The 72,089-nt window shown below is 36.9% G+C and overlaps 6 protein-coding genes and 2 pseudogenes across 6 annotated transcripts in view; 7 read left to right on the top strand and 1 right to left on the bottom strand.

Moving 5' to 3' along the window:
- Window positions 1-2,089: 2,089 nt before the first annotated feature.
- LOC102023508 lies at window positions 2,090-2,961 on the bottom strand (annotated as a pseudogene).
- Window positions 2,962-10,564: 7,603 nt separating this feature from the next.
- LOC102023179 lies at window positions 10,565-11,579 on the top strand (annotated as a pseudogene).
- A 7,515-nt stretch (window positions 11,580-19,094) lies between these two features.
- LOC102008649 (olfactory receptor 5M11-like) lies at window positions 19,095-20,063 on the top strand. The gene has a single exon (XM_005407971.2). It carries the CDS (start codon window positions 19,095-19,097, stop codon window positions 20,061-20,063), a length of 969 nt encoding a protein of 322 aa, XP_005408028.1.
- A 10,837-nt stretch (window positions 20,064-30,900) lies between these two features.
- On the top strand, window positions 30,901-31,857 carry LOC102008337 (olfactory receptor 1030). The gene has a single exon (XM_005407970.1). It carries the CDS (start codon window positions 30,901-30,903, stop codon window positions 31,855-31,857), a length of 957 nt encoding a protein of 318 aa, XP_005408027.1.
- A 7,469-nt stretch (window positions 31,858-39,326) lies between these two features.
- LOC102022839 (olfactory receptor 5M8-like) lies at window positions 39,327-40,265 on the top strand. The gene has a single exon (XM_005408239.1). The coding sequence runs from the start codon at window positions 39,330-39,332 to the stop codon at window positions 40,263-40,265; it is 936 nt and encodes a 311-aa protein (XP_005408296.1). The 5' UTR covers window positions 39,327-39,329.
- A 10,033-nt stretch (window positions 40,266-50,298) lies between these two features.
- LOC102008017 (olfactory receptor 5M3-like) lies at window positions 50,299-51,231 on the top strand. Its single transcript, XM_005407969.1, has one exon. It carries the CDS (start codon window positions 50,299-50,301, stop codon window positions 51,229-51,231), a length of 933 nt encoding a protein of 310 aa, XP_005408026.1.
- Window positions 51,232-58,496: 7,265 nt separating this feature from the next.
- On the top strand, window positions 58,497-59,435 carry LOC102007682 (olfactory receptor 5M3). The gene has a single exon (XM_005407968.1). The coding sequence runs from the start codon at window positions 58,497-58,499 to the stop codon at window positions 59,433-59,435; it is 939 nt and encodes a 312-aa protein (XP_005408025.1).
- Window positions 59,436-72,008: 12,573 nt separating this feature from the next.
- Window positions 72,009-72,089, top strand: part of LOC102022522 (olfactory receptor 5M3-like) — a 952-nt gene continuing 871 nt past the window's right edge. Inside the window, 1 exon segment of the mRNA XM_013506375.1 lies at window positions 72,009-72,089. This exon segment is cut by the window's right edge and continues 285 nt beyond it. Within this exon segment, the coding sequence (XP_013361829.1) occupies window positions 72,009-72,089 (81 nt within the window).

Below are 72,089 nucleotides of genomic sequence, written 5' to 3'. Positions count from 1 at the left end.
CATAAATTTATTTGCTATTTTAGCCATGTATAGACATATGTATTTGTAAATTTACTAACACCTTTATATTGCTTATTCATGTTTATCTTGTGACAAATTAACATTCAGTACTTTGCCTACTTTATCACTTGATATATATTTTTAAAATTAATTTTTATAATCTTTCTTAAAGATATAAATCTTATCTTGTCAAATATGTATATGCTTACACGTAAATATGTTTATATTTTACCTCATTTATCATCATATATTTTGAAGTGTTAAGAAATATCACTTTTATGTAGTTTAAATACATCTTTCATGCATTGTTTCATTATTTCTCTTTGGAAATTAAATTGTTTTCTGCATCTGATTGATTTGATATTACCTACATTATTAAATTAGTATGAAGTTTTAACTTGTTAGACTTTGTAATGAACTATTTTCACCAAATGGGAGAAAATAGAATATAATGGAAAGCCTCGTTATCAGCACAAAGTAATCATTATTACATGTTAACACAATGTCACATTTGTCCCAGGTTTCTCAGACAATCAGACATTAAACAGCTGAGTCATCCTTAGCTGATTCTGTTTTTCTCAATTTTCTGCATAAAATTATGCTATTATTTTAATGATTCTTATCCATATATAGTTACATCAGTATTGTTCTCCTATGTACCATCTATGATTTTTGGTTTTACTATTATCACTAGATTTATCCCCAATGAATTAGGTGACCACACGGCAACAATTTTCAGTGACATAGTCTATGCCAGTAAATAAATATGGCAATATATGATAAATCACAACCTAGCAAAAATTTTTCTTGAGTAATTTAAAACAATTTTCCAGTGAAATATTTTCTTCTATATAGGTCTGTTATTTTGGGGGTTGTAAGAAATGAGCAATTTAAAATTTACTGTGTATACCAGAAATATGTCAGTATTGCTTGTAAAAGTTAGGTTGAATATTTGCAAAATAAATTAAAATATAAATGATCATATATCAATTAATTAATTTACTGTGTATTGACACCTGAATTTACTCTATTTTTAAAGTTTCTCCACTTCTACCAACAGTGTCATTGTGTTCTCTTTACTGTACACTTCTCCCTACATTAAGACCCTCAGACTTTTGAGACATTTCCCAGTTTTATGGATCCAAAGTAAATTTTCACTTGCTCTTTATGCTTGGGTATTTTGAGTGAGGTTAAGTGTTTGTGGATATATCCACACTAATCCAAGATTTCTCTTTTCCTGCTGTATGTTCATATTCCATGTGCACTTTCATTTGAATTATTTTACCTTTTCTATTTCTTTTGTAGTTGTGCCATAAATTTTTTGCTAAGGACAATTCATTTAGTATTATATGCAATATAAATATATTCAACCCCTCTGTGGCATATGTTTCTCTTTTTTGTGAACCTGGTACCCAAACTCATCTTTTTGCCTTAAAACTACAGTCGTTTATAATATCACCTTTGTCTTCTCTGTATTAAATATTTGTGTGTACACATTTTTCACATTTATACATTTTTATAATTGTTTGAAATATAGTTAATATAATTACTAATTATATGTTAATAAATTCCTACGCATTGGAGTCTTTTCAGAGCATCCCTGAAGTAGCTAAAATTTTATGTTTAGATATAAAATCTAGTCCCTTGATGGTTTTTGAAAAAGTTAATTTCTCTGAGTTCATTATTTTTACCTGCAAGAAATGCATTTTTATATTTTTGTATATTGCATGGACATCACAAGTGTCCACATCGTTTTTCTTTGGCAGTGAAGGTGGTCACTCATTTTCAAATGTTGAGTTGCTTGTATCTAGCATTGGGGTGATAGTAGACATCACACTAAAAAAGTTTTGTGTTGATGCATTCCTCTACATCAATGTTGTAGAAAAAATTTAGTGGGTGTAAACATTGTTAATGGCAAGTGAAACATTTTTGGAATCGAAAAGGAAAGAATTATGTTGAAGACACTAGTGCAAAGTAATGAACAAAGTTGGGTTGTGAGACTTCAAGATAAAAGTCAGACACTGGAATAGTAGTTGTATTGCTAGGGATTCAGTATGTCATCAGTGTACTCAGTGATGACAAGCTTAGGCTAAAATGCAAATTTCTGAAAGATATTTACCTTGACCATGTGGTGTATGGCGCTGATCACATCCTTATTCCTCAGGGTATAGGTCAAGAGCTTAGAGATGGACTCAGACCTGTAAAAATAAAAAAAAAGCATGCACAAGAGTACCATAAAGTACGGCCACCGTGGTCAGGTGGGAGCCACAAGTAGAAAAGGCTTTGCACCTGCCTTCTGCAGAACGAATCTTCGGGATGGCTGCAAAAATGAAAATGTAGGACAGAAGAATGACCAAGAGAGAGCTGGACAGGGTGAAGGCAGCAACAACGAACATCGCCATCTCTTTGACCCGGGCATCAGAACAAGGTCAACACTAACAGCGGAGGGTCGGCGCAGTAGAAGTGATTGATTTCCAGGGAGCCACAGAAGGACAAGTGAAAAGTCAGCAGGGCCTGAGACAGCCCATTCACGAAGCCGAACAGGTAAGGGAAGCTGACTAACGAGACGCAGACGCGCCTGGACATCCTGCTACTGTAGTGCAGAGGGCTGCAAATGGCCACATAGCGATCCAGGGCCATGCACGCCCGCATGTAAAGCTTGGCAATGACCAGGGCGATGAAGAGAAAGCACTGCGTGAAGCAGCCTGCCAGGGAAATGGTCTTCTGATCAGAGAGGAGGTTGTGCAGCATGTTCGGAGTAACGTTGGAGGAGTAGCAAATGTCCACAAAGGAGAGGTGGCCCAGGAAGAAGTACATGGGGGTCTGGAGGTGGGGAGTGGTGCGGATGAGCAGGATCATGCACAGATTTCCTGCCAGCGTGATCAGGTAGACCAGCAGGAACACCGCGAGCAGCACCTTCTCCAGCGCGGGGTCGTTTGTAGTGCATAGCACTACATGCATAGCAAGAGTGACACATTAGTTATTCAAAAAATGTTTTCGTGGACACAGCAGTCTGTGAGTGGGAGAATGAAATCCATCACTAGGGTGTGGTTAGGGAGGACATTTGCTTATTCTTTGAAACCTGAGTGTGACAGAGGATGTGAAAATCCATTTTGTGTAGATTCTGCATTCATCCCAGGGGATCTTTTATTCACTAACTTGTGTATTTATCTGTAGGTTTTTTTTTTTCTCTATACATGCCTCCAAGTTTCTAGACAAAATTTTTTTACCTAAATCTCTCCTCCATCTACCTCGTCTTTGTCTCAAACACAGACATAGATATATCATTTCTTGTTTCTTTTTCACCAATACTTGCGTGATTATATGCAAATATAAAATCATCTTTCATCTTCCTAATTATGTCTGTCTTATAGCAATCTATAGTTAGTATTTTCCTCAATCTGTTTGGGAAAAATGTTAAATGTAAGAAAATAAGAAATTTATATTATCAAGTCATTAACATCCTTTACGCAGGTAAACAAATGTATGTTTGCTTTGCATGGTTCTTTCTGCTATGACATACTATTCCAGGCCCAGAATAAAAGGTGAATAATCACTAATACATTCCATGTAAAACCTGATGTTGTCTTTCTAGTTTCTTTCAGTGAACAATGAAGTTCTGAAATTTATCTCTCAATAAATGAATGAAAAATACAAAATCAAAAACTGTTCTCTCTGCTTTGGAAATATTGCCATGTCCTTATTCATGTGCATGGAAAAGCCTGAAATGTTTCTGGTTTGGGCCATGAAGTTCCTGCATTGAAGAAATGCTACATCCTCCCTGAGCTCACACTGCAATGTAGAGCGAGCAGATGAAATACATAAGCAAAGCTCTACATACCATTTTAGAAGACAAGGACTGTGTAGTTAAATGAAGCTGGCTGCAATCCTTTGTAGAAGGGGGATTTGCATGTCAACAAGCAACATGGGGATCTCTGGATGTTTTGCTTTTCATTATTTTGTATCTTTACCCTATTAATGTAATATTTCTTTTAAAAAGCACTGATGTTTAAAATCTGGTTCATGCACCAGCCTGATCTACTATCCTTGCATTCTTTGAAAGTATAATATGAACAGCAAAAGTATTTCTGAAGTATTAAACCCTATGGGCAATGTTTATTTAGGCATTCCTCATCTGTATTCATCAGAAGACTTTACATGTAATAATAGGTTCTTAGTCAAATTAAAGAAATATAATCATATGTATACAAAAAGGAAAATATTTCCCATTGGAGAAGTTATAAATGTGCTCACAGTGCAAGAAATATTTTTAGTTATCAAATGCAGCAAATAATTTACCTGTAACCACATATTATGTAAAAAGTGGGGAGATTTATAATGTATTTTCATGTAGTTCCCTGAGCATTTTATTTTTTCCCTTGAGAAGTTTAGAAATACTTCTAAATGCCTAATTAAAATATTCTTTATTCCTCAAGAGCATAACCTTAATTTGATGTTTGAGGAGCTGGATTCTCTTCAGAGTTCAAAATTTCTACATAGCTTTTCTGTAAACAGGTTGGTACATGTATGCATGGGACCTTCATATATGACAAACAGGAGTAGATGTTTTGCATTTTCATTATAATAAACCTGAATGTGCACCTATCAGAAATCTTGCTTTTCTCTATGCACATGAAGGTGAAATCATCTAGTGACAGTCAAAGGTGAGAAGCTGTGCTAGGTGAGAGGCTCGAGGGAGGAACATAATTGTGAAGCAGAAATATGATGTCATGTCTAGTAGGATGGAGAAGTCAGAGACAAGGGCACTTTGTGGTGAGGGCCTCATAGGTTTATGCTGGCACCAATGTGAACCAAGCAGTAAAAGTCATCACTATGCTTAGAGTCTGAGATAGGTCTGAGAACCAAGATCATCTATGAAACTGATGTTTCACAAAATTGTTAATTTCAAATGAAAGTTGGCACTACAGTAGGAACTTGGGAACACAGTCTGACATTGATCATGTAAGGGCAGAAGGAAGCCAGAGTTGCTTTCATTAGCCTACCTGTCCAGTTCAAATAAATTTCAAGGTCAATCCAATAAAAACGTATCAAGGTATAGCCTGACTAACACAGGAGAAATATTCTTATGTTTTTATGTCTCCACATGTTATATTGTGCTTTGAAAAGTTAGACAATGAGATAAAGCTTTATACCATTATCAATTTGTATTTTAATCTCCACACAAAATTTGAAATGTGGACATCTGCCATGTTTTTTCTCACACTGAGGGAGTAGATGGTTGTCCTGATTTTTCTGTTTTATCTGACACTTCAAATAAATAATAATAACATTTTGAAAATAATACTTCATAGTTTAAATATATCAGTGGAATGAAAGGTCTTATAGTATTGTTAAAGTGATATGCCTAGGGGGCTGGGGATTTAGCTCAGTGGCAAAGCGCCTGCCTGGCAAGCGCAAGGTCGTGAGTTCGGTTCCCGGTACCAGAGAAAAACCAAAAAAAAAAGTGATATGCCTAATTTGCTGATCTCTTAAAATAGAACTCCTCTTTTTTTGAAAATCTTGATGACAGATTTATCTTCATAAATTTGTCATAAAATATTTATCTATTGACCACATCTATTTATTCAAATATTTTCAAATATATATTAATATATAAATTGCAATAAATCCTACTGAAAAAGCTTTATAAATTAAGAATTAGATTAGTTCCACTCTAATGGAATAGGTGTATAAAAAATGGCTGTTTCCATCAGATCTGGAGGGAGAATGTGTCCATATATTTTATTTAGCATCACTCTCCTCTGTCCCTTTGCCAGCTGGTCTCCAAACAGAGGACTAATATCTATAGTATATGAAGAACTCAAACAAATAGACATAATCAACTGAAATCTGAGTAGACAGTCCTCAAAAGAAGTGTGAATGGCCATTAAGCACATCAAAAAATGATCAGTATTTTTGGTTGTTAGGGAAATGCATATTGAACAACACTGAAAACTCCAAAAACTATAAATCCTGGTCAGGCTGTGAAGAAAATGCTTTATATCATTCATAGGAATATAAACTAGTATAATGGCTTTGGGAATTAGACTGGAGGTTCCTCAAAATCTGAAAATAGACTTTTCATTTGACTCAGCTATATCACTTCTGGGAGCTTCCCAGGAGATAGATATGTCATATGACAGCTATACATGCATAGCAAGAGTGACACATTAGTTATTCAATAAATGTTTTCGTGGACATAGCAGCAATTACCATTATCATCATCTTAATGTTTTGTTAAAGATTTGGGAAACTTCTGGGTTTCCCGTTGTTGAAACTTGAAGGGACTATGGAATCAGCTTTCTTTTGCACTGCCTCTCAAACAATGAGGGATACAAAGGTGTACCACAGATTATAATTACTACAGTGTTACAGCTAAATTTAGTTTTGATAATGTTGCTTGGTCATTCTCTCATCCTGTTGCTGAGTGAATCAATAAAAGAATCAATAGAATGAGAGTCAGACATTTGTAGAAATGAGTAGCAATTTTAAGACCCAGAACCATCCCTCAGCTTTAATAAGGACAAAAAAATCCATATTATGACTCTGATCACCTCCACTGTAATACAATAGTACCTTGGTTCCCTAATGCTTTTATGTGCTAAGGATTTGTTTTGCAAACAGAAGCGTTCAGCAAAAGTTTGCCTCTGTTTGTGAACTCCACGTGGGAACATGACTGTGGTCCGTCTTCCTTAGAATCCTGGCGTGAATTAACTTCGTGAACTGAGGCACCACTGTGTTTGTTAAATAACAGCTTTGCACTTCTCTGACCTCAATGAGAGAGAGCATAAAACCAAATTCTGCTCAGATGGCTTAGCCAAGGGGACTGTAATGAAAAAATTGAAAGTACAAGCAAGATTACCGATATCATTCCAGGAATTTGAACCACTTTAGGCTAATGGCGGTAAAATCTTTTCCCCTAAAGCCTGATGGAGCAATGGGAGTGTTACCATCTGGAGGGTGGGTTCTTCTCTCACCCCAGAAAGAATTATAAGGCAGAGAGTCAAAAGAGGGCTGAGCAGAAGTGTTTATGGTACAGTGAAAGCAGAAAACAGCATTCACTGTAAAGTGAAAGTAAAAAGGCCTCAGGTAAGCGAACCTCCAGTGCAGGGAGACCTGACCAGCTTGTCACCGGGACTCTTTGTTTAGTGTTTTTATGTGCAAAAATCACGACATCTCAGCCTCCTTGAGGCCACCCAGGGGTTCCAGGCAGGAAAGTGCGATTTAGAAGTGGGCCTCCAGGTCCTAGGGGTGTGTAGCTGGCATACTTTCATAAGGACTGTTAATTGTAACTTTAAACATAACAAAGACACCTTTAGAGTCATATGAATACCTTCTCATTTGGCAAGAAAATCCCACCAAGCTATGGCTTCTGTTCACTGAGACTCCAGTGTCCTGACCATGGCCTCAGTTTTTCAACCTCTCCCCTATTGGCTTGGCCTTCCCTGGCTGCCGGTCCTGTCTCTGGAACTCTCTTCCCACATTCTCTGCCGCTCAGGAACTGTGTCCCCCCGAGGAACCCTCTCATCTTTCCACAGGGTCCTGTTTGTCCTCAACATTCTGTAATACATAACATGTTTTACAGACACTGGGTGTTTAGATCACTGTTGGGAGCCTCGTGCTCGGTCGGAAAGCGATCACGGTAGCACGTTCCTACCGAGACAGGGACAGAATGAGGAAGAAGCAGAGCCAGGTCTCTCTCACGCTCAGCTCTGACCTTTGGCTGGTTTCTTTCTTTGGCTAAAGTCCACTTTAAATAACTATCAAAGGGGCGATCTTGATGCCCATAACGCTAGCTGGACAAAACAAAGAAAGAAAGGAAGAAAGAAAGAAAAAAAGAAAGACAGACAAAGAAATAAAGACAAAGAAAAAGAGAGAGAAATAATAGGTAATGCATCTACAACTGTATGGAATATATTGGCAAAGGGAATTTCCCTATATTAAAACTTTAGCACTCTCTTATAGCTCTGGATTATTTATATTAACAAAGGTAAAGTTAAATGTTCAAATTCATGGAAGATCTCATTCTTAAATACTTGGCTTCTAATATCTTTCAGATTCCAAAACATCCTCCCCATCATAGATGCTATTCTATTTTGCAGATTGTAAAATGAAAAAAAAAAAAACCCTCATATTTGCCTAAGAAAAAATACATTGAGACCCTCATCACAAATTGGAATAAATTATGTGTCCTATTATTTCATCATTTTGGGGGATTCTGATTCCTTCATGACAGTGGAGAAAAAAAACTCATTTCCTCACTGATTTCAACATTTTCAGAATATGGAGACTGGGATGGTTCCTCACGTAAATAACTTTCTGCAGAAAATAATTGAACCATGGGGATTTGGTCTCTGTGAAACAAACCTGTTATAAATGCTACGTGTTTGTGGTGTAGAGGGTGTCATTGTGAAGTCTCGTCCCCTTCCCAGGTAGGAAAAAATATATTCCTTTTAAATTATGGAGTCTAGAAATAAATATTTTAATCAATGAAGGTTGATTGAGCTCAGTCTTAATCGGGGGAATTACTAAATGCCTCTATTAAAATACTACTGTTTCCTCTGTAGTGTATGATGAATAAATGTTCACTGGAGTAGTGTTACGTACAGGGAAGGGAGTTACACCAAAGCAAGCATTACCACCATCAAGAGCCACCGACTGCTTCCAAATAGGAAAGCACTCATTTAGACGTTGTTAGGTCTGTGATCATGCAATAGGTACAGTCCCTGTCCCTAAGGAGCTCATGCTTTCATAGGTAACATTGTTTTACAGCACACCTGCATCTTTCACCACAATATTGGTATCTACATATTTTTGAGTGCTGGCTAAATACATAGACATATTTGAAAAGATGTCCCTAAATTGACTTCCTGTCATGGAAGCAGCTTTGACAATGAAACAAATTTCATGAATGAGAAAATTAAGACACAGAGGATTTTTTCTTTGCTTTAAACTAGAAGTAGTAGGATTTCTACCCAGAAAGATGGACTGCAAACTCCCAGTAATTGTTACACTCTGATTCAATAATTAACAATGGGTAATCCCCCTGAATTCACAAAAGGAGAAGCAAAATAAGGTATGGTACTAATTTATCTTTATCTCCACAATGTTACTCTACAATTGTAATCATTGCTTCATGTAATTTCTATATGGCCCAGAATGAGGATTGGCAACCTCTGGTTTATAAACTGTGTTACTTATTTAAAGTTAACTAAAAATATTTTCATAAAGGAGCATGTTTTTCTTCTTTAGACTGAACTACATGCTGAGGAGACCCTTGCTGAGGCGAAATGCAATGGCTTAAAATCTTTGCAGGAAATTCAGTTTTGCCTTACAGGCTTAAGAAAATATGAATTTTCTTAGAATTTCACTAAGTCAAATGACTTATTTCACATTTTGCTACTGTAGTTTAATTCTAAAGACTCATGTGTGTAATGATACAATTCACTGCACAAGAATTCTTGAATGCTCAATTTACATAAAAAAGTGCATGAGATTGATCTGGTCCCATCATTAATACTGTATGTATTACAGCAGAGTCAGAGCAAAAAGGGTCAGATCACATCATCATAAGGGGATGTATGTCACCAAAGGAGAATGTTGTCTTTCCATGACGGTCTCTGTGATCAGTTTTCTTCTGCCCAAACGTTGGCAGATGCAATCTATGGCATCTTAATTGTGCATCAGCCATCTGCTTAACATGAGTATTATTTCACCATGCCCTAAAGAACTTATATTTTAGGTGTGAAGGACTTTACTGCATTTATGCTACAGCATTTTTCAAAAACATTTGAAACAACTGTAATGAAGAAGTTCATTATGTTCCAAAGAATCTTCTTTCAATCTTTTTGTCATGATTGCCCTCAGCTGTCACCCACCTGGATCTTATATTACATTATATGTCCCTTAAACACTGATCCATCATGAAGTTATTCTTGTCAGTGTATTTGTAGTCATGTATACTGCATGTGCAATGCATGGGTGTGTACGCCTGCTACAAATAGAAATAGTTACGAGTTATTTTTGTTATGCCTGCATTATTTGTTCACTTAGGCAAAAAATATGTGAAGCAAATATAATCTTGAAATGGGTCTCAACACTTAGGAAAGACTTGGCTGGGTGAGGGTCTCCTGAAGCACCTGAAGTGGGGAAAATGAAAACAGATTACACAGTAAGGGAACATCAAGAAAAATGACTTAGGTTCCCACTAATAAGAGGACTAGTTCTATAATGATATACACACTATCAATTTCACTTCCCAGAATTCATTAACCTAGAAAAAGCAAAGACGAATGTCCATAGCTGATACTTCATCTAACACAAACAAAAGAATGTGTTAAAAATATAGGATTTTAAAACAAAGGAGAGGTTGAACCCATATGTTCAAGGAAAGAGTACACATACGAAATGAGAGATTTGCAAAAAGAGAAAATATTTTCAGATATAAAGAGTTGCAAAAAAGACTGGCAGAAAGCCATTTAAAAATATGATTGTCTTTATGTTTCTAAGGAGATCCATTTTCATTTCCTTTTCTCTAGGCCTTACTCAAAGCTAGGGAAATGGAATGATAAAGCAAAACTACTCCGTGGTAACTGAGTTCATTCTGCTGGGACTCACAGACCGAGAAGACCTGCAGCCTGTCCTGTTTGTGGTCTTCTTAGTCATCTACCTTATCACCGTAATTGGGAATGTGACCATGATTTTCTTAATCAGCAGTGACTCGAAACTGCACACCCCGATGTACTTCTTCCTCAGCCACCTCGCCTTTGTAGATCTCTGTTACGCCACTACAGTTGCTCCTCAGATGCTGGTGAATTTCTTATCCGAGAGGAAAACCATTTCCTTTGTCGACTGTATGATTCAATTCAACTTTTTCATTGCATTTGTGATCACAGAGTATTATATACTTGCAGTGATGGCTTACGACCGCTACGTGGCCATCTGCCAGCCCTTGCTATACGGCAGCAAGATATCCAGATGTGTGTGTGTCTCTCTTGTCGCTGCTTCTTACCTCTATGGCTTTGCAAATGGCTTGGCACAAACCATCCTGATGCTCCGTCTGACCTTCTGTGGACCCAATGAGATCAATCACTTCTACTGTGTTGACCCCCCCGCTCATGGTCCTCGCCTGCTCTGACACGTATGTCAAAGAAACCGCCATGTTTGTGGTGGCCGGGTCCAACCTCACCTGCTCTCTCAGCATCATCTTGGTGTCCTATGTGTTCATCTTCGCGGCCATCCTGCGCATGCGCTCTGCTGAGGGCAGGCGCAAGGCCTTCTCCACCTGCGGGTCTCATCTGACGGCCGTCACCATCTTTTATGGGTCACTGTTCTGCATGCACCTGAGGCCCCCTTCTGAGGCATCTGTGGAACAGGGTAAAATTGTAGCTGTGTTTTATATCTTTGTGAGTCCAATGCTAAACCCTCTGATCTATAGCCTGAGGAATAAAGATGTTAAAGTAGCCATAAAGAAAGTGATCCGAAAGGAATTGTTTGATAAGTAGAGGAGACATAGTCCCGGGTATGTAAGAGAGCCTTGTTTTCAAAGGAATTCATGTGCATTGTCAATTAACAAATGACTTACATATGGAACTATGTGTGTTATTCTTAGCTCGGATTTATGGTTGCCAAGTCAATGAATTTTTTTTAATCATAGAGATTGAAAGACAAGATCAGATGTATTCTTGTTACTCTAAAATCTTAAAGAGCTGGTGATTCCATTCACAGTGTTCACACTGGTCCCAAGTTAGAAAAGACAGAATTATGAAATGCTATGGAGATGAAAATTTATTAGATTGTTGCAGTCCTTAATAACCCCAAAACTATTTCCCCAAAGTTCATCAATATTGCCTTTATGCAAAAAAATTAGCAATGAAAATCTTTTGAGTATTTGTCAGATAATTGCATTAAAATATATCTTTCAATAGATATCACTGGTGTGTGGAACTTTCATACATAAAGTGTTGATGGAAATGGCATTTTTCCTCTAGAGGATTTTGTGTTTATTATGAGTAAACCTCCTGTCCATGTGACATCTTTCCTCTACTCTTTCATTTCTATACCCCATAACTGGTTAATACATTATATTTTCCATTTTAACCATATTAATATATGAATAGCTGCTCCTACATGCATTCCATACATGTATTTATTGTTTATTCAAATTTCTCTTGTGAGAATATATATCCTTTACTTTGACTACTTTAAAATTATGTTCATGTATTTTTTATTTGTTTTAATTGTTTTTCATAAAGACATAAAACTTCTCCCCACAGGCATGTTTTCCATTGTTTCTATTTTTACTGTCATATCATCTAAAAACCTAAAATGTCTAAAACCCTAAAATTTTTTTTTTTCCTCTGGTACCAGAAATCAAACTCACAACCTTGTGCTTGCCAGGCAGGTGCTTTGCCACTGAGCTAAATCTCCGGCCTCCGATTATTCTTCACTCTGGTCAAATAGTTTCCAGTCTACTGTTTCCTTGTTTGCTCTTAGGAAATTAAGTTATTTTCTCACAGGGGATACATTTGATATTTACCTCTATTATTAAATTATTTTTAAGGCTTCATTTGTTACATTTTATAATAAATTATTTCCACTGCCAAAAATAGCAAGTAATGGAAAGATTCCCTCTGTAAGCACCACTGATCATTCTCAAACCTTCACACAATGTCAAAGTGTTTTCACATAATGCAGATATTATAAAGTTGTCTTGCCTACTTGATCTGCGTCTCACCCATTTCTATTGTAATGGTGATATATTTAGCTTATTATAATTATATCTTATGATACATGTTCATATATAAGTATTTTTTCTGACTTGAAATTGATAAAATGCAATTACTACGTGCATATTTCTGTAATTTGTTTTTCACCAACATTATTCCATATATCCAGTGGATTTACATATTTCATTGATACAATTTTTACCAATAAATGACACAATTTATGTATTCATTCTGCTATAGATTGACAATTACATTTTCCCACATTTTTGGTAATATGAAAGCCCAGTGAGAATTTTTCTTGTGTAACTTTAATTATGTACCAGTAATAAAATTCTTATCATGTAAGTTGTTAATTTTTGTGTCAAAAAGGAAGAACAGTTTTAGATACTCGTTTTATGGCCAGTGGCATTACCAATTTATACTCCTGTCAAAAGCTTTCTCAATATTCCACATTCTTGACAACACACATATTTTGAAATTCTTCAAAGTTTCCCAATTTGGGGAATGCAAATTGGATTCTTTTGATGTTTGAATCATTATTACAAGTGAAGTCAAATAATAAAGGCATTGGTGTTGATTCAAGGTTTCCCCTTTTTTTCCAATTTTATACATATGTTCTCTGTCCCATTTTCTGCTTTGCTTTGGTATATTCACTTCATCAGCCTATTTATTCTTTACTAATTACTAAGCTTTTGATGTTATGTGTAATACGAATATCTTCAGTGTATTTATACCTTGTGTTTCAATTTTGTATATGACATACTGGGTGATGTGAGTTATTCATTTTCGCATAGTTTAAACACATCGATCATCTCTTTATAGTGCACTATGTGTTGTCTAAACAATCTTTTTCTTTTGTAAAGATATTCTTCTGTGCCTTAATGTTTTAGAATTTTGCTTTTTTTATTAAAGATTTTATTTCCTGTAGTATTGCAAATCTTTCAAATCTTAATAGAACACTCTTTTTAGATGAAAATCATCAATTTTCCATTTTTCACTACTCCTCATATTTCTCATTGAACTTGTAGTGTAAACTCTGCCATATTAAACTTTTAGCATGTGTCCTGGTTTTGTTTATGGGATCTTTACTCTTAGATCAGTTTACCCTTCTTTTCATCATTCAAGTGATCTTATGTGAACTCTTTTCATCATGCCCTGTCTAGAAATTTACATTACTTTCTTAAAGCACCGCTGGAAGATATAATTAACATGTATGGAAACACCTGTACCTGCAGTTGATGCCCATCAAATCTGCAAAATCCACATAAGACCTATTTTATTCATGTAGTAGTGGTGTCTAATGGGATGGGAAAGAAAACAGGTGAGCTAAATGCAGTTAATATTTAGATCTGCACCCATTCGCATATTTTTATAGTTGTCACTAAGGTGTTTCCTGCCTAGGACTAAACCTAACTAGTAATGAGATTTCCTTTGCTCTGCATACTTTGGCAGTCCTGGCTTTCCTTCCCCTACAGAGTCAATTCCCCACCAAGAAGATTTGCATGAATCACGTAGTTATTAGTAAATGATTTGCATAGATGCTAGTGAGGGATTCACATAGATACAACTGAAGAAAACTAAGCAGGGAGTGGACAGGGTGTCATGGGGGTGAGAGTACTGCTCTCAGACACAATGATATTTGAACAGGGGCTGCAGAGGGGCGGTACCATGGGAGTGCCCTTGGGAAGCTTCCTGGAACTTATGCACTGTAGTTAGAAAGGCCTTAAAACAGTAAACCATTAGATTTGTTTGGAACAGCAAGGAGATAATTCTAAAAAGATCAGAGAGAGAAAATTGAAGGAGACAAAGGAAGACAGCCAGGAACATGTTTGGGGATGAGTAATGCATCTGCTGTAGCTGATTCCCTTACTCTCAATTAGAAAACAAAACAGGGGCTGGGGATTTAGCTCAGCGGCACAGCGCCTGCCTGGCAAGCGCAAGGTCGTGAGTTTGATCCCCGGTACCGAAAAAACAAAACAAAACAAAAAAAATGCATTCCTCCAACAACCAAGAAATAAAACAAAATTAAACTAATACATATCGCTTTTGTCTCTGTAGATTTCTTAAGGATAGGAGATAAGATTTACTGGTTGAGTTTAGTACTTCATCTGTGTAGCAGGGTTAATTCTTTATAGCATCTAAATAGCAAGGTGTAGTGGATTGATAACTAGTGGTCAACTTATAACCCCCAGCTGAACTGAGTAAGCATGGTGCTGGGTGTGGGAGGCCCACCTGGGGATTGTTGCCAGCAGCATAAGGGGCAGAACTGGAGAAGAACAAGAGAGGCTGTTGGGAGTGGAGAAAGGGTTTTGGAGCTGGTGGAAGCTGTAAGGAGCTGTTAGTTTTTCAGAGGAGCTTCTCATGCTGCCTTTCCTGACAAACTTGGCTGTTTTCATCCTCTGAGGAGCTCCGGACCTCTTTGGCACTAAGAATGGCTTTGGTTCACTTTGGGGGAGCTCTGGTCCTCACTTTGAGCATCACTTCCTGGCTCTGGAGGGGAAGTGCACTGCTGGTCATCTGAAGAAGCTTGCTGCATTGGCTTCCCTGATGGGAACTCGGCCATCTTGATCATCAAAGGAGCTCGGGATTTTACTGTTGCTGAGGATGGCTGTGGTACCTTTCGGGGAAGCTCTGGTTCTTCTGAGTGTCGCTTCCTGGTTCCAGTGCGGATCTCTCAGCCTGCTAGCAGAGATCCTTCATCTCGCTGGCACAGACTTTCTAGCTTGCACCACTGACCTTTGGGCCTTCCTGGCACAGATCCGTGAAACAGGCCTGCATGAGATGTTGTCGTGGGCTCTGGGCCTCCGGGTGGTCTCGTGGGAGGCATTGTTATGGGCTCTAGGTCTTCAGCTGGACTCATGCATGTGATGTTTCTGTGGGATCCAGGCCCTCGGCTGGTTTCCTTGGTCTCAGTGTGTGGACGGATTTCCTGTACTCCTTTATATATCGTTCTTTGGGTGACTATTATAAATAATATTGTAAAATATGTGTCCTGTATTATATTATTTCCCTTTGCAAAAATATCCCCAAAACCAATACACAAGGTTAATTCCTCTTTGTTTCTTAAGAATAATTTATGAAAGGTGAAGATGAGGGATACAGTGCCTTTTTATAACATATATCATGTATAATACTTCAGAAATATTTTATAATTTAAATCTAAATTCTGTACACATGGTGTGAAAGACGAGATATAAAAATGAAACAAAACTACCTTCTTCAGACTCACAGACTCCCATGTGTGTATGGGAGTGTAGACATCATATAGAATACAGTTCGACTTTTTTGATGTACTTGTATCTATGATATATTTAATAGGAACATGCTTCCATGTGTTAATGTACCTGTGCATAAAAAGAACATTAAAGAATGTTTGAAAAGTTTGAAAAATAGTATTTTACCGGTAAGGTTTTAGCACACTGAGAGAAAAGACCATCAGAAACAATATTTCCAAACTCTGATGGGAAAATGATAGTGGGTTGGGTATGGGTGGGGCTCAAGGTGGAAGAATGTAGTTGTCTTACAGATGTAGTATTTTAAAGGTAGAAGTGACATGTCTTGCCTGATGGGCTGTCATAGGGTGTGTGAAATGAGAAGAAATAACTCCAAAATTAATCCTTTTCTGTGGGGGTTTGTTTAATTTCACCTCTCTGAGTTAAAATGGGGAATGCAATGTTTGGAATGAGTGTTTGGAGCACATTAGGGGAGGCATGAGGGATTCAGGTTTAGTCAAATAGAGTTGCTGTGCCATTTGATGCACATGTGGGATTGTGAGTACCTGAATGTTAAGTTTGGAGTTAGGAAAAGATGTGTGAGGTTGAGGTTTAAGTTAGGAAGAGAGATATTTAGGGAGTATTTGAAACCAGAAAATTGGATAAGATTACTAAAATAAAATTTAGAGCCGGGGATATAACTCAGTTGGACCATGCCTGCCTGGCAAGTGCAAGGTCCTGAGTTTGACTCCTGATACTAAAAAGTAAAAAAAAAGTATAAATACAAAAGAGAAGATGATGGAAAGAGCCTCTCCAACAGGAAAAGTCAGGACAAACTAGTAGTTAACAAAATGATGAGAATGAGTCACACGGTAGGAGGAAAACTTAAAGAGTTTCATGTCCTGAGAGAAGAAAACTGACCAAGAAATTATGAATGGGAGAACGTCAAATGTAATGGAGGAGTTGGGAATGGTAATGACTAAGAGCTGACCCACGGTTTCGCAGTATAAAGACCATATTTATTTTTTACAGGAGCAGTTTCACAGAATCGATGCAGGGAAAGCCTGACAGACTGGGCTTGAGCAAAATTACAAAAGTAGAACTACATACAGGAAGTCCATTCAGCTTTGTCAGGGCTTTTAATTGGCAAGGGAAAGGAAAGGAATGGAATAATAGCCAGTGAAACACATTGCCTCTGTTTAACAGTATTATAGATACCCTTAAAATTGGTTAGGGATTTAAAAAAAGAGAAGAAAAGGTAAAGATGGTAGATCTCGCATCAAGGATTCTTATTACATTAAAGAAGAAAATTAAGATAAACTTCCCTGTTCCACAGAGCTCCTGGACAAATACTGATAGACTTAAAATTGTAGAAAATATGATTACATCCAGCATTATCTTCCTGATCTCAGAATGCTCCAATTAAAACAATTAGCTGATTCCCAGTGCGACACTAATCACTTCTACGCCTTGGCCCCGCTGTGAGTGTGGCTCCCCACCTCCCTCACGCTGTTGTAAGTAAGGTAACATTTTACAGGTTATTGGCCTCAAGAAACACCCATTATGAGAGGGGAAGGAACAGGTATGTCAGAAGCAGAAGCTAGACCTTGTTTTACTTCCTTATTTCATTTAAGGGGAAATTATAGTAAGGTTTCAAATGAGGCCCAGAAATTATACATGATTTTCATTCCAAGCAATCAGGTTTTCTTGATCTTACAAATCTGTAGGGGACAGAAATCTTGACTTTTAGCTGCAAAAAAAGCCTTCTCTCGGTGGCTGTGGGATCGAAGTGGAGAGGGCAGCTCAGCCATGAAGCTGGCCAGACTTGTTTCTGAAGGCATCACGGTAAGTCACCTTGGAGGTTACCTGTGGAAGTGCCACTGTTACTTTTATACTGTTCTTGTCAAACATATTGCTTATCTCTACTATTCAAGCCTGAATTGACTAAAGCATATTTCCCTCTATCGACCCAGCGGACAAATTTAACTTTGGCATGCCTTTCTTCCTCAAAGTGTATGCTTTCCCTAAAAGCATACACTTACGGCCTCTGCTGCTCTCACCAGCAGATCTGAGCTTTGATTCAGTTCTCCTGACTGCAGTCATAGTGCCATTCACTTTGATCTTCCCAGTTGATATTCTGCCAAATGTCACTGGTGTAAAACAATAGGAAAGACAAATACTCCGTTTATTACATGAAGATACAAGGCCACATTAAGATGTGGGATGGGGCTTAAACAAATAGAAGAGCTCACAGATTTGGGTTTGGATGATTACATGATCCTGGTATTTTAGGATCCTCTGGATAAATATTAAATATGAAGAGCATAGTAACCTACACAGTACATTCTACAATCAAGTATCTGTGAATACACTTGAACAATGAGCTCCCCCAAAATTGATTTGTACACAAAATTTGAAAAATCACTCAGTTTCCTTAGTATATAATGTCATGAAAAGCTCTGAGGGATGCAGATGTGTTATGCATGCTCATAATGGTTCACCCATTCATGCTCCCATTGCTTCTTTTTTAAAAATCTGCACATAAAATGAGCAGTTTGGATAAAATGAAATATTGCATTTTGTTCCATCTTTCAAGACCTAATATAGAAGAACTAAAAAGTAAAAAGCATTACTGTGATGAAATGTTCTAAAAATAAATTAGAGGCACATCGGCTACACTGAGAGTGCAGTGTAAAAGAGATTAGGTCAATCTCGTCGTACATGCGGGGAATAGAGTGAAAAATCTATCAGCAAACTTTGACTTTCAATCTGATCAGTGTAGGACAAACATTTTGAGAACCACAAGGTAGTGAGGGTAGATTGAACTCCGTTTTACTTCTGGATATAGATTAGATAGATATAGATATAGATAGGTATAGATATAGATATAGGTATAGGTACAGGTATAGGTACAGGTATAGGTATAGATATTGGTGTCTGCCTATATATGAATACAGTGATAGAGATGCAATAGTAACTTAAAAAAAAGACAAGTGAAATAATGATTTAGCAGAAACACAAAATCAGATTACAGTAAAATTCACTGCAGATTATATATTTTAAGAAGAAAATGATGTCCAGTTGTTAATGTGCTTGGCATTTTCAGGTTGGCTTGGCCTCTCCGGCTCCCCATGGAGACCCCGGCTCTGAGGAAATGTCTATCACCAACAGCAGCACAGTCACGGAATTCATCCTGCTGGGGCTCACGGACCGCCCAGAGCTCCAGCCTGTGCTCTTTGTGCTCTTTCTGCTTGCTTACCTCGTCACCGTGCTAGGCAACCTGGGCATGGTAGTGCTGATCAGACTGGATGCCCGCCTGCACACGCCCATGTACTTCTTTCTCACTCACCTGGCCCTGGTGGACCTGTGCTACACCTCCAACGCTACCCCGCAGATGCTGGCTAGTTTCTTATCACACAAGAAGACCATTTCCTTTGCCGGCTGCTTCACACAGTGTTACATTTTCATTGCACTTCTCCTCACGGAGTTCTACATGCTGGCTGCAATGGCGTATGACCGCTACGTGGCCATCTGCAACCCTCTGCGCTACAGTGTGAAAATGTCCCGGCGTGTCTGCATCAGCCTGGCCACATTGCCCTATGCCTATGGCTTCTCAGATGGTCTGTTCCAGGCCATCCTGACCTTCCGCCTGACCTTCTGTAAGTCCAATGTCATCAACCACTTCTACTGCGCAGACCCACCCCTCATGAAGCTCTCTTGCTCTGACACTTACGTCAAAGAACATGCCATGCTCATCTCGGCAGGCTTCAACCTGTCCACCTCCCTCAGCATCATCCTGGTGTCCTACGCCTGCATCGTTGCCACTGTCCTCAGGATCAGGTCTGCAGAGGGTAGGCGCAAGGCCTTCTCCACCTGTGGCTCCCACATGACAGCGGTCACTTTGTTTTACGGGACTCTCTTCTGCATGTATGTGAGGCCACCAACAGATGAGACTGTTGAACAGTCCAAAATAATAGCTGTCTTCTACACTTTTGTCAGTCCAATGGTTAATCCGTTAATCTACAGCCTGAGGAACAAAGATGTAAAGCAGGCCTTGAAGAATGTCATCAGAAGGAATATCATCAGGACAGGGTCAATGCCTCCACTTTTCAACAAAACATAACTCTAGCATTGTGACTCAAGCGTTTTATTTTTATTTTGATGATGCTGTGTAGTTCCCTTTATAGATATGTCCTGAGTATTGCAGAGAAATTCTTTTGTTTGTCTCTCAACAGTGTCCCAGGCACGTAGATCTTAGAGGGTGCTCAGAAATGCAGAATCACATTCTGCACTGCAGATCAATCATGTCTAATTCAAATTTTAGTCAAGTTTCCAAGTAATTCATAGACACAATTTGGAGAAGCTCTGCTCTATGTGACAACTTCCAAAGGGTATTTCTGAAATACTTCTGAAACACTTACTCCAGTAAACAGCAGAAATCTGTTCTCTCCTCTGTCCCCACCCTTTGTATTTTCATCTGTCTTTTGCTTGAAGGGTCATTAAGGAACAAGCCCTTTCCTGGTCCTCTCAGTGCTCACTGGATAAAACCAGAAACTGGCTCAGGACAGTAGTTTCCAGATTCTTGTGAAGATGAAGGGAAGGCGGGATGGATAAAAGAGAGGAAAAGAGCAGATGGATTAGATGTTTCCTAGGCTCAATCAGCTCTGTGGTTACAGAAGCCCACCTCTTCCCCTAGTTCCAGCCTGTGAGGGTGGCTTTCTGTTTCACTGGATTTTGAAAAGATTAATTGGAAAGTAAGGACTGAAATCACAGGAGGAAATATAGAAAGTGAGGGAAACCTGAGCTAATGAAGAGGCACACCACGTTTTATTTTAACAATTCTGTTTATAGTTATATTCATCTAAGTGATGTTATTTTCATTTCTAAGTATAGAAATAGCACATGACCTTTTTGTGTGTCCTGTGGAAGGAAGATTTGCCCTAGGAGAACAGAAGTTGTGTTGATTACCTCAAAGATCCCAAAAGGGAAAAGGAAAATAGATTTTTTTTGTCAGGATTTGAGCTAACATGAATGAAAGAATGAATATATATATTTATATAATATACATTTATATACATAAAATTTTCTCATAAAAATGTCCTCTGATAGGTCCAAATGCTGAATATTTTCTAAGGTTCTTCTTTAGAAAGAAGACAAATCCTCCATTATACCATTTTTATATGTGGTACATTAAATAACTATGTGAGTAGTATCCCTACACATTTGTTGTTATTGTAGGGGTTTGGTGCATATGAGTATGCTTACAAGAAACAAAAGCCTTGTCAAATTAGCTAAGGCAAGATGAAAAACTGGATGTTGCTCTCCTACCACATCCAGGAAAATAATGCTGCTAAACCTCAGGAATCATCAGAATCCTGGACTCTCAGATAATGAGCAACCACGTGATTCATTGTCTACTCCTTAGCTGCTTGTTGCTAGGATATGTACTGAGTATAACTGTGAGTCTAATGTCCACAAGACTTGCTGATTTCTCTCCTAATTATATTTTGATTTTTTTATTTGTTTCTTCCTCCCTTAATATTTTGCTCATGCCCTCTATGAATTAAGAGATTCTATTCCTTTGCAGTATTTATGAGTTTTATTTCTTTTACCTGTGTTATTGCAGTGCCTTAGACTGACAGTGCAATATTGAGCAGAAGTGTTTAGAATAGATATTAAGTCCTCACCCCGCATCTTCAAGGGGCTCTATTTATCAGGTTGTACAACATTACTTGTATATTGTCCATAACTGTCCCGTATTCTGGTGAGAAATTTCCTGTTATGGTTTGTGTCTGAATGTCACCTCAAAGCCTCATGCAGTCATGGGGGGGGTGTAATTTTCAGTAGTGTCTGAATCTAGAGTTTGTGACTGACTCATTGTGTCAACTTGAAAAGTATAGAAACTTAACTAAGTGACTCAGCAGTTCTATATGCTACGGTGTAGAGACCTGCTCTAAGGTGGTTGTCTATACCCCCTAGTATGTAGAGGACCCACCCTAGGGTGGTAGCCTGCATATAATATAACGGAGGGGAAAAAAGGCTTTATACCCCTGCCCTTACTCTTGTTACTTTTGCATCTTCTACCGCCACGAACTGTTGCCCCTGCACAATACCAGCCTGCCTTGGAGCTAGCTGATTATGGAGGGAAACCTCCACAAACTGTGAGCTAAATAAAACTTTCCTCCTTTAGCTGGGGATGTCACATGTTTTGTCTCAGCAGTGACAGAAAAGTAATCAAGATAGTTTCATTTCTGTTCCTTCCTTGTTGGTACAGTTTATCCTCTGTGGGCATGACATGAAATGCTTCTACATGTACTGATTTATCCCATGAGTATTTTTATTTTTTGTTAATGTGAAATGTTAAATGTATCACACTTTTCTATGGTAAAATCAAATTGATAATGGTGTGCAATTTTCTCTTTTGATGGCTTTGTGTTTTTCAAATATTATTTAGGAAGAGATCATTAATAGGTGGGTAAGAGAGATATTTGCACTAAAATTTTACTTTTTAAATGTTGTTAGGTTTTCATATTAGAATTATACTAGTCTCATAAAAAAAGATGGCAAGCATTGCTTGTTTTGGTTTTCTGAAAGCTTGAATAAAATTAGTACTATTTGTTCCTTACATATATGTTAGAATTTGCATGAAATCATTGGGTCCTGGAACTTCCTTTGATTCTGAATTGTATAACTGTAATGCTTTGGTCTGCTTTGGTGTTTTCTATTTTTCACTGAATTTGTCCATTTCATTTATGTAGACTGCTTTATTGACAAAAAGTTGAATTTTAGTACTTTGATATTTTCATTTTAATGCTTGTGTTTTCTTACATCTTCTGTTCTGGATATGAGTAATTTCTGTATTCTTTGTTTTAGTGGTCAGTGTGCTTACAGAATTATCAATACAATTTTCTTTTCCAAACAATCAGTTTTTAATTTTGTGGTTTTTTTCTTTGCTTACTTTCTATTTCATAGATGGACTTCTCCAGCACAAGAGCACATAAGTAACAAACAAAAACTCAACAACAAATATGCCAGTTGAAACTAGGCCGATGGGTTTGAATAGAAATATTTTTCTAAGGAAAGCTTACAAAAACGTTACAAATGTGTGATAAGACGTTTAACATCTGGTCATCTGGGAAATGTCAATGAAATCCATAATGAGTTATTTTGCCTGTTCAAACAGTTATTATAGTGAGCAACAGACCATGTAAGCAAGAATGTGGAGACACTGCAGTTCTTGTATCCAGTTTCTGTTCATATTGAGTGGTGCAGTAGCTATGGAAAATAATATGGAAGTTCTCCCAAAATTAAAAGTACAATCAATGTATTATCTAGCAATCACATTTGGTGTATGTAGCCAAAAGAACTGAAAGGGGAATCTTGAAATGACTTCACTACTCTGTCCTCTAGGAAGAAAAGAAATGGCTCTGTCATCCAAAAATCCCAAACAAGCCAAATATGTGTGTCTCCAGGATTAACAGTTAGTGAATAATTTAAAAGAAAAATGATATTTCTCCTTTTCACAATGCCTAATGCTTTCTTGTACTGAAATGCTGGGTCCTAAATTATTTTATGGAAAACACAGGCTGTTACTCCACTAGAAGAAAATAAATATAAAAAATTATATGTACATACATATACATTACATTGAGTATAATATTTACTACCAAAATCTCTCTTACTCTTTTTTCTCTCTTCTTTTTATAAGAAACTTCTGAAACAAAGAAGAGTTAAAGGAGTGATTGATTATAAGTATATATAATATCTTACAGAATTCAGGAGTGCTGTTGGATCTTAAGAACCAGCAAGAATATAGGACTCCACAGCTATTGGGATCCTTGTCTCATCTCTCTACACCTACTTCTTGCTAAGATGTGTGATCATGAGTTTCTTTTTAGTTGAATGTATTTACTAACAAGCTTTCAAAATATCAATAAACCAGGCACAACTTTTTTCTGTCCTTGGAATTTTATAATATTATCAGTTAATGGAACAATGATGGTTTTGTACAAGGCTGCACCAGAGACCATGGAAGATGACAGGCCCCTCCTTCCCTTGTGAACCTGGTTTGTATTGTGCACATACACGCACATGCTCAAACGTCCTTTCCCATTTGCACTCCTTGTGCAGTCCTAAGGACCATTATTAGACTGAAGATCACTAGGGCAGTGCTTTTTAAAGACGCCTCTGGTGGTGTATTCACTATGCATAAAAGATGCTGTATGGTTTAAAAGCATCTTCCACACCCCACCTTTCAATCATATATTTAAAGACAAGTGAGTCGTGGGCCAAGTGGGAGAGCTATCACCCACATTATAACTAAGAGAAGAAAACATGCTCGAGGATGAACTTCTTTGTCACCTTCCTCATCTTCCTCCTTTTCTTTGTTCTCCTTTCTTCAGCCTTGATGATTGCTTTTTTCTGTGTATCACAGTCCCCTTTAGCTCCTTAGGAAGGAGTGTTGTTCACTCATTCATCCTTCGATTAGCAGCCTTCTTTTCATCGGGCCAATTGCATCTACAGCAGTGTTATTCCTCAGCTCCCCTGGTTTTATTTCATCATCTCCTGTAGGAAGTGTCTGAAGCTGGAAATCAGTCACATGTGAGGAGCTAAGACAAAGACAGCCAGACAACACGGGGAGCTACCCAAGCCATGTAAACAAGCTGTTTCAGCTTGCAAACTGGTTGCTAGGCAGAGAGGCTGAAATTGACATCAACCTCCTCAGTGTATAAACGAACTCTCTTCAGTTGTTTGGCAGTTCCACCTCCCAACAGGAGAGAGGGCTCCACCTGACCCCAGCTTTCCTTTCTTGTCTGTATTTCTTCATCTGCTCACCATTTCTCCCCAGAATATCTACAGTCATGTGGTTTGCAGCAGTCTCCAATGCATAGCTCATAATGTGACCCTTTGATTTTGGGGTGAAACTCAATACAGCATGAGAAAAAGCTTGCAGTAAGCCTCTGGAGCACATTCAGATCCTGAGGTTTCTTCTTTCTCCTTTAGGAAGGATATAGGCTTTCCTAACTTCCACACCTCCTGATTTTCTCCTCATTATGACATCTACAAGATATCTTTTTTTTTACTTGTGTAGGTTGAAGTGCCTTTTCTGCATTGTGTTATTGTACTACTTTGTAATAAGCAATTGTAATGCTTTTATAATCTCTTCATTTCTATCATCAAAAAAGTCAAAAGAGGTTCCCTATTTGAAGCAGTGGCTTTTGGACACTAAGAGTTTACTTTGAATTTTTGCAAAACATGTAGAATTTGCATTTGAATTGGTGAATAATATTTGGTTTCATTCATCATTTTCCAAGGCACAAAGCAAATGGAGTAGTGCTATTTTTTTTTGTAGAAATTCCTAATATTATAATTAAAGTGGAATGTATCAAATGCAAAACATCATTCCAACAAAATCAAATCATTTGTACATACAATCAAGCTGTATTAGCTTTTGAATTTTTAAATTATCATCAGTACTTGTTTGCAGCACATAATGATTTCATTCATTGTGAAGAGTTGGTGCAGAACATCTACATAACACACCTTAATATTTTCTGCTCACCTGATTCCCCCAAATTCCTTGACTCTCTTTCCATTTGCAAGGTATCTCCCCATTTCTTATTATCTGTAATTTATTTTGCTCTTTTAAATTTGTCATTTGGGTTTCTAATGGAAGAGAACTCTACAATGTTTAAGTTCTCATGTCCAATTTATTGTTTTTGCAATAAATTCCCTAGATAAATTATTATGCATTTCTTATCATATTCCAGGCACTGTACCAAGAGATGTGTATTACAGTGCTTATACAATATCAGTTCCTTCTTTGTTGGATAAAAGTCTGTAAGGGAAAATGTATCAGAAACAAATAAAGAAAATTGCATTTAAAATTAATATTGGACATGACAAATGGAACAAAGCAATTAAAAAACAATTATGGTGGTTTATGCAAAAATTAATGTAGCTAGGAGCAGTCATCCCTGTGGGCTCACATTCAAGCTCACATCTAAAAGGTAGATAATACCTGGAGGGAAGTTGGGAGAAATAGATTTCACATTAGTGGATAAAACTTTGGAGAGGATGTCAAGTTTGGAAAAAGTGGCAGAAAACCAGTGAATGAGAGAAAAAGTGAGAGGCAGTGAGGATGTCTATGAAAAGCAGCTAAAGCTCTGATGGCAGTGGTATATCATACGCAGAATGTGCCTCATGTGAAGCGTGTATGTGTCTCTTTCCCTCCCTTCACAATGGAACTAAATACTGTTTGAACACACGTGACATTCCTTGCTGGTATTTGTGACTGCTGGATGAATTGAAATTAAATGCTTGGCACAGGGAAGGAACTGGAGTCACAGTATTTTGTTCTTTGTCCCATTTAATTTCATGCATTGACAAATAATGCCTTGCTAATTTCCATAATCACCAGATTTTCCATAAAAGGTTATTTCCCAACATTTAAACATGAGAACCTGAACGAGATCTACTGTAACATTATGTGATTTTGTTCAAACTATTTAATTCAATAGATTTTATAGATTCAACACATGATTCTGGCAATTTTTTAAAGTTTTTGCACAACACCAGATTAACACTTGGAAGAAATCACTGAAACATCAAAACCCATGTATGTGTCAAAATTGTATAACTGCCTCAGTTGTTCCATTTGTGAAGAATGAATGGTGACCTATAATGCAGTAATCCTGTGAGAATAAACTCCCAATCGCCCACAGCAACCAACTGAAGGTGACTACAAACTTGTAATCACATTGCTCAAACCCCAAGATCCTACTAGGTAAAAGTGTATTCCAATTATTCCATTTTCCCTGGAGTTATCTTCTGTAGTAACGTTGTAATTGTTTCTTCCTGGTGTGTTCAAAAATACACTAGGGATGCATCTCCCAATTGCAAGCGTGTATAAGTCATTCTTGGCAGTTCCTCCCTTGGACCGCTAGTGTTTCTGAGAGAATCTTTCCTGGGGTCAGGTAAGGATGAGAACAGTGTCTTCTGGACTCATATTTTCTCCTTTTGTTTTGTAATCTTCATCAGTAGCAGTCAAGGGACACTACAAATGGTTTGAATGTCACCCTAGATCAGTGATGACGAGCATTCGAGAGCTTTCAGTGACACAAGCAGCCCACTGTGGCACTTGCCTTGGTATTCAGCCGAGCAAAATGAGTCAGGGTGTTTCTTGTTTAGACTGATCATTAAAAATATAATTGCTCAATAGTTATGTATTTATGATAGTTTTCATCCCAGAGGAAATCATTCATTCAAGTATTGAAAAGACACATTAGTATTTTACAATATATTATTCATATTTTTATAGTATTTGTATAAAGAGCAATCCCACCTTCAAAAAAAGGCAAACAAGATGCAACACTTTTGTTGAAAAATGAGACAAATAAACCAGAATTATATTCATTCTGGGGAAAGATAAACACTCAGAACTTTTGAAAACCTCTTTTTAAGTGACCAGGGAGAAAAAATTGGGGGGCAAATTTAATATTCCCTAAGAGGTACTGAACCAGTGGTCACAAACTCATAAGTGAAAAATTAGGACGCTGAAAGTGATGGAGACTTTAGAAATTAGTGAAATCTGACATTAAATAGAGGAGGCTGCTAAAGACCATAAACAACATCACAATATCAAGTTAAAGAAAGTACTTTTTATGTGAAGGCTGAACAAAAGTTTTATTGACCACATAGAAAATATGAAGCCTTAATGGAGATCATGATTCGTAACTCAAGTGAAGGCGTTGTAGTTCAGTAATGTACCTTGCTCGTGTATTTGAGAGACACAGTAATGGCAGCTCAGCAGATGAGGATGAGGCTTGAGTACCTGAAGGCAGAACAGGAAAGGAAAGTGTTTTCCCCTTTAAAAATTACTACACATGAGCTTCGCATGACATTCATCCTGTTCTTCCTTTCCTACCCTACGGTCCCACTAGCAGTCTGGATATTCTAGCATACATTTCTGTCTTCATGCCCACTTGAGTTGGGTTTTTGAGGTCGGTTCGTGAAATTACACTTCTGTTGCTTTTATTTTCTCTGACCTTTTCCTTGGCTTCAATTTCTTCTTACTTCCTATACAGTCAATCCTGAAGGGCTACATGATGCCTTATACACAGGTAACCGTATGCACATGGCTGGTTAGCAATCACAGCAGTTCTGTGTTACCTCACACATTCATGTTTGACTGGAGCCTGAAGAGGATAACGTATCCCTAAGCTCAAAGCTAAGCAACTGGTTACCACTTTATAGTAAGTGGTACCTCTTTTTTTCCCCCAATAATAGAAACTACACAATCACGCAGTGGTAATCAGTGTGAGGTGTTTTTTTTATTGTCACATAATAAAAATAAGCATATGTAGAGGTATATTAACTGTGAATCAAAATCACTGAAGTGGCCAAATCTTTTAATTTTATCATCTCGTTTACCTTTATTTATTTTAATCCACAGAAAAACGATGTGACATTTTTGAGCCAGTGAAATTTCATGTAGAACTTCATTTCTATCAACTGTTGTTATAATAAATATTGAAGTATAATAACTCATTATGATGTACACTGAGCCCTGATTATGCAGAAATTTTAGATAGGACACCTGTGTCACAGCAAAACCTTTCCCTACAAGGATCTCCTTCTACCCTGCACGTTAGTTACTTTTCTGAGTGTTATTTCTCATAAAAGAACAAAATATTCATGACTACCACAAAGCTGATTCAGCAGTCTCTCTGATGCTTTAACATGAGCTGGTTACATTCTCTATTAGACTAAGAGTTAGGAAATGGTAAGGGCCATAGCAGATTCATGTTGCTGTGTGCATAAACGTCAAATAAATGAACAATCTTTCTCATCACAGGGTAGAAGGGACTGGGATGTTAAGATTGTTTGACTGCCTCCCACATTAAAAATTTTTATTTGTCACATTATAAAATTCATGCCTGCAGCTATGTGGAATATCTTTGATTTCTCATGAAAGCCTCCTGAGTAAAGTATCTGTATGTTCTGTTCACATTACCTGAAAGTCCTCTTCACTCATGTCTGGATAGACAATTCCTAGTTATTGTTCACATCCCATTTAAAAATGTTGCTATTCCTTGAGGCCTACTTTAATTCCTGAGACAATTTTATTCAAGTTTTCTACTGAACTAATAACACTGAACTGTAAATTTTACCTTCCTTCCCATGCGGAGAACTAATTGGGTCTATCAAAGCAAGTACTTTCAAGACGTTATTTTTATTTTGTTCATAGTTTTATAAAAGAACTTGCATGCATGTTTTTTGAGAAAAGTTATCTTATTTTAAAAATTAAATCATCCATGGACTGAAAGTATCCTAGAGTGACAGTAGCTACTTCACGTTTATATTTAATTCAATTTCCAGGAACAGCTCACGCTCTGGTAGGTTACAGCTGGTGACATTAGCATTACATGTCCTTGTTATTTATATCATACTAGATAAAATCTGTAGACTCATTTTTGTCTTTGTAAAAGATGGATTTAAAATTAAAATTAAGTGCCACATTAGTTTTACTAGATTTCACCTGACATAATGACACTTAAAATTGGAATTTGTTAAGGCCTTAAAACAGTGATGGCAAACCTTTTTGAGGCTGAGTGCTCAAACCCGGTTATTTATGGCAGAGTGCCAACGCTGCCATTAAAATTCATTATTGAAGTTTTAGTTTTAAAAAGAAAAACAGCTGTTATTCAATGTTTGACTGGGGCAACTTGGCTCTGGTTTTGACACAGAGGATTCTATGTGCCCATTGTGGCATGCGTGCCATAGGTTTGCCATCAGTGCCTTAAAACATGAACTGCATATAATCACGTAACAAAAATTCTTTCCCATTGTTGACCGTCCACTTGGAAGCACTCCTAGTTCCCTTTATTTCACTCTTACCCCATCCACCTCACTCATGCTTACTAGCTACATGGTAGTGGAGTTTTGGTCTCTTATCTCATTGTGTGTATCATCAGCAAATACAATTTGAGAATTCATGATGAAAATATATTCTTCAGGATCTCAGCCAAACAATTTGCAAATCTTTTATTCTAACTGATGTTTTCTGAATTGGTATTATTATCTGAAAGTATAATCTGTTCACTGTAATTACTTATGTCTGAACTCTATGCTAAGAAGAGTTCTATCTCCCTTAACTTTGCTTTGTGACTCTAGGCATTATATAGCTCTAATGAAGAGGGCTGAACTATCTGTACACACTGCTGGAAAGCTGAGGGTCAGCTTTGTATTTCACTAGCTGCACAAATTTGCCAACATTTGTTATAAGCTGTGAAACCCTTAAATGCTTCCTAGGAGAAATGAAAAATAGTAAATAAATGGGCAAATGAGATTAGCATCAAAGATTTGATTACTTCTTTTTCCTTTATCCAAGTCTTCTTGTTTTAATCATACAAACCCCTTCACCAAATTTCTTCTACAGTAAATCACACACAGTAATTCACACCTAGTAAGTCTCTGTTATCCCAGAATTGAGAATCTTTGTTCTGCTCCCATACAAGTAACCTGCTTCCAACTCTTTCAGATATAGTAATAAAACAGACCCAAGGGAAATTCTTTCAGGCCCTTCTAATTCTGGGTAACTTAGCACCTAGAGAGGTAAATTCTCAAAGATCAAGCTTGTAAATATGCACCTGCTATTAGTAACTACAAAAATGCATTCCAAATACACATTGCCATTGATCCAAGATTGCACCTGGGCACGAGTCTTAATAACAAGCTGCTCCCTTTAGGAGTCACCTGAACATTGAACATCAAGCTCACTGAGACCACGACTTTCTTAAGACAACCTGCCCCTACCTTCTCCGACTCTCTCTCGTAATAGTGTGTGGGAGAAAGAGAATTGAAGATACAGGGAGAGACAGGGAATTAGCGAAAGGAAATAAGAAATCGCTAGACTTCTGATTCACCTTCTTAATTCATTTTAACTCACCTAAGTGAACATGCTGGTGCCTAAGAAAATGATCGCAGGAAATTCGACCTTGGTGACAGAATTTATTCTCTTGGGACTGACCGATCGTCCAGAGCTTCAGCCCGTTCTCTTTGTGCTGTTCCTGGTGATCTACTTGATCACTGTTGGTGGGAACCTTGGGATGATGGTCCTGATCCGTGTGGATTCCCGCCTCCACACGCCCATGTACTTCTTTCTTGCCAGTTTGTCCTGCTTGGATCTCTGCTATTCCACCAACGTCACTCCCAAGATGCTGGTGAACTTCTTATCAGAGAAGAAAACCATTTCCTATGCTGCTTGCTTAGTACAGTGCTATTTTTTCATTGCCATGGTGATCACGGAATACTATATGCTAGCTGTGATGGCCTATGATAGGTACATGGCTATCTGTAACCCGCTGCTTTACAGCAGCAAGATGTCCAAGGGAGTGTGTGCTCGCCTCATTGCAGGGCCCTATGTCTACGGGTTCCTCAGTGGCCTGATGGAAACCATGTGGACCTATCGCTTGACCTTCTGTGGCTCTAACATCATTAACCACTTCTATTGTGCTGACCCCCCTCTCATCCGCCTCTCCTGCTCAGACACCTTCATTAAGGAAACCTCCATGTTCGTGGTAGCCGGGCTTAACCTGTCCAGCTCCCTCCTCATCATCCTCATCTCCTATCTCTTCATTCTCATTGCTGTCCTTCGGATGCGCTCTGCCGAGGGCAGGCGCAAAGCTTTCTCCACCTGTGGGTCTCACCTGGTGGCGGTGACTGTGTTTTACGGGACCCTGTTCTGCATGTATGTGAGACCTCCCACGGACAAGTCAGTGGAACAGTCCAAAATCATTGCTGTTTTCTACACGTTTGTGAGCCCTATGTTGAACCCCATCATTTACAGTCTAAGGAACAAGGATGTAAAGCAAGCTTTTCGAAAACTGATTGGAAGAAATGTGCTCTCCAAATAACATCGCTGAACATCTTTATTTATAAGTTAAAGATCTATTTATGAGAACTTTACCCAGGTTAATAGAATGTATAAGTAAAGTTAATTTTATATTCATGATGAAAATCTATAACAAGAAAACATAAAATACATAGGTACAAATATTTTATAATTGCATATGACCACTAAATACCATGCAGAGCAGGACACTATATATGTCAGTGTGGTAAATAATCATTATACAGTTTTACACTGAAGTTTTATACATGGTCCTTATAAAAATTATACATTTTTAGTAAAATATCTGACCTCCATATAAGCGTACAATGTAGGAGTAAAATATTTCTTTCCACACCCCTTATCTTACATTCTCACTTGGCAGTTACTTTATTATCATTTTTTTCTTTTCAGAAAACACACTTTGTATATCAAAAAACATATATATGGTCATACATATACATACTTATGCAAAAATTTTTAAAAACCTTGCTGTTGCTGCCTGAGTTTTAGCAATGCTCTAGATTTATTATGTAGGGCTTTTATTTGTGTTTTTGGCAAATGTCCCCACATGCTGATGAGACTTGCTGCCACCTACAGGACAGAAAATCTATTCTAACACCTTCCCTTCCATGCTTGACATCTGCTTATTTCTTCCACTGGAGGATCATTTTCCCTAAGGTACTTTTCTCCCTCTATCACAGCAGAATCCCAGAGCCTCAAACACTGGTTGATTTCAGTTATTCATTTCTGGGTTAAGCCCTTATACAAATATATGGGTGTCCTTAAGTAACTGTGACTCTTGCAGCAGTTATCAGCGATTTTCAACATTTTTACAATGAACAATACTGCATGCCTTTCTCATCTTTGTTTTATTAAGCTATGTTTCACAGGGATCTCTGATTTGTTATTTGTATCCCAGTTCAAATTTCACCTGCCGCTCCTCCTTGCCTTGATGAGTTACTGTGTATCTAATTTTAGAATGCAGAATATTATTTCTGATATTTTAATGCTAACTGATAAATATGACAAGATGATTTTAAAGACATAAGATTTCTGGGGACTTTGAAGCTGCATAATATAAGAAAAACTGACAAACATTGACTGAGCTATCTCCGTGAGTTACATACTATTTCTAGCAGGAGAACTACACTGATATAGTTCTTTTTGTATCATTATTTTTTATTGTATGGAAGAAAGGTAAAACAAAATTTCAGAACAAAATAGCAGGAGAATAAGATATAGTTTTGTACAGGTTGTGAAACTGGAATGAGAAGAAGCCATACACTTGCTTGTGTACTATAATGCAAGAATACAAAAATGCTAACACCAGAGAAGAAAATCAATTAAATTTGAGTAAACTGAAACCAGTCCTGAGATTGTGCAAGACACAAAATTGTCCATCCGAGATGCACCCTCCCTGGCTCACCCACAGCTTCAAGTACAATGTCATTTTAGCCCAGAGAGAAGATCAGAGCGTCTGTTGTCACCACTCTGTGCTAGCAGATGTGGACGTGACCTGCGATTAGACAGGAAAAGCCTCTCAGTATAACTGGTCACTCTTCACAGTAGCCACACTTTTTCTCAGTTGTATTTCAAAACTTTCTTTCTGCCATGGAGTTGATTTTTCTGCTAAATATTTTCTACAGGGTTCCATTTTCACATTCACTCCTTGTACATTATTCCATTTAATTATTTCAATTTTACATTATCATCTAAATATTTACATTTGGAAATCAGATTGCTTATAAAGTACATATAAACAGAACTATTCTTCTAAATTTATAAATCTAAGCATCTATTAGATCCTACTAAAACACGTACTTTGAGGCATTGCTCTTTAACCGTCCACACATATTTATTTTTGCAGAACCAGCCCCTTTTTTGTTCCAGTTTTTTATCACTGGGTCCAGGCCTAATGTTTATAGCCTAGCACAACACAAAATAAAAGTTCAGGAATGGTTGTCATGCAAAATCTTTAACAGATGTTCACAGTCAAGGAGAATGAGTGCTTCTGCTCTAGGAAAGGTAAGATTATCTTGGACCAAGCAATGGCTCTGAGGAAATATATTATCAGCCATAAGGTATCAGCACTTTTCAGGAGTAAATATGAGTGAACAAAATGCTCTTGAAGTTTACGGCTGAAGCAGGAAATGTTAAGCTCATATATGCTCTCATACGCATAAGCTTAAAATGAATAAGAATTTACATCATGTGCTGTGAAGATCAGACGGGGCCGCTGGAATGAAGACATCAGCCCGTTGACCACCTACAATTCACACCGCGCTGTGATGGACACAGGCTAAGTAGATGCGCCCTATCTTTCCTTTAATAAATTATTTCAGTAAATCCTGAATTTTATCTAAAATTTATGGTATTATTTCCTTACTAACACCTTTTTTTTTTTAATAAAAAAACTACCTTATTGAAGTCTGCTATGAGAGATCTCAGGAAGAAGTTGAAGTTCAAATGCTTCTCCTTTTAAAGTGAATTTTGTTGGATTCTTTATTGAGCAAATCATACAATATGATGAGGGAAGAATCTAGAACAAATTGGGAGATATTAAATGATGCTTTCTTTTGGAAAAATAATCATCATAAACTAGTTTATATTTCCTCCACATAACTAAGTGGTTATCATTTCAATTGCTATTTCTTTAAGGAAAACTTACCCTTGCATATTAAGAAATGTCTTAGGGAATTATAATTGTATGAGACTAACATCTTTATTGATATAACAAATACTTTCTTATGTGAAGCATGCTTAGACATTGACAGAGGCACATGAAAAAAGTGAAGGAAATAATTCTTATCAAAACTCATGCATTGTTTTAATATATATTGGTGCCTGTCAATATTATGGGTTCAGTATTGTAATATTCACTTTAAACATGAGAAAATAGTCACAGTTTCATTATTAACCTAAAATCATAAAGATCAAAAGGGAGGTTTGTATCTGTCTGGTTTCAAACTTTATTGTAGTTCCCTACATTATAACATACATTTTCACGCTATATTTTATTTAAAGAAGAAGCCATGAAATAAATAATACAATTCATTTTCTGTATTTCAAAGGTGTTTTTGATCAGGTCTTTGACAGCTGCTCACAAACTAAAACTGTGACCCATGATGAAGAGAGATCCTATTTCATAGTGTATAGACAAATTCAATCTGTTTAATAAATGAGCTTTATGGTCAGATTCTGACTCTGTCATTTATTAGCGGCGTTAACACTAAGTGCATGAATTTTGAAATCGAATTTATTGGGATTTACTCAATCTTACTCTGCCTCAGAGTCTTTCCCTTCTGAATGACAATAGCAGAGATATGGAAATATTGCATAGAGATACTTCCAGGCCTGATGGGGCATACTTGTAATCCCAGCACTCAGGAGGCTGAGGCAGGAGGATCACAGCAAGTTTAAGGCCAACCTGGGCCACAAAGTGAGTTTAAGGCCAGCCTGAACTTCATAACAACACCTTGTCTCCAAAAAAAGCAGAAATGCATAGAGATACTGTCTTTTTAATTATTAACTAAAAACTCACTCCACTTATTTTATACATTTCTCTATCTATTTTGAATATAATAAATGATTGCATCTTCTATGACTCTGTATATCCCACAAGGTAAGAAACAATGTTTTGATTTTGTTTTGTTTTTCTTCCGGTACCAGGAATTGAACCCAAGACTTTGCGCTTGCCAGGCAGGCGCTGTGACCCTGAGCTAAATCCCCAGCCCCAAGAAACAATGTTTTGAAAGTGATTATTTTTTATTATGATCCTAGTGCCTAATTTGTATTTAAAAAAAGGTGACATGATAGAGAGACAGATAGAGATACGTAGACAGATAGCAGAAAGTAGAGATTATAATAGTAGTATTATAAGGCAAAGAGATATTTCTACAAAACAAAAACTATACTGATGGCATCTTCAGTGTGCATAATTTATTCATGTATAATCAGTCTACTTTTTTTCCTTAAACAGAAGATTGCTTCTGGAAATGTTCAGAGTCCATCAGAGCCGAGAGAAGGAATTTAGCCTCCTGAGGTCGATCAGTTGCCCAGCGCTTCAGCTTGTCTTCTCTGTGTTGTTGCTAATCATACATGTTCATTTATTTGTGCAAAATTTGGAAACACAGACCACAGATGCACGAAGTCTCCTGAGCAATCTTCAAAGCCTACCAATTCTAATTCAACTTACATTTGAAAAGTTCTGTTTTTTACCCAACATATACGAAGAGTATGAGGTGGTTGCATTCCTGTTGGCACAGGATTCTGTCCCTGTACTCTGCTCTGTCCCTGTTCTGTCCCTGTCTCTGCTACACATGAAGTGTGGCTGCCGCATTCACACAGCCGTTCGTCCTCCACGCACCTACAGCCTTGAGTCCAAAGTGCGCCGCGTGTGCGTGGCTGTCTTTGCCAACATGCACAGCCTTGTGGAGCGTCACATCTGTTTTCCTTAGAGCTGAGCACACAGAGCCTCATTGTTTGTTTCCATCTTGTGGTTACTCAGATCGTATAAAATTGGAGCTTTACATGGACCAAGTTGCACCTTCAGAATGAGCTTTGGCGTATGTAGAATCACCATGTTTGTATTTCACTGGCAGATGTAAAATTTTCTACTCTGTTGCAACAGAAAAGATCCCTCTGTTCTTAAATTCTATCTCAGAAATATAGTGAGCCAACAGAGTCTCACTGAAGGAATTGATAGCAAAATAAAAGTATTTTCTGTGCATGTGTTTGTGCCTTTCCTCTGAAACACAAAATATGAAATGAATGCATCCGCTAGGATGATTCCTTCATATAGAATGTGCCAAGGCTGCATCCTGGGAAAGGGAGTGAAGTCATTTTTCTTTGTTAAGAATGCAGCCTTTCTGCTAGGTAAGAAGGTGGAGTGGGAATGGGATCAGCAGCGACACAGGGAAAACAGCAAGGTCATTACATAGGGTTGTACAGGAGACCCAGAGGTGACACTCACATCATTTCTACCTCTCATGCTAAGAAGTGTCTGAGCTGTCTTCAGGGAACTCTTAATTTGTGGGACTGATGACATCATCTTCATTTTCAAAAATTCTATTGGGAAAAGCAGTCAACCTTATAAACATAAGCAAATTGATCTCCGCTGCTAATCTTGAAGGCACACAGTTTCTCCCTATTTCTTTCTGGGTTATTTCTCTTTATCTTTCGGGTAGGGCTGTCTATATTTTTTTATGTATGTTAGGAATTAGAGAAAATGTCGCTTAGAATTGGAATCCAAACCTTCACTTGGAAGGAATAAGCATGTAATTATAAATAGTTAAATGATTGCACAGAAAGGGTGCTGCTGGTTATATGTGCAGGACCAATGCTGAAAATCCAACAGTTTGTACCTGTTCTAAAGACTGAACAAAGAAGAAAGAGAAACTGCAGCTTCCTGTGACATAGGTATGTGTTTCATACACTGTTAGATCACTACATACATTATAACTTGACCCTCAAGGAAAACCCCTGCAACAATATTTTAAGGTAAGAAATCCTACTGTTCACAAAAGTTCTTTTTTTGTCTATAATCTGGAGAGAATCTCTAGCGTAGCTGTAATTTCTAAGTCAAATCTATCAAGTTCTAAGTTTTGAACTGATCTTGTAAGACAAATGTTACTGCTGAGATTACTAGACACATCTGACGGCAACGTTTTCAAAGTCTTGGACAGTACCAACATAACTTGGTAGACCATTTTAAAGGAAGGTGGGATTTGGGGACATTATATGCATATGCAGAATGGTGTACATGATGATCTAGTGTTGTATAGGAGGGAAGAAGGAAATGATAGAGAGATACCTATTACCTTCTTGAAAATATGTGTGTGCACACTAGCATAACAAATTGTATGCATGCATGTGTGTCTGCTCATGTACTCATGCATGTTTATACACAGGTGTGTTACATGTGTATGTGTATAGCCAATATGCAGAGTTAGGAGATTAGCATATATAGTAAAAGGAGAGGAAGGAGAGATATGAGGGAGACAGAAAAAGTGAGAGAGAGCAAGAGAGAGAGAGCATCACTATCCTTCTAAAGGTCATGGTTACTATTATATGCAAAGCCTTTACTTTTATAAAACATTTTAATGTGGATACAGACAAACATGGACTTGTAGAACAGAGTTTGAGATTAGGAGCCAGGTAAAAGTGAATGACTCAGAATAATACAACAACACATAGGGAATTTTTGGATTCATTTCAAGTTTATTTCCATTTGTAAAATATTCTGAGCTGGCTTGCCAATTCAGGTCTGGCAAGACTAGGGAAGAAGGTCCAGCTAATTCAGCCTAATTATTCTGCTATCTGTAGGTTTCCTTATTCTTGTGATTCAGGAGGGCTCATCACTGTGTCCCCATCATGGCCAGCAAAGTTGGGGCAAGTCTATGTCATAAACAGGAAGATAAAAAGTCTCTCAGCCAGAACCTGCCATTTCACTGGAGCAAATACAGCTTGAGAATAAATAAAGAAAGAGAAAGTTATTGTCGTCATTGTTTTTTCTCTGTGCTTTCCTTTTCTTTTTTCCAAGAGCTGAGATGTAGAGTCCTGGTCTACCCTTGAAGAGCAAACATGTGCCCACTTATGGGGGGACTGTTGGCTTCTAGTCCACTGGGTCAAATCCCTCTCTGGTGATCACGCTGTTTTCCTAGCTCAGATTTCACAGTTGTAGACTAACATGCTAAAATTAGTCACTTCTGCACACTAATTCAGGGCAGAGGCTCTGAAAAATTCAGATTGCTTCATGTAGATCGAATTGCCTGGAAGAATGTTAGACTTTCTGAAAGATTTCCTGTAGGATGTATAATGGTTCAACTTTTCATGTATTTATCTTTTCTTCTATTTTCTTCCAAATAGCACCTATTCATTGTGTAATAGGACATGTTGCATTTACATTTTATAAATAATGAATTAACATACTTTTAAATTTATCTCTGGGTATCCTTAAGCAAAGAAGCTAAAGGATTTTCTCTAGCATAACCTGGAAAAATTAATGTTATCAGGAAAGAAAATTCCTTTGTAGTATTTTGTCCTTTTTATTACCTGGACACTTAATTTAGATGAAGTTTTGAGTTTTCATTTGTTAATTCCAATCGTATAGAAAAATATCAGAATTGAAAATTAGCATGAGGTTAAATAAAATGAAAACACAGACAAAATAAAAGGGCAACTAGGTAAGAAATGTAGTATTAGACCAAAAGTTTTAATGCAAAAAATAGTAAAGAGGTCAATTAATAGAAAAAGATTAAAGCTCAAATCGATTGAATTCTAGTCCCCATTTTGAGTATTTGCTAATGTTTAATGAGATCTTGTTTATATTAAACCATGCATTCTAATGTCTGCAGAGGCATAATTAAGTCACAGAAAAGGAAAAAAATCAAAGATGAAAGCACAAAATGTACTAAGAAAATATGGAAATTTTTGCCGTTAAATAAGGGGTTTGTACTGCTCCACTAAAGTTCTCATTTCCCAGTGAAAGAAATTATGGGAAGAAACTTTACAACGGTGACAGAGTTCGTCCTCCTGGGACTGACGGATCTCCGGGAGTTAGAGATCCTCTGCTTCCTGCTGTTCCTGGCTGTTTACGTGGCCACCGTGGCGGGAAATGTTGGCATGGTTGTCCTCATCCTGGCTAACGCCCGGCTCCACACACCCATGTACTTCTTCCTCAGCCACTTATCCCTTGTGGATCTCTGCTTCTCTTCCAATGTGACTCCGAAGATGCTGGAGGTTTTCCTTTCAGAGAAGAAAACCATTTCTTACCCTGCCTGCCTGGTCCAGTGTTACTTTTTCATTGCTTTGGTGCATGTGGAGATGTACATCCTAGCCGTGATGGCCTTTGACAGGTACATGGCCATTGGGAACCCTCTGCTCTACGGCAGCAAGATGTCCAAGCGGGTGTGTGTGGTGCTCATCCTGGGGCCGTATGTGTATGGAGCACTCACTGGCCTCATGGAGACCATGTGGACCTACAGCCTGGCCTTCTGTGGTCCCAATGAGATCAATCACTACTACTGTGCTGACCCCCCACTCATTGAGCTGGCCTGCTCTGACACCTCCAAGAAAGAAACATCCATGTTTGTTGTGGCCGGATGCAACCTTTCCTTTTCTCTCTTCATCATTCTTCTTTCCTACCTTTACATCCTTCGTGCGATCCTGAGGATCCGTTCCGCAGCAGGCAGACACAAAGCGATGTCCACCTGTGCCTCCCACTTAACAGCGGTCTCCATATTCTACGTGACCCTCTTTGCCATGTACCTGAGGCCCCCATCCAAGGAATCCGTGGAACAAGGAAAAGTGGTGGCTGTATTTTATACTACAGTGATTCCCATGTTAAACCCCATGATTTACAGCCTTAGAAATAAAGATGTGAAAGAAGCGTTGGCCAATCAGCTTTTAAGGAAGAAAGCATTTTCCTAAGAAAGTCACTTTTCTCATCTCGGATGTTTTTCTGGATGTGTTTTTTGAAGCTGGGAGACAGAATGAGTGGAAAACTGATAAACAGCACTGGCAGAGGTGCAGTTCATTTCTAAAAGCCAAATACCTAAAATAAAATTTTAATTACAAAAGTTTACATGGTTCTAGTTTTCCTTCATTGCTTGCATGCATTATTCTATGTATTTTTGCCTTTTATGCACAGGACAGCTTTGCATTTGGGTTAAGTTGGCAGATAGGGCTGCTTTTTTGAAAACTAGATTTTCTTCCCTTGTGCTACTTCTGAGATGAGCATGAGACTGCTGATGAAAATACAGCGCTTGCTGGCCTCCTTTTCTCTTCCACAGTGGTCTGCTCATTTCAGATGGTGGCTGACTGTCAGAAGTCATGGGAAACTAGTTCTGAGTCCGCTCATACTGAAAATGGAAAATGCTGAGGAATAACCTTTGTTTCTATCAGTTCTTATGATAGACTGAGTTTGCTGGTTTTCACAGCACAATCTCTTTAAAGACACACAGTGTATTATGCACGAACTTCCAGCACACTGCGGTACATAACATAAACAGTGAACACTGCACTTCTCAAATAATCATTTACACTAAGATGCCCTCCGGTAACCCTAGCACTCCGGGAAGATGACGCCAGAGGCCTGCAAGTGCAAATCCAGCAAGGACAGTTTATGGCTGATCAAGGGCCCATCTCAACAATAAATGAATGGGTCAATGAATCAGTAGATAAAGAGTTGGAGATTTGACTCCATGAAAAAGGGCATGGATTCAATCCCCAATAACACACACACACACACACACACACACACACACACACACACACACACACAACACACACAACACACACAGAGAAATCATATTTGAGATACTTTTTGGTTTTTTTTTTTTTTTTTTTGTTTTTTTTTGGTTTTTCTCCGGTACCGGGAACCGAACTCACGACCCTGCGCTTGCCAGGCAGGCGCTTTTGCCACTGAGCTAAATCCCCAGCCCCTGAGATACTTTTTGTGTTCTCTTACTATTTTCTCTCTGCTTGTACATATATGTGTGCATTAGAGGAAATTATTAATAATTCATCTATGATTACTAATAAATAAATGTATATAGTTTTAAATATCAAATATTTTTACAGGTTTATAGAAATTCCTGTTTCTTGTTATTCATTATCTCCCAACAGTAACATCTTTTTATCATTTTCTTTAGGAATTCACTCATTTCAAATTATACAATTATATCTCTATTTATTGATTTCTCCAATACAGACACAACATGCTTATTGAAGACAAAGTGCTACCATTCTGCCATCATGATCCAGGCCCTATGTCACCTATGTCTCTTCATCTTCATAATAGAGTTTTCTCTGAATTTTTATTTTAATTATTTATTTAAATCAATAATGCAGGTATAACTCTGCCAACACTGGTCAGAATTTGGCCCTTGTGGGTTAAAGAACCACTTACTTTTACACGTAGGGATAGACATGTATTTGAATATTAACTTTTGTTATCACATCATGTATGTATTATCTTCAGCATCCTACCTACTATTTACATAGTAAAGTGTCCGAATAGGTAGTTTGGGACACGGATTTGCATAGATAACAATGTGTTATCTACGAAAGAAAATCTGTAAAGTGAGTTAGCTCACTGAGTCACTTTGTAGAACTACCAGTATTACTAAAACCTGCTGCTACAATTCTGTAGTATGGATCTTTCAGCAAATGGTTTCATATATCCTGTAGCAGTATTATTCTGTTTTAAATTTTCTGCTTTCTTAACCTCTTGATGTCTACTTTCACCAACATCCAGAACAAATTAAAAATTGGAAAACCTTCAAGACTATGCTATAGCTTAATTGTTGGAAAGCTTGCTGACCTTTACAAACTAAAGTAAATGCTCAAACAGGTTTATCGTTGTGACCACTAATCCTATGGGGAATCTATCTCTTTGCTTCAGTACGTGGAGCTAGGAGGCTTGGATGAGAAGACCTATAAAGTCTTTTTTGCTTGTACTGTTTTATAAGGTTCTTTTTTATTTTCCAGTGTCTCAATTTTGCTTAGGACCCAATATATCACAAACAATTCTAATGCTCCAGTGAAGCCTTTTTAAAAAAATTAATATTTTTTTAAATATTAAAAAAATTTAATAAAACCAAGTATTTAGAATTTAAATCTAATCATAACAAAATTGGCTCAAGACCTTTACAAGAGTGAATTGATGAAAAGTATTCGGACTCCTCTTTTGCCGGAGTACTCAAGTGGTCACGGACTCCTAGCTCACTGTCAGGGTAGCTGCCTGCATTAGAAAGTTTGCTCTAAGAATCTCTTGTGTCCCAACAGCAGTCTGAAAGATGGCTAATGAGCTGTCTTTGAATTGTCTCTGTTCAGCTATATCCATAAGTTGTAAAATTTAAATAGTGTGACCAGGTTTTCCTCTGAAACTGTCTGTCCCTAGGTCCACTGAGACCTGAGTAACATTTCAAATCTTTTTAGAGACTAAGTCGATGATATCCTGTAGATCTTGGAACGGGCAGCTACCCATTGGCTGAGAGTGCGAAGAAGGAGCTTAGTCATCTTTGTCACCATGTGAGTTGCAGTTCCTAAGCACTATCCTAGATTCTTGGCCATAGATTCTACCCACTCTTTATACTTGGGGCACTCAGCTCATCCCTGCCTGCCTTTCTCCTTCTTCCATCTATTATCTTTATTGATTTATTTTTATACGTTTATTAGTACATATTTGCCATTCATAATATTTCTACTCCTTATGTGGAGTGAGTACATGTACCTAACTCATAATTCCTTTTTTGTTTGGGGGAAGGTCTGCTCATAGTAATTGTACCTTGACAAAAACTTTAGTTTATTATATTCACATTTGTTTTCCTCATTAGCCCACAATACCAATCATTGCAAAATAGGGTGGCGATGGTATTAGACAATTTGTATTCTAAGGTATCCAGCAACAGTTATTATTTCTAGCCAAACAGTCAATTCAACAAAGAGGAAGAGACTGACTTTTGTGTGAAACTAGAACGTCACAGCACAAGAACACCAAAGCAGAGGTCGTAATAACTATGATATCTGACTTGTGTCCTGGTTCTTCCATACTACTGAATAGTTAAGAAAATAAGAAGTGAAGACAGAAGGTCCAATGAACTGTGTTGTACAAAATGGATAAAATGGATAGCATACCTCACAGGGCCATTGTTGGAATTAAGACAATACATGCAAAGTATTTGAATATGGTACATGAAAGATAATCACTCAGCAAATATTTTCATGGCTATTGTTTTCATTGCTACTTATATCATCTCTTTGCCCAAGAAATCTTTTAGACTTGTTAGTTTCATTGATATTAGGGCAGGTGAAGTGTTACTCCAACCCTGTAAAATGTGTTATAGCTAAAGTACAGGGAAAAGAATCATATAGAATCTGACAAAGAATGACCCGTCAAGTCAGAGGAAAGCCTAGAGAAGATTAGGTATTTAGTCTTAGCAGGTGAAGCGTTCACTGTTAACAGGAGGATAGGGTGAAGACTTCATGATGTAAACAGAGCTTTTCATAAAGCACTGGGGACAAAAGTCACAGAGGAGTGGAGAAGGAACAGGCGACGTGAAGTAGAGAGAATTTTTTAGGTGTTTTTCTATAGTGGGAAACAGAAAGGGGAGGCAAGTGGTAAGAAGTAATACTCTGTTGTATTTGACTGTGAAAGTTACTTAGAAAGAGCCAGATATTCATGGTAGGTGGGGTGGGGAGAGAGTCACAGTCAGAGAAGTGACTGCACTAATTTACTTTGCCACCAGCAGTGTCAGAGTGACCCCTTTTCTTGTATTCTCACCAGCATTTATTGTATTTCCTTGATGTTAGCTGCTCTGACTAGGGGAAGTGGGATTACAATATAACTTTTATTTTCATATCCACCATGGCTAAAGATTTTGAGAACAAAGCTCTAAGCATTTCTAAAATGTCTTTTACAATTTAATCTCTCACATATCTAATTTTTTAAAATATGAGTATACTTTATAATTTTGTGTTAAGCCCCCAGTTTCATATGTAATTATGGAAATGCTACTGAGGTGCATGTAATTAAAACAGTTTGACTTTTTCTTCATAAATATAGTATTGTAACAGGGTTTCAATAATTAAAAATCAAACTATTTTCTAATTCTCCTTAGATAATTAAACCAATGCCTCACGGATGAGACAAAGAAATATCCAGAAGAAGCTACACAGAAGGGACAGAATTCATTCTCGTGGGTCTAACAAGCCATCCAGAGCTACAAGTTGCTTTGTTCATACTGTTCTCTGTTGTCTACAAAACCACTGCAGTGCTTATCTTAATCAAAATCGATTCGTGACTTCACACTCCCATGTACTTTTGCCTCTCAAGTTTGTCTGTTCTGGACCTGTATTTCTCCACAAATGTCAGTCTAAAAATGCTAGAGAATTTCTTATCACCTAAAAGGACCATTTCCTGTGCTGGCTGCCTGGTACAGTGCTATGCTGTCATTGCTGTAGTCCGCACAAAGCACTGTATGCTGGCTGTCGTGGCTACATGGTTATCTGCAACTTTTCATTATATCACAATATCACGAGTACATACACATTAGGCAAAGTACAAGAGACTCAGAAGTAAACAAATAATGTGGGAGATTAAAATGTATTAAAAATTGTATTAAAATGTATTAGAATTGTATCAAAACTTATTAAAACATTTTGAAACCTGTTTTGATTTGGAAAAATGGGAGAGACAAAACTTAAAACTAGAAGAGTTTGGGGTACGTATTTGCCTGAGAAGCAGGAGGCTCTGTGTCTTACTCTCTTTTGCAGCATTAGATTTGGGAAATGAGGATAGTCGTAACAGAGATCCCACTAAGTTTGTAAAATTTAAATATGAGGATAACCTGTATTCATTTTCCTAGTCAATCACTGTACAATTTAATTGAACACTTTGAAAGCAACAAGTTTCTAAAATAAAAATGATTGCAGAATGTGTCTAGAGAGATAAGACCTCAGTCTTTGAAGGACATGTATCACTTTATGATAGCTCTAAAATGGTTCCTGCTCATTACAGATCCAGAAAAAGCACATAAAGCTGGAAAATAACTGCTATGATAGGGAGACTCAGAAGTAAACACATGACAGAATGTGTAAGCAGAACACTAGCTGTAGCAGAAAAGATACAATTTGATACAACAGATACAGCACACTCAGCGGGTGTTTACCAAATGCATAATAAATGTCTAAATAAATAAATGAATGAATGCCAGTGTCTGTAGGTGATGACAATAAGGTGAAAAATCGTTGTGGCTTTTTAGTGTTTTAGAAACATTCATCTGTTAGAACTCAGATGCCACCTACTGGAAAGAAGGAAGACAAATTAATCAAATTAAGTTTCTTCCATCTAGAAACACAACCCAAATGCTAATTAAGTTCAACTAGAGGAATAAAGCAGCATGCCTGATAAATGTTGTGAATTGAAGTTTAAGCACAAGCCAGGTGCAAACAAGTACCCCTGTCCATAAAAATTTTCAATTATGTTTCTCAACTGTTTAACATTTCTGACTGGTTAGAAATTGTAAACATGAGAAAAATAGCTGTTATTTCTCATGTAAACATGAGAAACTAGGTACATTACCTTAGGTCAGTAAAATAATTACTACGGAGCTTATTTTTCCTAAAATTTATAAATGAAGCCCAGTGTGATAGCGCATGCCTGTAATCCCTGCACTCAAGAGGCTGAGGCAGGACGATCCTTCCGAGTTCAAGTCCAGGCTGGGCTCCAAAGTGAGCTCAAGGTCAGCCTGATCTGCATAGTGAGACCTTGTCTCAGAACAACAATAACAACAACAACAACAAAAACAAAATAAAAGATTTATAAGCGAAGCAAACAATGACAACAAAACTAGTGTAGGGAACCGAAATACCTCTCCCTGAAGCTTTAGAGATTATTGACAAAAAGGCAATGGAAGTGAACAGCGTGTTTTACACAGAAAAAGGTTTTTAAACTAAATCCTTCCTTATCGGAGATAGTAGATCCTCATCAGCCCAGGAAGGCTCCGGGACACAGGACAGGGGGAGCCCATGAGTAGAGTTTCTCAGATAAATTAGCCCTTCCTGGTTTCCTGCTGTTTGCACTTCCGGTGTTGCTTTTCTGTGTTCCGCCCCTATGCTGAGGATTATGGCTCTGCTAGTCAGGTCTCGTACTGTAGCACACAGTGCCCGAGACAGCCGAGTTATAAAGTGAAAATACTGATTTTTGGCTCTCAGCTTTAGAAGTTGCAGTCCATGGTTTGGTAGGCCGGTTGCTTTCGGGACTGGGAGGGGCAGCACGTCTTGGTGGAGAGCAGGCTGTGGAACAAAGCCACTTAGCAGGTGATGGTGAAGTGAGAGAGAGGAGGAGCACGTGGCCCAGGTCCCCATCCCCCTTCAAGAGCCCTGCCCCATGGCGGGAACATCTCCACTTGGCTCTGCTTCTAAGGGGCACCGTACACTCAGTAACACTACTGGCTAAAGCACGTGCCTTTTAACACCTGGACCTGTAGGAGACACTTTTTTATTTTTATTTTTTTTTCTTTTTGAGACAGGGTCTCGCTATGCAGTTCAGGCTGGCCTTGAGCTCACTTTGTAGCCCAAGCTGGTCTCGAACTTGCAATAGTCCTCCTGCGTCAGCCTCCTAAATGCTGGGATTACAAGCACGTGCTAGCATGCCCCACTGTAGCAGACACTTAACCAAAGCAAAGCAATAGCCGTTTGTTAAAGTCCTAGTGAGCAAGGGCCCAAGCTATGTTTTCTTTTCTTTTCTTTTTTTTTTTTTTAAGAATTGCTTTCTTAATGGAGTTGCTTTTCTCCCATATGATAAGAATGTCAGGTGTTACTGATCTTGCTTGTTTTATCTTAATCTCTTTTTAAATGAATATGTCCCAACTATGAACTCACAAGGGTTGATGAAATAACATAGTTTCTCCTCTTTGTTGCCAACACTAACCTAGAAATTGAGTTGGGTTTAAGGAAATATTTTATTTTATTTTATTTTATTTTTGGTTTTTCTCCAGTACCGGGAACTGAACTCACGACCTTGCGCTTGCCAGGCAGGCGCTTTGCGGCTGAGCTAAATCCCCAGCCCCTAAGGAAATATTTTAATTTTTTCAGACAAAAGGAAGCCCACTGACATGGGTACAGTATAGAAAATGCAACTTCCTTTACTCTCTCATTTTTTTTTTTTGTTACTAAATGTTGCTTATTGGAGAAGGGTTAGAAATTTGTTCACTAATTCAATAGTATTTGCCTACTGTAAAGTACAGGCTACTCAAAATCTATGTTGTAACTGATGTAATATTAATGTTATTATCATATCACAAAGCAAGACTTTTATACCTCCCCCAACAAATGCAGCACATTTACAAGGATTCAAGGCTTTCTAATTCTTGCTTTTAAAATTCTAATTCTACTGAGAATTATCTTGCTCTTGAGATTCATTTTTATTATACATGATGTAATAGTTGCATCTTAATTATTTCCTTGGATTTCTGTTGATATTCTCCAGTGAGAAAGTCCCGCCGTGGGAAATTCAGTCTTTAAAAATCCTTCTGAATTATCTCTTGATGGTGACAGATACAATGCTTCCAGGAGCATTTTTTCTTCATGGACAGGTAGGAACATGGACAAAGAAAAAAAATTTTTTTTTTTCTTGGTAAAATCAGTGTAAAGTGTTAGCTCTCTAGGCTGTCCTTGTAATTTTAAGCAGGAAGAGAATTTTTGTGGGATGTTTTCAGGAAATGGGAAAAAGGAAGTTAAAATATGTACTTTTGTATTAAAAGAACTGATGTTCTAACATAGATGCATGTATGTGTACACCATGCACTGTTCATAGAATCAATTAAAACCCACATATATAATCATATTTGCATGCATAAATATAATTTATGGGGACAACTCATATAATGACTTCTTAATTACCTAAAAAAGAAACACTTTTTTATCTATCACAGAAATATGAAGATGATAAATTATATACTAAATGACAAATGTCTTTAAGATATTCTAAAGCATAGCTGTACAATATGGTATAAAACATTATAACTTCCTTTTTCCGGATGAATAAATGACTCCCTAATAGAAAGTCTGATTAAATAAGCCCAGATAATATTGAAGACTAACATTTGAGCCTTGTTTTACACATTTCTTCTATGTTTGAGTTCCGCAAAAAAATACTTTTCAAATTATAGGACAACTTATGAGTCATAATAAAACTTTATTCTCTTCCTGTTCTGTGTATTATGGTTATAGTTATCAAAAACAGGCACAAGCATAATGTGTGTTGTTTATATGTAACACTGTTTTTGCCAGTACTGGAGATCAAACCCAGGTGCTCTGCCACCGAGCTCCATCCCCAACCTCTTTTTTGTTTTTTATGTTTTTATTTTCAAACAAGGGCTTGCTAAAATGCGGCTCTGGGATCCAGACTCATGATCCTTATGCCTCTGTCTCCCCAGTGCTCTTTTAGCCTTAAAAATTGAGACTATTATACACAGAAGTGCATGGCTCTTTTAGCCAGAAGTGAATTCCATAAACTAAATATTATAATGAATGCCCCTTTCATAAGTGTTTTTAATGGTTCCTCTCTGGTGACCCTAAAATAAACAAAAAGATATGAAAATACAAACATGTATGAACTATTTTTTCTCATGTCATAGAGGAAGATGATAAACCATAATTTGAATTCTTCTAAGCAATTTCTGTTTAATACTTAACATTAGTGGAGGCTATTTGGTTCAATCTATCACCTAATTTTTAGAAATAAGGAAATTAAGTCCCCTTCAAAAAATTATTAAAAGAGTTATGACTAGAACACACAATTTGGGAGTTTCATTATTGCATCCTTTCTGCAATTCTCCATGTAAAAGTATTCTAGTTACTCCTGGTGATAAGTCCAAAATGCATATTCTTTTAGTGTCCATGTTTACCCTTGAGGAAGCTACAACAAGTGAGTAGACTAATGTTACAAATCTCATGAAGAGTAATCTTTGGAGTTGAACCCAGGGTGTTAGTCATTTTATTACTACCATATACTTTAACTTTGTTAATACATAGTGCTTAGTGCAACAATCAAGGTATTCAAGTTGTTAATCTTGATTCTGTCTTGGCTTTCCCATATAACCAGAAGACAGTGATATTTTCCTAATTTATACTTTGGTGTCAAATCCAGGATAATTTATGATGAATGATAAATTCCCTGGCTCATAACTCAGTAGAACATTAGGAGAAAATTACTGATTGTAAATTAGCCCAAATATTTATATTAAAATATGGTAGCCAGAATCCAGAATACAGATTTCCTCATCTTAATCACAGTCAAAAAATAAAAGATACTATTCCAAAAGGCATCAACTAATGTCCTGCAAACTGTGAAATTTTCCTTAATTTATTTATAGACAAACATAAACAGGCAGTAAAGACTGAATATTTTATTATGCTTTTGTAACTCAAAGTTCTAGGAAAAAAAGTAGGAGGTTGCCACAGAACTGGTTACTTCCTTAAAGTCCAAAGGAGGATTTATTTGCGTGCAAGGGTTTGATAGTTTTTAAGATTGACTTCAAAAAACTAAGTGTTGTATTTTGTGATGTGAGTAATGAGTTGATGTTAAGCCATTTATTCCATTTGAAATTGTTCACAAAATATACGTCTAAAATTTGTAAGATGAAATACGGAGATTCCATTTAACTTTCTGGTTTAGGAATATCATTTTGTAGCTGTGGCTTTGAATGGATTTCTAATATTTGGTAGACCATCTGTGCTGTACCGATCTAATAAAGAAATAATATACAAGTAAATATGAAATAGGCAAAGATATCAAAAAATGAGAGATGAGATGTAAAAATATCAATGAAAATTGACAGAAAATGGGTTAGGAAAGATAATCAATGCAAGGTGACTGTATTTTCTCTGTGTATTTACTGATTTCTGTTTGTTTTATTAGATAAAATGCATCCTTCTCTGGATTGGATTTGAGAAAATGCTTAATTTTACTGATGTGACAGAATTTGTTCTTTTAGGGTTGACTAGTCGCCCTGAACTGCAACTCCTTTTCTTTGTAGTTTTTTTGCTGGTCTACCTTATCACCTTGCTTGGGAATATTGGCATGATCGTATTAATCTGGATTAGTCCTCAGCTCAACAGTCCCATGTACTTTTTCCTCGGTCACCTCTCTTTTGCAGATGTGTGGTTTTCCTCTAATGTGACCCCTAAGATGTTGGAGAATTTGGTTTCTCAGATCAAAACCATCTCTTATGCCGGATGTATAGTGCAGTGCTTTTTCTTCATCGCTTTTGTGCATGTCGAAGTCTTTATCTTGGCTGTCATGGCCTTTGATCGCTACATGGCGATCAGCAGCCCTCTGCTGTATGGCAGCAGAATGTCAAGAACTGTGTGTATTCGGCTGATTTCTTTCCCTTACGTCTATGGCTTCTTTATCAGTTTGATCTCAACACTGTGGACCCATGGCTTGTACTTCTGTGGAAACATTGAGATCAACCATTTCTACTGTGCAGACCCAGCGCTCATCAAAATGGCCTGCGCTGGGACCGCCATTAAAGAATACACCATGCGCACGTTAGCAGGCCTCAACTTCTCCTACTCCTTATTGGTCATTATTGTCTCCTATATATTCATCCTCATTGCCATCCTCAGGATGCGGTCTGCAGAAGGAAGAAAGAAAGCCTTTTCCACGTGTGGGTCTCACCTGACAGCCGTCACCATATTCTACGGGACGCTCTTCTTCATGTACCTCAGGAGCCCAAGTGAGGAGTCTGTGGAGCAGGGCAAGATGGTGGCTGTGTTTTACACCACGGTGATTCCCATGTTGAACCCCATGATCTACAGCCTGAGGAACAAGGACGTGAAGGAAGCCATGCACAAAGCCGTCAGCAGAATATTTATAACTAAATAAAAACTTAAAATGCATGATGAAGCTCCATCTCTACCACAGGTGGAAGATACTGTTTTAGATAATTTTGAGGAAGTGTTTTGTGTTTTCAGTGAGTAGACCAGAACAACATGTAATTGTGCAGGGAATAATGGTGCAGAAAGGAAGCAGTTGTAAATGGGATTCTAATCATGAGATCTGTGATGGGGAAAACACATTGATGTTATCTATAGATTCTGTCTTCCAGGTAAGGTCAGATTCAGTAGTTTGATTTGTGAAGTGATCAGTCTTTTCAGGACTCCTTGCCATTTCACAAGATTCCCATTATCTAAGTCCTGCTTTTAAAAGAACTGTCATGGTCTCTGTGTTTCTTTTTGCACCTAGCAGATGAGTTGTTATTTGCTTGTACAGCAGCTTGGTACTTTATAATGTTTAAATTGAAAGCTTCACCATGAATTACATTGATGTCTCATTTCAGGAACTTAATTTGTTCCACAGTTCTGGGGAAAGTGCCATGCTGTGTCCATCACTGCATGTAGAGTTCTCAAAGGGAAGCAAAAGCTTTCCCAACCCTTCTGTTTGAGAACCAATTGTTCATGGCTTATGGGCCCATGAACCAAGGTATTACAATATTGTAATTTTTCAAGACAGCATCTCTGTCAATTTTGTGTATCATGTATTATGAGCTTTAAGCAGCATGAACTAAGTGTACACTATATGTTTTCACTTTCAAATGCATACTAATTTATTACACGGAATTAACTCATTAAAAACTTATTCAATATTCCGTGTTATCTACTTAAGATGGTATCCCTGTCTTAAGTTTTAAAATGAGTTATCAGAAGGTGATAACCCCACTTCCTGGTACACTGAAATTTTAATTGGGCTTCAGTAGGCAGATATCTGGAACTCACTCAGAATATTTTGAAGGTGGAAATATATTAAGTGTATATTGCTTTATTTTTGTGCTTGTGATATTCTACTTTTTGAGGTCTGGTGGAAAGAGAAACAAACTGTAGCATTTGAAGTTTCTAGCACATTTAACTGTACTATACCTGGCTTTAAAATTACAACTGAATTTTTACACACAGTGATTTCCCTATCCTTTGCTATTTTGCTGTACTGTAACCTCAGTTTTAAAGCTTTGCAAAACAGAAAACCTTTTGTTGCACAGAGAATGGATTTTGATAATAAATACACAAAATATATAACTTTTCTTGTGATGCAAGTCTGTTCATTTTTATCTAGCAATGAATTTGGAAGGACATTGAATACATAAAAATGGCATATCACAAATCAAAATTAGGAACTTACAAATATGTAGAGTTATATATACATATATGCATGCATGTATATGTAATGCACATTTGTGTGTAAATATATGTGTTGTGTAGCTGGGTAACTTTTTAATATTAGCCAACTTTATTAAAATTCTACAGAAATTTTCCTTTGGGAATTAGCCATAGTATCAAACTAGTCATCTTATAAGAATAATACTGCTTATATTATATTTATTACATTAGAATATCATTCTTTTTTATTTTAAAGAGTAGAGTATAATTCTTATTTTGCTTTCTACTACATTTAAATTTGTAGATCCAAAATGCTTATTTTGCCAACAGATCTTCTTTCTCTATTTTGCAGTATCCTAGTCATAGATGGTATACCTTAGGCAATTTGAAATGTAGAATATTTTCTCACTGTGTAGTTGAAACATGCCAAAGAATTAATGAAGCTGAAAGTAATTAACATATTTCTTGAGCATTTCAATTATTTGAATTACACTTGTGTTATTTTTCAGTTGGATAATTTGTATTATTGAAATAAAATAATATCTAAAATGCTAGCTCATTTATCTTTAACATTTGTGAGAGAAAAAATCATTTCTGACTTGATCATGCTTATAATATCGATATCTTTTAACTCTCCATGTTATATGGGATTAATCAATATTTTAAAACAGCAGCAGTGTACCAGTCATTTATCATATATGCCAAATTTTCTTCTTAAAGTTATTGCTTGTTTTCTAATGGTATTTATAGCGTACTGATATTTTCAATAATTACATAGCTGGATTTACTAAAATTTTTCTTCATTAGTGTTATAGTAAAAAGAAAGTTCTTCTTTCAAACATATTTTATGGAGTCCTCTATGTTGCATCAAAAAACAATTTCATGGCCTGTTTTCCTGACTAATACAACCAAACAGAAGTATAACTGTGTTTCTCAGCTCTGCTTACAGTTTCCTTGCCCACCAGGCTCATGTCTCCCTAAGCACATGTGGGTAGAGGGTTGTGCATTATTTCTAAGCTAGGACACAGTTGTCTTCCAGAATTCATGCTATATTTTATATCTTATGTTTTGGCTGTCCATCAGATGCAAACATGACTCTTTTAGACCTCGGATTGGTGGGGATTGGTAGTTTGAAAAGTCTGCTCATAGAATTGCTGTCAGACATCTGCAAATGTGCCCATTTTACTGGTATATGAGCAAGAAATAAACATAGTAGGCCACAGCACCAATGTAATGCATAAAACACATTTTCAAAAAGTGTTGTACTCACAAGTATTGTTTTAATTCTCATGAACAGGTTATATAAATTTACACAAAATTTTGTGCATTGTCTGAGCCAATAATCCAGAATTGATTTTCATAAAAGTTAACAAAATTATCTTATTAGTAATCTATCTATCCACTAGTGTTAAAATAGCAATCATAAAATACATAACATTCTTTTCTTTATAATGCTTTTAGCCTATTTCTCAGCATTCTATCCTTTGGTTTTATTCATTTATTCTCTTACCAACATATTTTTGTTGAGTGTCTATTACATTACTTGTTTTAGGTGTTAGCAATGAATAAAATAGTAAAAGTTTGTTTTCACAAGAAACAAATTATATTGCAGAAGTGTGAAACATCCATAAAGAAGCAGTGTGATCCTTAAATTGTATGGCATTGTTATGATTTGTGTCTGTCCCCCAAAAGCCACATGCAGTCATGGGGCAGGTTTTAGAGTTTGTGATTGATTCATGGTCCAATGTTGGGATTATGGGTGTGAGTGCTACACCTGCCCTGGGGCGGGTAGTTTGCATACAGTGTAAGGGAGGGAAAGAGGCTTCTTGCCACTGCTCCTCCCATTTGCTCTTATTGCTTTTGCTGTGCTCTGCACCATAAAATGTTCCCCTCTGTCATGTGCCACTCTGCCTTGGAAACCTCCACAAACGTGAGCTAAATAAACCTTTCCTTCCTTAAATTTGGGTGTCAGGTATTTTGTCTCAGCAGTGAGAGAAGAGTAATCAAGACAAGCATGTTACACTTTTCCTTTTGTAATATTTGGAGAACAGTTCAGTGGGATAAATGATGCAATAGGTACATCTGGCTTATGCATCCGTGATGGTTAAACTTGGTTGTCAGATACACCAGCAAAATTATCCACACTCTCCTGGCTCTGTGAGAATAGATTTTTGAATGAGCATGGAGCAAAGAACTCTGGCGTACTACTACACAGCATAGTAACTATGGAAGTTACCTCCTGTGCATTTCAAAGTGCTAGAAGAAAGGGTTATGTACATTTTCACCACACAGAAATGATACAAGTCTCAGTAGATCAATGTGCTTAACCTGATGTAAACATTATCCAATATGTACACATATTGAACATCATGTGGTACCCTGATCAGTATGTACAGCTTTTTTGTTTTTGTGTATCATTTAAAATTATGACTAGTGATTTAACTGAAGGGGTAAGTCTAGAAAAAGTAATGAATTGCATCCAAATTGGAAAAGGAGGAATATTTATTTCCTTTAAGCTCTTCAACACCTTGACACATCATCATGCAGTACAGTCTTCTTTAGGATTGGGAATTGAGAACTGTGGCTGCTTTTTCTATAATAATTACTTCTTGGGCAACAGAATGAGGTGCGCAGCTTCAGACTCCGCTATCAGGAATCTGACCCCAGGCTCACAGATGATGTCACGGTGAACAAATCTTCACATCTCTGAAAGGCAAACGTTTTTGTCTGTAAAATGAGAGTGATAATGTTTGCCTCAGAAGGCAGTGAAAAATTAAATTATTATAGTACAGGGCGCATGTTTATGTCAATAAATGTGCTTTATATTCAACATCATTTTTATATGTTAGAGAGACAAAACACAATAAAAACAATGATACAGAATTCTAAAGGAAAATAATAGGAAATTAACAATGGTTATGGTATTGTACATTGTTGTCTTCAAAGTAGTTGTTCAGATTACAAGATACAGGCTTGCAAAATTGATCAAACAATACAAGCACTAACTCTTCCTTTCAATGAACTAATAGAAATTAGTAGTACAATTTTTTCAGTTATAAAATGATGGGCTCAAAAGAGTTATCTACTACAATGAAGAAAAATGTAGTGGTGCTTCAGTTCACAAACTCAGTTCTCTCCACAATTCTGGTAGCAAACCATACTGGATGAGAACCAATTCAAATTTTCCCAGGAGGCCAACATGGAACCTAACTACTGAATGAGATTCACTTCCTGTCCAACACAGTTGTGACCAGAGTAATGGAAAGAATTAAGTTCTTAACCTGAAGCAACACTCTATTCATCCTCTCTTCAAACCAAGGGTATAGACTGTGAACTACATAGCATAGCTTTGTTGTCCACAGGTTGTGTAACATCATCAACAGCTTCGATATTGAAAACCCCAAACAAACTTTGTTTGATTCTCAAGAATAATTTGCTATCATTTCAATGTTTCCATGAAAATTCATGTTGATATTTAATCCCAATGATGGAATACTACAGAGTGGAGCTAGGTGGCAACCATAAGAGATGATTGGGTCGTGAATGGATTATCTGGAGGATAGATTAGTTATCAAAGCCAGCTTGGCTTCGTCTGTTGCATGCAATGCTCTCACCATGTGGTGTGCTGAGTGCCTTGTGTCTCTATGGTCTCCACCAGAGAAAAGGTGCTCACCAAATGCAGGTCTGGGACTTTGGGCCTCACAGGTCCCAGGATGCTAGCTGACTAGTCCTTCATTCCTTGTAAGCTACCCAGTGTTATATGCAGTTATAAAAAGGAAATAAATAAGAGGCCATGCAAAGTAACTAATGCACGGGGAAAATGAAGTTGTATGAATCCATTTTGTGAAAAAAAAAAAAAATTCTAATCAGTTGCCTCTTCCTCTAGAGGTGTCATTTCTCCTGGGTCCTTCCCAGGGGCAACTTTCCTCATGGCTCCTCTTTTCAGCACAAACACTTAAGGGATGTTTCCCTCTGGACCACTCCCAATTTCTCTGCACCAGTTTTCATTGTTCACCATTTGCCTATAACTATTCACTTCTACCTCGGCATTCTGTGTGACAAGATTTCTCCGGATGCTCAGGTTGGTTAAGACGAAACTTATAAGATGTAACACACTTCTTGAATTTTATTTTTTTAATCTTCATAGGAATACATGGATCATTTCATATAAACTGTGCAAGAGAGAAACACATGTGATAAATTTTCAATAGAGGTTTGACGATTATTATGAGTGTTTGATGGAGTACATCTAATGATTTTTCTCTTGTATAGTTACAATGTGTAAATGAGTAAGATGTCTTCTCATATTTATACACAATAAAACATATGTCATTGCCACTGTTAAGTCCTCTTAAGGGACAGAAAAATGAAAAGCAAAACAAAGCAAGAATAAAACATGGCAGGTCTATAAGACAAGGCTTGGATTCTGGATTCATCAAATTCCTAATGGCAGAAATGAAACTGTTAAACTGGGAAGATTTTTATTGCTTTATATTTGCTCTTAAAAATTTACATTTATTGTTCTGTTGCTTTAAAATACAGTGGTACAATAAAAGAACATTGTGCAAGCATGTTTGCATGCCCTTTATTTTAACGAAGAGCTCACACTCTTTAAGGGGAGTTACAGCAACTCCAGGTGCTGTTTCATTTTCCTGTTGTTATAGAACCACCTGGCCAACCACCATTCACATTCTTCGTGAACTTAACTTTTGTTAGTAGTACAAATTCTATCTTTTATCTCCTTTTTTGTGTTGGATATTTGTTGTTACCACATAGTCATGTCTCACTTCTAAATAAGAATTTCACTGTCACTAATTTTTGAATGTTAAACACAGAAAAACAGTTCAGGGAGGCACAGACAAGCATGGATGTGGTTTGTTTTATCACATAGCATAAAATGATCTGAGATATTTGTGGTCTCTATTTAATATTAATTTGGAGATAAATTTAACTTTATAACAGATTTTGTGCTAACTCTATTCTGAGATACTTTACCTAAATGTTAGATGGTTTTATTCATCTTGTACTGTCTGTAAATATTTTACTTACTAGTTACTGCCTTGAATTTTCAATAATTACCCCAAGACTCTGGTCTATTTGTTTCACTTGGTGAAAGTCTTCCTCTATCATTCTGCAAATATCCTTTTCAAGTTCACTGATTGAAAAGTTATAGATTATTGTTGGAGATGGGTTCCTTTGTTGCACTGTAGTAATGAAGTTTATCTTCTTTTCTGCTCTCTGCTTTTCAGATGATTAAGAAGGGACCACATGTGAATGTGGACCAGCAAACTGTTATTTGAAAAAGTACATGACTGAAAGTTAAACATGGTCTTGGGAATAATCATTGGTCTTAGAGACGGTATTTAACCTTTGAAAGATATGACACAAACTCTATCTTATCTTCAAACTCCATTGTCCTGCTAAGCTGTTTCAAGTTATTAGTGAAGGATTCAAGTAGAACATGAATGTTAATTGAATTTCATGTACTCTCTCTTATCTCCATGTTATATACATGTACACATACACAAGTACAGAGACACACACACAGTTTTTGAATTTAGTGGGAAGAATAAATGTAACAAAATTTCTTCACAGACAAATCCGCATAGTTTAGCTCCACTACATATAATTTGTGTCCATAAGAAATTATTCAGATTGTGAAGTTTTTCTACTATTATTTGATGGTGGCATACTTTGCCATCATATATGTTAATGTCATAGAAGGTGCTAGTGTTTTTTTAGGGATACAATTTGTGAAATGTTTTCTAGAGAGTTTGTACCTTACATTCTACATGTGATATTAATTTGCAAACTATTGATGATCACTTTCACAATTCTGGTGGTCCCCCAAATATGTCAATATTTTTCCAATATCTACTTCCTCACTATAAATCTGTAAGAATAGGTTTCACTTCTACAAGTATTTACTTCTTTCAGCATTTCTAACGCATTTACCATCTTTATTTTCCCAGAGCTCCAAGTCATAAAGACCGGATTATGGAAATGCTGAATTTCACTGATGTGACGGAATTTATTCTTTTGGGGTTGACCAATCGTTGGGAGTGGCAAGTACTCTTCTTCATCATATTTCTTGTGGTCTACATCGTCACGGTGCTGGGCAATATTGGCATGATCGTGTTAATTAAGGTCAGTCCGCAGCTTAGCAGCCCCATGTACTTTTTCCTGAGCCATCTGTCATTTGTTGACGTGTGGTTTTCATCCAATGTCACCCCGAAGATGCTGGAAAACCTATTATCGGAGACAAAAACCATTTCTTACGCTGGCTGCTTGGTACAGTGTTTCTTCTTCATCGCTCTTGTCCACGTGGAAATTTTCATTCTTGCTGTGATGGCGTTTGACAGATACATGGCAATTGGGAAGCCCCTGCTGTATGGCAGCAAAATGTCCAGGGTTGTCTGTATTCGGCTGATTTCTTTCCCTTACATATATGGCTTTTTGACTAGTCTGGCAGCAACGTTATGGACGTATGGCTTGTACTTCTGTGGAAACGTTGAGATCAACCACTTCTACTGTGCAGATCCACCTCTCATCAAAATGGCCTGTGCTGGGACCGCCATTAAAGAATACACCATGCGCGCTCTAGCAGGCCTCAACTTCTCCTACTCCTTATTGGTCATTGTTGTCTCCTATGTATTCATCCTCATTGCCATCCTCAGGATGCGGTCTGCAGAAGGAAGAAAGAAAGCCTTTTCCACGTGTGGGTCTCACCTGACAGCCGTCACCATATTCTACGGGACGCTCTTCTTCATGTACCTCAGGAGCCCGAGTGAGGAGTCTGTGGAGCAGGGCAAGATGGTGGCTGTGTTTTACACCACGGTGATTCCCATGTTGAACCCCATGATCTACAGCCTGAGGAACAAGGACGTGAAGGAAGCCATGCACAAAGCCGTCAGCAGAATATTTATAACTAAATAAAACAATATGTATGGTGAATCTCCAGTTCTAATACAGATGGAGGATACTCTTTGAAATAATTCTGAGGAAATGTGTTATTTGCATTTTCAATGAATAGAAAAAAATAAGAAATTGAACAGAAAATAATTGTACAGAAACAAAGCAGCTGTAAACTGGCTGCTAGATCATGGAATCTGTGATCAGGAAAACACGTTGATGTTAGCTACAGATTCTGTCCTCCACAGAAGGTCAGATTCAGTAGTTTGATTTGCAATGTGAGCAGTCTTTTCATGACTCCTTGACATTTCACAAGGTTCCCATTGTTTAAATTCTGCTTTTAAAAGGTCTGTCATGGTCTTTTTTGCACTTAGTAGATTATTTGTTTCTTGATTGCATAGTATATTGTTATGTCAAAATGTTTAAATTGAAGAAAACTTCACCATTAATTACAGTGGTGCCTCATTTCAGGTATGTAATTTATTCCATGATACTAGGGGTGATGACATTGACCACATTTATCACTTGAATTGGAGTTCGCAAGTGGAACCAAAGTTTACCCAGCCCTTCTGTTTGGGAACCGAATTGTTTCTGAGCATAATTATTCCTGAAGCAAGGTTTTACCATATTGTAATTTTTGAAGACAATGTTGCTGTCAATTTTTCTAAAGTTTTAAGCAGCATGAACTAACTGTACACTGTGTGTTCTCACTTTGAAATAGATACTAACTTATTGCACAGAAATAATAAAAAAGTCTTTGTTTAATATCCTATGCTGTGAATTTAAGATGACATTCATGGCTTAATTTTAAAATGAGTATCAGAAGATGATGCCCCCACTTTCTTAATATTTTAGAATTTTAAATAGGCTTCTCTGGGCAGATTTCAGGAAATCACTCAGAATATTTTGAAGCAATGTAGAAATATATTCACTACTTTTTTATTTTTTGTGACATTTTTATAGTTCGGGGTTTGGCATTATAGGAACAAAACATACCATTTAAAGTTTCTAGACATTCGTTTATACCATACTTGATTTTAGAATTAATACATGAATGTTCATATACAGTGATTGCCATAACTTTTGTTATTTTTTTACATTGTTGACTCAGTTTTAAAAGTTTGGTTTGGAAAAGAGAAAACCTTTTGTTCTACAGACTGAACATTGATAATAAATACACATATTTATAACTTTTCTGATTATGATGACAAGCCTGTCATGTTTTACCAATAAATTTAGAGGATATTGAAAACATAAAAGTGACATTTTGCTAATTAATCAACATTAGGCACTTTTAGTTACTTTTCTCTTGTTGCTGAGACAAAATACCTGACATCCAAAATTAAGGAAGGATAGGTTTATTTAGCTCGCAGTTTGTGGAGGTTTCAGTCTATAATCAGATGGTTCCAATGCAAGGTGGCAGAGGACAGGGGCAACAGTTCAAAGAGGTGGAAGACAGCAAAAGCAGCAAGAGCAAAAAAGGGGGAATCAAGCCTCTCTTCCTCCCTTATATTGTATACCAGCTATTCGCCCACACCATCTCCTTGAGGTCCTCTTTCACAAGCTCAGATGTTTACAAAGTGAGGACACTGGCCCTCTGCTGAGTCACTTAGTTAAGCTTCTAAACTTCACAGTTCTCAAGTTGACACAATGTATCAACCATTACAAGGTACATGTGCATTTATGTACAAGTGAATACCTTGTGAAGCTGAATAACTTTTCAATGTGAGCCAACTTGATCAAAATTCTATACAAATTCCTCTTTGGGAATTCTCTGTATCAAACTAGTTGTCTCACAAGAATAACACAGCTTACACTGTAGTATATTATTTTTCTTATATTAGTATATTATATATGCTATCTTAGTGTACTGTCTTATTCCCTCCTACTTCATTCAAATTTGTAACTCCAAACTGCCTACTTCTCCAATGGACCTTCTTTCCTCTATTTTGCAGTATTGGAAACATAGATTTTATCTCTCAGTCAGTTTGAAATGCGGGATATTTTCTCACTGTGGTAATTTAAGTATGCCAAGGAATTAATGAAGTTCAATGTAACAACATATTCCTGGGGGATCTTAATTATTTGAGTTACACTTATTTGTATTATTTATTGTTCTGGTGAAAAAATTGTATTTTAAATAAAATAGCTATTTAAATAAAATAGCTATTTAATATCTAAAGTGCTAGCTCATATATCACTGTGGTATGATGTTTTAAAATTCTTCTGGGAAAATACCCAGAAAGGGAATAGCTGGGTTGAATGGCACATCTAATACTAATTTTTGAGGAATCTCTAGACTGATTTCCAAAGTGGTTGTTCCCCTCTGATTGACACCAACAGTAGAAAAGTGTTCCTTTTTTTCCACAGCCCCTCCAAGATTTATTGTTGGTTGATTTTTTTGAAGATAGCCACTTTTACTGTGGAGAGACCAAATCTCAGTGTTGTTTTAATTTGCATCTCTAAAATGACCAATGATGTTAAATTTTTTTATATATTTATTTTCCATTTATATTTCTTCATCTGAGAAGTATGGATTCATCTCAGATGCATACATTTTTGGATTGGGTCTTTGAATTTGGGGGGTCTGATTTTTTTCAGATCTTTACATGTTTATAGCAGCACAATTCGTCATAGCAAAATCTTGGAAACAACACAAATGTCCATCAACTGAGGAATGGATACAACAGATGTGGTATTTTTATACAATGGAATATTACTCAGTTATAAAGAAAGGTAAACTAGAGGCTTGTATAGGTAAATGGATGCAACTAGAGATCATGCTCATAAGTGAAATAAATCATACCCAAATGAATAAACATCACATTGTCTCCCTAGTGTAAGAACATGAAAGAGAAAATAAAATCTAAAAGACACAATAGATATTGTGGGAGAGAAAGGGACAGAAACTGCCTCACGTTTATCCTTCTGTGTAGAACTCCACTGTATAAAAAAAGCACTTCTTTGTGTATTTCTTGGTGGATGGGCATTTTGGTTATTTCCAAGTGTTAGCTATTATAAACTGTGCTGCTATAAATATGGGTGTACATAAGTTGCTGTGATATGATGTTTTTAATTTTTCTGGGAAGGTACCTAGGGGAATGGCTGGATCAAATTGGTTCTCTATTCCTAGTTTTTTGAGGAATCTCCACACTGATTTCCACAGTGGTTGAGCCAGTCTAAACTTCCACCAATGGGGCAGAAGTGTTCCTTTTTCTCCACAACCCCTCCAGCATATGTTATTGGTTGATTTCTTGATGATAGCCATTCTTTCTGGGCTGAGATGGAATCTCAGTGTTGTCTTGATTTGCATATCTTGAATGACCAGTGATGCTGAACATTTTTTCATATTTTTTGCTGTTTGCATTTCTTTCTCTGAGAAGTGGGTATTTATCTGAGACTCTCAATTTTAGATTGGGTTTTTAAATTTGGGAGGTCTGAATATTTTCAATTCTTTTTATATTGTAAGTATTGGTCCTTTATCTAAACAACAGCTGGCTAAGATGTTTCTGTACTCTATGGATTGTCTTTTCACTCTGTTGGAGATTTCTTTTGCTGTGCAAAAGCTTTTTAGTACGATGGGATCCCAGGTTTTGATTCTGTGCGGTACTTACCATGAAATTGAGGTTTTATTCATGAAATCTTTGACTAAACCTTTATCATCTAGAGTTCTACCTATTCTTTCTTCCAACAGATTTATTGTTTTTAAATTTTATTTCATTTTATTTTAAAGATAAAAGAATGAAAATGTGTTAACAAACAAACAGATGTAAAGAAACAACACCCAAGCAATAGAAGTGATACAGAATTTCAGACAAGGTGATAGGAAGTTAACAATAGTTGTTGTATTACATATTGGTTACTCAGTTAAACAAATATAGGCATGTAAGATTGATCAAACAATCCAGCAGATTTAGTGTTTCTATTTTAGTATTTAAATATTTGATCTGTTTTGATTTTGGCTTAGTGTACGGTGATAGACATGGGTCTAGTTTTAGTGTTTGGTATGTGTAAAGCCCATTTTTCCAGCACCATTTATTAAAGAGGCTATCTTTCTTGCAGTGAACATGTTTGACTCCTCCCTTTGTCAAAGATGTGGTAGCTGAGTGTGTTTTGCATTGTTTCTGCATCTTCTAATCTGTTCCATTGATCCTCGGGTCTCTTTTTTTGCCAATACTGTGCTGTTTTCATTACAGTAGTTTGTAGTATAATAACAAGTCAGATATTGTGATGCATTCTGTTTTGCCTTTATTATCTATGGTTATTTTTGCTATCCTAGGCTTCTGTTTGCAAATGAATTTTAGGAATGTTTTCTATAGTTCTGATAGGGATGCTAATGAAATTTTGATTGGAATTGCATTACATATGTATAACAACTTTGGCATTATTTTCACCTTTATTTCACCATTTTCACTATGTTGGTTCTTCCTATCCATGAGCAAGGGATATCTTTCCAATTTTCTGATATCCTATCGATCTCCTTTTTCCAGAGTATTGTAATTTTTATTGTGTAGATCTTTTATTTCCTTTGTTAGATTGATTCTTAAGTATTTCATTTTATTTTGATGCTATTGTAAGAGGTGTGGTTTCCCCGATTTCTCTCACAGTTCATTGTTGTTTGTGCACAGAAATGCTATCGATTTTGAGTGTTGATTTTATATCCAGTTGCTGCTGAATTCAGTTACTAACTCTCCAAATCTTTTGGTGGAATTTTTGAGGACCTCTCTGTAAACTGTCATTTGCAAAAAATGATTATGTAACTTTTTCCTTACCTGATTAATTTTATTTCTTTTTCTTGTCTAATTGGTCTGTCTAATGTTTCCATATTGAATAGAAGTGGTAATAGTGGGCATTCTTGTCTTGCTTCTGCTGTTATAATGAAAGATTTCAGTCTTTGGCCATTTAGTATGATGTTGATTCTTGGGTTGTCATAGATGGTCTTTATCATGTTGATATAAAGACCTTCAATTTCAATTTTCTGTAGGTTTCTAAAATCGTGAGTAAGTGTTGGACTTTGTCAGTGATTTTTTCTGTGCCTATTGAGATGATCATATGATTTTTGTCTTTGATTCTATTTATATGGTATATTACATTTATTGACTTGCATGTGTTGAACCATCCCTGAATCCTTGGGATGAATCCTAATTAGTCATGGTGTAAAATGTTCTTGATGCTTTGTTGCATTCTGTTTGCCAGTATCTTGCTGAGGATTTTTGCACTTGTGTTCATTAGAGAGATTTGCCTGCAGTTCTGTGTTTTGATTGGGTCCTTCCCTTGTCTTGCTATCAGAGTAATAGTTGCCTCCAAGAATGACAGTGGGTGTAGTTTCACTTTCAGCATCATTAAAGAGTTTCATCAGTAGTGACATTACATCTCTACTTTTTTGTAGAGTTTGGCATTGAATCCATCAGGATCTGGGCTTTTCCTTGTTGGTAAGTTGTTTTTTTTTTTTTTTTAGTCTTTTTTGAGACAGCGTCTCTCTATGCAATTCAGGGTGGCCTTGAGCTCACTTTGTAGCCCAGGCTGGTCTTGAATACACAATGGTCCTCTTGACTGAGCCTCTGGAGTGCTGGGATTACAGGTGTGCACCACCATGCCCAGCTGGTAAGGTTTTAATTATATTTTCAATTTCATTGACTGATATTGGGTTACTTAGAATTTTTACTATGTTGTGATGCAGTTTTGGCTATTAATACATAGTATGCATTAATATGTATCTGTCTATTTTTTTCTGTGTTATCCATCTTATTAGAGTATAGGACCTTGAAGTATTGATGTTCTGGATTTCCACAGGATCCATTGTTACTTGGTTCACAGGTTTGGTTTAGTTCTAACATTTTTGTATTAATTTTTTTTTGTCTATTTGGTGTGTCTATTTATGACAATGAGGTATTAAGGTCCCCTATTTAATTGTGTTGGTGCTTTTTTGATTTTTCATGTTCATTTTATATTTGTTTTATGTAGTTGAATTCAATTGGTAATTTGTACATATATATGTATGACTGTTATCTATTCTTTTTGGAGTTTTCCCTTAACAAGTATGAAGTGAACTTCTTTGTCACTTTTGTTCAGTCTTGGTTTAACATTTACATTGTTTGCAAATAGAATACCTACCCTTTCTTTTTTCTGGTTTCCTGTCACATGAAGTATTGTTTTCCATGTTTGACTTTTAGTCCATTAATTTGTTTTTTAGTTAAATGAGTTTCTTATATGTAGTATATTGCTATATCTTGCTTCTTGATCCATTCTACCAAATTGTTTCTTTTAATTGGTGAATAGAGTTAATTTACATTGATGGTTATAACTGATATATGTTGGTTTATCTGTCTCATATTATTTTCCTGTTGCTGGTACCCTGTCTTTCCTTTCTGTGTAATTGTTTTCCTGACTGATTGTTTCTTTCTATTAGTGTTCTTGGAATTTGGGCTTCCTTACCTTTTTCTAAAATATCCTTCAGAGCACTTTGGAGAATTGGTTTGGTGTCATGAATTTCCTCAGTTGTTCTTCATCAAGGAAGTAACTTATTTCTCCATTAATTTTCAAAGGTAGTTTTTCAGGGTACATCGATATTGGTTGGAAGTTATTTTCTTTTAGTACTTGAAGTACTTCACTCTAAGCTCTTCTTTGCATGAAATTTTGGATTGAGAAGTCTACTGTGATTTTGATGGGCTTTCCTTTATCAGTGATCTGTTTCTTTTCTCTAACAGCTTTTATTATTCTCTTCTTATACTGAATATCCTAGATCTTGATTTTTATATGCATCAGTGTAGAATGATTTTGGTTACGGTTAGTTGGCCTTCCATATGCTCATTGATTTGTATGTCACATCCTTTGTCCATGTTTGGGAAGTTTCCTGCCATCACCTCTGTGAGGCAGATTTTAATGACGTTTGAGCTATCTCCTGCTTTCTCATTAACTCCAATTAGTCTTATGTTCTTCTTTGCTTCATCTTTCAGCTGTTGGAATGACTTTTCATGGTCCCCTGCTATCTTTAATATTTTTTTTTGTGTGTGTGGTTGCTAACTACAACCCCACCTTCTAGATCTGACATTCTATCTCACCTTAATTGAATCTATAGTGTATACACTCAATGAAAATTTTAATTTCCTGGCTATATGTTTGGACCCGTTTCATGGCTTCCATTGCTTTCCTGCACAAGGCATTCATGGTTTCCATTATTGTCTTACATTCCTTTACTTTTAAATCTGTGTTTATTTGTTGGGTGAGTCTTTCATTTTGATCATCATTTCTTTATTCACCTGAGACATTGTTTTTTCTAGAAGCATATCCATTGATTTTCCCACCTCTACTGCTATCATTTCAGAAAGTTCCAGTGGTTGGCTTCTGATTTCCTCTCTCTGATTGCGCACTGGACTTGTCCTGGGTAGGCTGGAAGTCTGCGGCTGCATTTTGCTTCTGCCTCCTGTCATTTTCTGTGTTGTATTTTGTGTGTTAGTGCTTGTAGATTTCTTACATTAGATGGATTTATCCCTAGTCTTGGCACTTCTCTGGGAAATGTCTATACTTCAGAGCTGACTTCCAGGTGTAGGTGTTTCTTGGTCTGCCTTGTCTATATACGAAGAACCTGTCTTCCCAAATTATTAAGGATGAGAAGTTGATATTTATTTGGCTAGAACCCCATCCTTTTGTACTTGAGTATGATGGTGATTATTACCCCAGACAATCACAATATTTTCCTACAAGGGAGAAAAACTGACTGTAACATACATGATATGCTGGTTATATTAGTACAATTATCAATAGCAATATCATCAAGCACAGCTTACCTGTGACAAACTGTGGTAACTATTAATTTGGAAACTTTAACTTTAGGAGAATATCTATAGTTATTTAACAAAATCTAATGTATACCATGTGCTTGTATGCAATGAGTTTCCATTGGTAAATTGATTTTACCCTATTTGGGTGGTACTTAAGAGGAATAGGCAACAAGAGAGACATAAATGGGGAGAAATGCAGTAGAAACAAGGCTGGAAGGGTATGGATGATGACCCAATTACTGGGAGTCAGGAGGATAGTGTAGCAAAGGAAGAATGACAGAGAAAACAGAACATTGAAACAAACTAGAAAAAGAAGAGACAATGTTAATTCACATGAAAGCATCATAAAATCAAAAGCAATGGTTGAGGGACAAGAGAGAGAAGAGAAAAAGAGAAAAATACAACTAAGAAATCTAATTAGTCAAAAGAAAAAAAACAATGAAAAGTATGTAAGAAGAAACAAATACAAGACAGACAATGAAAGAACAAAACAAAACAGAATGAAAGAGAAAAAAGAAAACCAAACAAACAAAACACACCTGCCCTAATCAGGAAAACCCATCAAATAAAAAGAAAAGGAATGAAAAAAATTAATTAAATTCCTCTACTATCCATAATGCTGTGGTAGTGTCCAGGTTGGATCCCAGAAATGTGCTGTGTAGCTGAGCCAAGTGTGTAGTAGAATTTGTGCTATTTGAGTGGCTAATCTTTTTCTCTGGATGTGGGAGCTAGCACAGGTCTTTAGCTGGCAATGTTTTGGGTGTCCACTTCTCTTTTCCATGTTTATCTCCTTGGCATTATCCCAGTTGTGGCATTCTTGGGTAGGGAAAGCTAGAGGCTGCTTCCAGATCTTTTTACAGCTGCTCCTTCTGGACCTTGCACTTCCTCCTCTGTTCCACACCACTAGTTCCTCTTATCTGCTGATTGTTGGGCAGGGAGACTGCACTTATCATGCCAAGGACAAGGAGTTAGCCTGCTTGTACCCCTGTGTCAGAGCTGCTCTGCTGGTGCCAGTGCAGAATGGTGTTTCTGGACCTTTGTATTTATAGCAAGAGTGGCTTTTAGTAATCATCTGAGTGGAGTCTGGTTGGTCCCAGCTCCTACCTTCCAGCAGATTTCCTTACACTGCTTCCCAACTACCAGGGCTCTACCATGAGTGGATGGCTCTTCCCTTATTTCCCTCAGGGGCTTCAGCGTGAATTGACCTGATCAGTCCTTCTTCTAGCATTCACCTTTTCCCTTTGGAGTAAAATGACAGCCCCTCTGACCACTTATATTCTGCTTGTCTGTGTGCTGAAGCACAGCACTGGTTTGCCCCACACACCAACTGCTGGTTTTGTTTGGCCCCTCAGGGAAGAGTGTCCCACTGCCAATGGTGGCTGTGGCAGCAGGGGTGGTGCACTGTTTGCTGGAGGCCTACCGCAGTGCTAGTAGCACCCTGCTGCACTGTCTTTTTAATAATTATTTCTTGGGCAATAGAATGAGATGGATAACTACAAATTCTGCTGTCATGAATCTAGCCCAGGGTACATGGAAGGTGTCATTTTAAACAGTCTTCCAACTTTTGAAAGGCAAAGTTTTCTGTCTATAAAAATGGGAGTAATCATTTTTGCCTCAGCAGGCAGTTTAAAAAATAAATTTGTGTAGTATCTGGCATATGTTTATGTCACTAAATGCACTGTTTCAATCATTATCAATTTTTCTGTCTGTTATAAAATGATGGAGCTGAAGGACATGTCTGCTGTAGTGGAGAATCATTGGATAAAGTGGTGTCTCAGGTTACAAACTTATTTCTTTCCTCACTTCTAGTTGCAAATCATACTGGATGAGACAAAAACAAAATTTCCCCAGGAGGACAACATGTAACGCAACCACTGAAGTTGAGTTGGTTCTTGTCCACCCCAATTTGTGATCAGAAGTGAAAAGAAACAAGTTTGTGAACTGAGGCAACACTACTCAATTCATCTGCTGTTGAAGCCAAGGGTATAGACTCTGAACTACATAGCATATCTTTGTTGTGCACAGGTTGTGCAACATCATCAACAGCTTCAATATTACAAACCCAAAACAAAGTTTGTTTGATTCCTGAGAGCAAATTGCTGTCATTTGAATGTTTCCATAAAAATGCATGTTGATATTTAATCCTAGTATTGAAGCATTACAAAATAGAACTACATGGGACCTATAAGAGATAATTGGGTCATGAATGGATTATCTGGAGAATAGATCGGTGATGAAAGCCACTTTGGCTTTGTCTGTTGCATGCAATGATCTCGCCTTGTGGTGTGCTGTGTGCCTTTGAAGACGCTCACCAAATGCACATCCAGGACTTTGGGCCTCACAGATCCCAGGATCATGAGTGACTAGCCCTTTGTTCCTTATAAGTTACTCTGTGGCTTATTCAGTTATAATAACAGACGTTAAGTGAGAGACTACACACAATAACCGAAACATGGGGGAAAATGTATTTATATGAATCTTTGTTTCTTCTATTTTTTAGAAGGAAAAATTCTAATCAGTTGACTTTTCCTCTAGAGATGTCATTTCCCCTGGGTCACTTCCGGGGTCAATTTTCCTAATTGTTACTGTTTTCCAAAGGAAATACTTAAGAGATATTTTCCTTGTGGGCCACTCCCATTTTCTCCTGTGCTAGTTTAAGTTGTTTACCATTTGCTTATAAATATTCACTTTCTGTCTCTGCACTCTTAGTAACAAGATTTTCCCTCTTTCTCAGGTTGGTAAATATAAACCTATCAGATGCAATATAAATCTTTAGTTTTATTTATTTTTATCTTTATAGGAATAGATGAATCATTCCATATAAACTGTGTAAGAAAGAGACAAAGAAGAGATAAATATTCACTAAAGATTAGACTTGTTTATTATGAGTATTGATAGAGTGTATTTAATAATTGTTCTCTTGTGTATGTAGTATGTGTAAATGGGTAATAGTTTTTTTTGTATTTATATACAATAAAACATATACCAGTATGAATGTTAAGCCTGTTCTTAGAGTGGAGAAGCTCAAGCACAGAAGGTTAAGAAGCAAAACAAAGCAAGAATAACACATGTCCAAGTCTAAAATATTAGCTTTGGATCCTGGATTCATCAGGCTGACAGTAGAAATGAAATTATTAAACTATTATGATTGATGTATATTTGCTCTAAAATATTCCACATTTTTGGTAATTTACTTTAAAATACTGTCATACAGTAAGAGAAAAATTACATGTACATGTTTGCATTAGATTGTGAGGAAATCCTGTAAATAGTCTTGAGGTATCATGTCCTCTACTTCACTGAAGACCTCATACTCTCTAAGATCAGCTGCCACCATTCCAGGTACCTTCTGATTTTCCAGTTGTTACAGCATTGCCTGGGCAACCACCACTTACACTTTGCTAGAATTACCTTTTGAAAGTACTAAAAACTTTACCATTTATGCCTTCTTTTGGGTGGTACCTCCTTTGGTACCACACCCCCATATGTGACTGAAAAGTAAGAATTTCACTGTCACTAATTTTTGAATATTAAACAAAGCAACAAAATTCTGGGATAGACAAATATCAGGTTTGATTTATTGCATCACACAGAAAATGATGTGAGGTAAATTTGGTCTTTATTTAATATCAATTTAGAGATAAATTTATCTTCATAACATATTTGTAGCTTGTACATAACTATATTCTAAGGTAGTTTACTTAATTTTAGATGGCTTTTGTATCTTATTTTACCCTCTGGTTAGCGATTTAAATTTTCAATAGTTATCCCAAGACTTTGGTCTAATTGTCTTGGGTTATTAAGTTTTTTGTTTTTCGTTTTTTTTTTTTTGGTTTTTCTTCTAGTACCAGGAATCAAACTCACGACCTTGCGCTTGCCAGGCAGGTGTTTTGCCACTGAGCTAAATCCCCAGCCCCTAAGTTTTTTATTTATCATCTGAAAATATTGTTATCAAGTTAAGGAAGTGAAAAATTATAGATTATTGTTAGAGATGGGTTTCTTGGTCTCACTGTAATACTGAAGTTTACCTTCTTTCCTGATCTCCATCTTTTCTGGTGATTGACTAGTGAGAATTTGTGGATGTGGACCATCACATTGTTATTTCAAGGAGTGCATGACGGAAGGTTAAACATGGTCTTGAGAATAATCACCTGTCTTAGACTTGCTATTTAACCTTTGAAAGGTATGACACAACCCCTATCTTATCTCCAAAATCATTGTCCTTCTAAGCTTTTTCAAGTTACTAGCCATGGACTTACACTTTGTGTTCTGTAGAATATGAATGTTCATTGAGTTTAATGTGCTCTCTCTCATCTCTATGTTGTATACATGCACATGTACACACATGGAGATAGACACATACATAACTTTTGAGTTAAGTAGGAAGAATAAATGTAGTAAACTTTTTCACACACAAATCTTCACAGCTTAACTCTCTCTATATATTTTGTGTCTGTAAGCAATTAGACAGAACTTGAAGTTTTTCCATTATTACTTGATGGAGGAATACTTTCCCATGATATACATCAATGACATAGACATTGCGAGGGTTTTATTAGGAATGCAATTTGTAAAATGTTTTCCAGAGAAGTTTGCACAATACATTCTACATGTGACAATAAATCTGCAAACTATTGAAGATCACTTTCACAATTCTGGTGCTCCCCCAAATATGTCAATATTTTTCCAATATCTACTTCCTCACGGTAAATCTGTAAGAATAGGTTTCACTTCTACAAGTATTTACTTCTTTCAGCATTTCTAATGCATTTACTATCTTTATTTTCCCAGAGCTCCAAGTCATAAAGACCGGATTATGGAAATGCTGAATTTCACTGATGTGACGGAATTTATTCTTTTGGGGTTGACCAATCGTTGGGAGTGGCAAGTGCTCTTC

This window comes from Chinchilla lanigera, unplaced genomic scaffold, assembly GCF_000276665.1.
Source record: "Chinchilla lanigera isolate Chin_1 unplaced genomic scaffold, ChiLan1.0 scaffold00110, whole genome shotgun sequence".
NCBI classification, from domain to species: Eukaryota; Metazoa; Chordata; class Mammalia; order Rodentia; family Chinchillidae; genus Chinchilla; species Chinchilla lanigera.
Note: the sequence above shows the minus strand (reverse complement) of the source record. Positions and strands in the feature narration are given on the sequence as shown.

Coding starts and splice junctions, on each gene's coding strand:
- LOC102008337 (XM_005407970.1), top strand. CDS start 30,901: ATGCTGGTGCCTAAGAAAATGATCGCAGGAAATTCGACCTTGGTGACA.
- LOC102008649 (XM_005407971.2), top strand. CDS start 19,095: ATGTCTATCACCAACAGCAGCACAGTCACGGAATTCATCCTGCTGGGG.
- LOC102008017 (XM_005407969.1), top strand. CDS start 50,299: ATGCTTAATTTTACTGATGTGACAGAATTTGTTCTTTTAGGGTTGACT.
- LOC102022839 (XM_005408239.1), top strand. CDS start 39,330: ATGGGAAGAAACTTTACAACGGTGACAGAGTTCGTCCTCCTGGGACTG.
- LOC102007682 (XM_005407968.1), top strand. CDS start 58,497: ATGGAAATGCTGAATTTCACTGATGTGACGGAATTTATTCTTTTGGGG.